At 39.3% G+C, this 71061-nt stretch overlaps 6 protein-coding genes across 8 annotated transcripts; 4 read left to right on the forward strand and 2 right to left on the reverse strand.

The window, feature by feature from the left end:
- The first annotated feature begins 3538 nt into the window (after nucleotides 1-3538).
- Nucleotides 3539-5334, forward strand: LOC103435900 (large ribosomal subunit protein eL32z). Its single transcript, XM_008374329.4, has 4 exons — nucleotides 3539-3684; nucleotides 3821-3915; nucleotides 4708-4889; nucleotides 4985-5334. Exons 2-4 carry the CDS (start codon nucleotides 3826-3828, stop codon nucleotides 5112-5114), a joined length of 402 nt encoding a protein of 133 aa, XP_008372551.1. The 5' UTR covers nucleotides 3539-3684; nucleotides 3821-3825; the 3' UTR covers nucleotides 5115-5334.
- A 5792-nt stretch (nucleotides 5335-11126) lies between these two features.
- LOC103435899 (serine/threonine-protein kinase OXI1) lies at nucleotides 11127-12688 on the reverse strand. Its single transcript, XM_008374328.4, has 2 exons — nucleotides 12243-12688; nucleotides 11127-12149 (listed from the first exon to the last, which is right to left on the reverse strand). Exons 1-2 carry the CDS (start codon nucleotides 12632-12634, stop codon nucleotides 11210-11212), a joined length of 1332 nt encoding a protein of 443 aa, XP_008372550.3. The 5' UTR covers nucleotides 12635-12688; the 3' UTR covers nucleotides 11127-11209.
- Nucleotides 12689-15307: 2619 nt separating this feature from the next.
- On the forward strand, nucleotides 15308-18477 carry LOC103435897 (adenylylsulfatase HINT3). Of its 2 annotated transcripts, none has more exons than XM_008374326.4 (8): nucleotides 15308-15663; nucleotides 15752-15807; nucleotides 16329-16386; nucleotides 16697-16763; nucleotides 16964-17019; nucleotides 17238-17291; nucleotides 17384-17486; nucleotides 18166-18477. In XM_008374326.4, the coding sequence occupies exons 1-8, from the start codon at nucleotides 15460-15462 to the stop codon at nucleotides 18195-18197; spliced, it is 630 nt and encodes a 209-aa protein (XP_008372548.3). In that variant the 5' UTR covers nucleotides 15308-15459; the 3' UTR covers nucleotides 18198-18477. The 2 variants fall into 2 exon arrangements, with proteins under 2 accessions (XP_008372548.3, XP_008372549.3); XM_008374327.4 differs by having other exon boundaries at nucleotides 15375-15663; nucleotides 17384-17515.
- A 796-nt stretch (nucleotides 18478-19273) lies between these two features.
- Nucleotides 19274-24289, forward strand: LOC103435896 (E3 ubiquitin-protein ligase CHIP). The gene is made up of 8 exons (XM_008374325.4): nucleotides 19274-21463; nucleotides 21595-21662; nucleotides 21751-21814; nucleotides 22547-22618; nucleotides 23233-23366; nucleotides 23479-23626; nucleotides 23703-23813; nucleotides 23932-24289. Exons 1-8 carry the CDS (start codon nucleotides 21359-21361, stop codon nucleotides 24052-24054), a joined length of 825 nt encoding a protein of 274 aa, XP_008372547.1. The 5' UTR covers nucleotides 19274-21358; the 3' UTR covers nucleotides 24055-24289.
- Nucleotides 24290-25659: 1370 nt separating this feature from the next.
- On the forward strand, nucleotides 25660-28042 carry LOC103435895 (small ribosomal subunit protein uS2-like). Its single transcript, XM_008374324.4, has 5 exons — nucleotides 25660-25954; nucleotides 26506-26768; nucleotides 26945-27142; nucleotides 27297-27507; nucleotides 27714-28042. Exons 1-5 carry the CDS (start codon nucleotides 25810-25812, stop codon nucleotides 27809-27811), a joined length of 915 nt encoding a protein of 304 aa, XP_008372546.3. The 5' UTR covers nucleotides 25660-25809; the 3' UTR covers nucleotides 27812-28042.
- A 7426-nt stretch (nucleotides 28043-35468) lies between these two features.
- On the reverse strand, nucleotides 35469-38015 carry LOC103409186 (U-box domain-containing protein 9). Of its 2 annotated transcripts, XM_008347995.4 has the most exons (3): nucleotides 37313-37940; nucleotides 37055-37106; nucleotides 35469-36791 (listed from the first exon to the last, which is right to left on the reverse strand). In XM_008347995.4, exon 3 carries the CDS (start codon nucleotides 36675-36677, stop codon nucleotides 35706-35708), a length of 972 nt encoding a protein of 323 aa, XP_008346217.3. In that variant the 5' UTR covers nucleotides 36678-36791; nucleotides 37055-37106; nucleotides 37313-37940; the 3' UTR covers nucleotides 35469-35705. The 2 variants fall into 2 exon arrangements, with proteins under 2 accessions (XP_008346217.3, XP_008346216.3); XM_008347994.4 differs by lacking the exon at nucleotides 37055-37106 and having other exon boundaries at nucleotides 37313-38015.
- Nucleotides 38016-71061: the final 33046 nt, after the last annotated feature.

The raw sequence follows: 71061 nt of genomic DNA on the forward strand, positions 1-71061 counted from the left end.
CTTTTTTTTTTTTTTTTGGCAATGCGATATTCAAAACTGTTCTAATCTATTAGAAGAAGGATTCGAACTCATGTGCATGGAAGATTCAAACTTGGATTGGATAACCTTGTAGGCTTGTATCTTCTCAGTTTTATTTTTTATTTATTTATTTATTTTCATGAACACACAGTTTGATTCTAATTTTAAGTATCATAATACTTATTCAAAGTATTAGACTATTAGTTGCTCGTGGCAGTTTGCCGATTGATCTAACCTACAATATATGCGGATAACCCTGAATCTAATGTAAATGCGCTTTGTTTTGTTTTGTTTTGATCTCTATGTTTAGATTCAGAAGTGTGAAAAATCAATTGTAGGCATTATATGTTGGATATTTTCTTTGGAGTTTCTATTACCACTAAAAAAATTATCATGCACGAAGGAAAACTAGCAGTCTTATCCCTCCATCTCTAGCCACTTTATCTTTAGTTCCATTGATTTCAATTTTTCTTATGTTAGGTGGCTGTTGATCAAGCGAGAAGATGGTTCTTTTTCTTCTTTTCACTATTCATTTATTTCAGGAGAAAATTTGGCATATACTCATTACAATTCATTTGTTTTGAATGCAAGTGACTCTATTTACCACAGTGGTGGAAATGAGTTGAGCCATTGCATGGCGATGTGGGTTCGAATTCCGTCAGTGGTTAATCTAACATCTAATCTAACAAAATAAATTGAATGACCAAAAAAAAAATTATAAATTTTGAATAGATAAACTTATTTTTAAAAAAAATTAGAAACAAGGCAATGGAAAACAAATTTTGAGTTTTAAGGAGTAAAGTGGCGGGTTTTGAATTTCAAGGAGTAAAGTGGGATCAAAACCAAGTTTTAGGAAGTAAAGTGACGACTTTAAATTGTAATGACCCGTCCCTAATTTTACGATTTTATTAATTCTAAAAGAGTGAATTGATGAAAATGCCCATAGGGGTGAGATTGTTGACTTTCGTTGACCGTCAGTTAGTGACGTGTATGAACTATAATTTTATTGTATTCTCGAAATACTCAATGGTACGAACACGTAGGCGTAAGCAGAATCGAAATCGGAATTATGACGAAAATTTTACGAAACTACAAACGTGAAAGGCAATTTGGTAAGTTTACATTGTGTGGGAGATATTTTCTGTTTTTCTTTGTGGCTTTGTTTTGTGAGCCAGTGGGGCCCACACCCCACTCTTTCCCTCTCTCCTGGGTTTCCCTATCCCTCGGAACTCTCTCATTTTGTTATTTCTTTCTTCAACTCTCTCATCTCTCTCACTGCCACCTCACCTCTCTTACTCTCTCAGCCATCACCATAACTCTATTCTTCTCAAACTCTCTCTATCACTCTCATTCTCTGCAAGTGTAAAGTCGCCGAAGTACCATGACACATATCAGCAACACGACAGATCACCACTCATCTGTGAAGCCAGAATTGAGGGAACAGAGCCTCAAGCTCACTCATCCCTCTCTCTCTCTCTCGTCTCTGCACTCTTTGTGAACTGTAATCCTGAACCACCATCATTCGCCGGCTCCGGCGAGCCAAACCATCAAACCACCACCACGCCTTGTTATTCCCCATCTTTGTTAAGCTTAGATTGTGAACATTTAACCCAGACTTGAGACACTACACCTCATTGTAGCACCGCCATTGTTCAAGGGGTTTTCCGACAAGCTTCACCGTTTCTAACAAAGGTAAGCTTCAGGATTCCCTCAAACCTTCATTATAGATTGATCTAGTCCCATTTATGATCTTAAATGTTGTCGTGGTGAAGCTGGGAACGCATGAACATCAAGGAGGAGATTTCTCAGTTTTCTGGGAAGTGAGATCATGGCCACCGAGCCATTTTCAGACAATTTTTCCGGCCTGAACGAACACAACTCGGTCCCATTTTAGTACGGTTTTGTTCTCCATATTCCTAACTTTGATTTGACTCTTGAATAAAATTGGTTGAGATTTAAACTAGAAAATAGCTCTAGAAGTTAGCTCAAAAATCTGGAAATCGCGATGAAGGTGCATGGGCGCACATGGTGGCCGGTGCATGCAGCATGTGGATGCTTATGTAGCCACCTTGTGGCGATGCGTGTGGCTGCGCATGGAGGAACCCGAGGTCCATCCTTAGGTTTCTTGACATGCCGAATTCGAATCAGTCGTCCATTTTTCGAAATTCGACCATTTTAAAATAGATCCTTTATTAGCCATACTTTGTATGAATACACGAATTTACTGTAATACGTTATATATTTACATAAATGGTTATGCATTGCAAAGATCTTCGATGCCCACGAGACGGGTTCAACTTGACGACATGATTTGTGAGTGAGCCTTTGCGTTTAAATATTATATATTTATTTGGTTTCCATTTATATATTTATGAAGAATTTTCTACTTTACGTCTGGATTAGATTACAGTTTATAAGAATTAACGAAATGATGGAATTTACAGAATTATGCGAAATCCTCTGGGATGCATAAATATGCGAATTATTATGGGATTTATTTACAGCCATGACTGATATTTTATTGAATAGTAGTATGTCGACTAGAACTATCGATTTACCATTACATGATCATATTTACGTTATTTGCTCATCGTGTGCTACATTGGTGTTAGAAATCGCCTGGGCCAGGGCCATTCTTCACGTGTATGTTCACATTGCACCGTACGCTCACTTTGGATCCATTTTAGGTGGCAGTCCTGTCCTAGATTTCTATAGGCAATTAGGACTCGTATGTGATGCGCAAAACGCCAATCTTCACGTGATTGTAGTATTAGAGCGTATTTTTACACCCAGTCATGTTCATGTCAGAATACCTCTGCATGAACTCGTATGTCAGCATATGTTGATGAGCCTTCAATATGATATGTTCGTTTATGTGAGATATTATCGAGTATTATATGTTTTATATACGGAAATATTGAGAATGATTGCACTTTGAGATATTACTGTTTACGGTAAGTATTTTCATACTATATGTAGCATATATATTTGGAAACTATACTTTTTTTACGGCGAGAGGTTATACGTTTTTGAAAAGGCTTTTACAAAACTTTATTTTTATGCTCACTCACCCTTGTTTTTCGCCTCTCTAGCTTTCTGGAGCAGAGCTTCTGTGTCGACGAGGATTCTTGACAAATGTTGGTATAGAAGAGTACATTTGATGGCATAATTCTTATCCTACTTTTTCTTTATTGATGTTCTGACATCACGTGTGAATTGGGTTCAATCCTGCTCACATGTGCACTGCATTTAGGCACTTTTAGGTTTAAATTTACTCATATTTCCACATCATTACACTTTATGATTTCATCACCTTCCTAATTTCGGTCATCACAGCTAGATTTGGAATTTAGGTGAATATTCCGAATCAAAGTGTGTCATAATTTTCAAAAAACAAAGTGAAATCGTAATTGAGTTCCAAGAAACGTATAAATTAAGGGCCCTATACTTTTAATTTATGAACGAGGGTAATTGCAGACCAACACCACTAATAAATTGATTGGGCCTAGGCTTCTCTTACAGCCCAAAAACAATAATAACCTTAAGGTGCGGTACCCATGCAGCAGATTACAGCTATTCCGTATATATTCCCTCACTTAAAACCCTAGCTCTCTCTGTGCCTCTCTCTCGACTCCCAAGCACCATACTGTTCCTCTTCTCAATCAGGTTCGAAACCCTAATCTCTGATCCGAAAAATCGAAGCTTTTCTTTCCCTAATATCTGCAACAATGGTTATTTGCGCTTTCCCCCAAATTTAATTTTACTGAACGCGTGATTTTGCTGATGTTATTTTGAGTGACAGGAAAAATGGCAGTCCCTTTGCTGAAGAAGCAAATTGTGAAGAAGCGTAAGACCCACTTCAAGAGGCCCCAGAGTGACAGGAAGCACTGCGTCAAGGTATGAGTGTCTGGGTCATTTCATTTCTCTTCGTTTTTTTTTAAATTAATCGAATCATTGGAGTTTTGATGCTTCTAATGTATTGGAAATTGTTTAGTTTTGGATATGAAATTTTAATTGGGTTATTTGAGTAGGATTATTAAATTCTTAACCAATTAAGTATTGAGCAAAGTGGGCTTAATCGAAACTTGGATTATCTGGTGATATCTGCAAGTTAAGGATGGAAATATTAGTTAGCACACATGTATTTGCTTGTGATGACTTGGGTTCAATAAAGTTGAAAGTTAAACTTAAATCTTAAATGCGAGGTGTCTAAAACTATTTTTACTGTATCGGTGCTATATTGTTTTAGTGATGTTGTGTGTGGTAGTTGTAAAATGTGTTTCTCCCAACCTTCAAGCTTTTTGTTTTCGCTGCACTTACCAGAAGTTGGGTTGATCCATAGCATTGTTTGCAGTTTGGAATTCTTTTATCTAGGTGGCTGAAATTTGAATTAGAATGTGAGAAAGATTGAAAAATGACTTGCCATGAGGTGATGAATCTCATTGTGCATCTTTTGCCTAATTGGTGATGAAATTGTTATTCAACTGTTCTGTGTTTAGGGTAGATAGTATGGCCTGTTAAGCAACCGTGTTGCTGCCTCCATGTGCTTCGATAGTCAGATGCATGTAGGGTGATCAAGTGGTTCGATATCGTTGTTTTAGGAGATGCATACTTCTTTGTGCATGTCTGCTTCCTGGAGCCTTGGTGTTAAGTTGCTCTGTTTTAATGTATGTACTTTACTTATGGCAGGAAAGCTGGAGAAGGCCCAAGGGTATTGATTCACGTGTCAGGCGAAAGTTCAAGGGATGTGCGTTGATGCCCAACATTGGCTATGGGTCAGACAAGAAGACTCGTCACTATCTGCCTAACAAGTTCAAGAAATTTGTTGTGCACAATGTGAAAGAGGTTGAACTTCTAATGATGCACAACAGGTATGAAACCATTCTTTTAAATTTCTAGTCTATTCTCCACTTATCCTGTACGCATTAGAATTTTCTCACCCTCTGTTTCTCTAATGTAACTGCAGGACCTACTGTGCTGAGATAGCACACAACATTTCCACCAGGAAGAGAAAGGAGATCGTCGAGCGTGCAGCCCAGTTGGATGTTGTTGTTACCAACAAACTTGCCAGGTTGCGCAGCCAGGAGGATGAGTAAACCTTGCAGCTGTTATGGTTTATTTTGCTATGTGTGTTTCCTACTGTGCTAGTTTTCAGAATTTTGGGGAAATCTTATTCAGTTTGTTTTCGATTCGGTAGTGTTGAATCTAGACTATTTTACTAATCTAGTCATGTTAGATGACATGAAGTTCTACCAATCTGTTTGATTTTGCCATATTTCTACTAGTTGCTCGAGTATATTCAGTTTTTTGGCTTCACCTTTACTGTCTATCTAGTCTCTCTTCTGAAGAAGCATATTCTGCTAAATGCGAACTTTTTACCCTTTGAAGATGATTTGAATCGAGTCTCTCTTATTTTTATGTTTCATTTTGCGGTCTTTTTAATCTGCTTTTTTCTAAACTTATCTTCAAGCAAAGGGCCGTTGTGTCAAAGCATAGGCATTGTGACTTTCGTGATGTATTTTTGGGTTATTTCCACTTTGTATCTTTTGTATCATGGACCCGAAACCCTCATCACCGGCCCACAAGACCAAAGCAATTCAAATTATTCTCTCTTTATTTCCATGGACAGGTACATCGGAAAATTTCGTGCTTACGTTGCCAAGATTAGTTTGATTAAGAAATCAATGTGTTTGTTGAATTTAATTAATAAATGATAAATCAATGTGTTTGTTTTCAATAAACACAGATCGACGAGTAGGTTGGAATTTTCTTTGCAAAACTTCTTATTTATTGTGTTTAATGCATTTGTAGAAGTTAAACGGACAAAAAGCCAAAAGTATAATCTAACAAATTCTATTGGTTTCCTAATCTAACAAATTTATCGTTTGACAAGAAGAAAAAAAAAAAAGCTTTGGAACTTTTTTATTTTTTATTTTTATTTTTTTTAGAACTTTGAAACTTTGTTATCGTCCAATTTTTAGAGTACAAAAACCAACTAGTCTAAAAATACATGAGAGTATAATTTGTTCTTATACATATTTTATGGGGAATTTCACACGTATTTAAAGCAAAAGTCTACAACAAACGAAAGTACCCATTTTAATTGGAGAAGATGATGTGTGAAATCCTTATATTCGTGTTGAATAAATTTGCTGACCATCTTCAACGATGCTCATAACTCAATTTATCATCCTTGAATGAATTTTAAAATTTCGACGGTGATAAATAGGACGGTACACATTACCACCGCTTGAAAGTAATGAGCAAAAATGTACCCTTAAAATAATGAGCATGTTTAACCAAATTCGGGCTATTACACACACACACACACACACACAAAAGGGTAAGTAAAGATGCCTTTTTTTTCTTCCGAAAAAGAAGAATCAAAAGTTTTTGGAGATATAGTTCATCACAATTCTAAGGGAGTGTCGGGTAGGATTAGAATAAGTTTAGAACTCGGTTTTCTTTAACGTAACAAAAATCAAAATCAAAATATATGAAACCATGGTACTCTGTTGTGTGTATGTTCCTGTGGTGCGTTATGGTTGGTTTAATTACTAGATTGCTCCTGAGATATTAGATTATATGTATAACTTTGAATTTCGTTGTTGTTGTGTATGTGAATGGTAAAGTGTACAGTATATGAAAAGCATAAAATATCTGTCAACCAAAAACACACAGGGAGATGGTTTGTGTTGCAACTTCGTTAATAGGTCACCCTTTTTCCTGCACTTGACGTGCTTTTGACATGAACTTGTGAAGCAAGTCATTGTCCAGAAGTGTGCACGATGTTCCCTTCTTTCTTTTTTCTTAATTAATATATGAATTTAATAAGGATTAACTGGGTCAAACAAGTGCCAAAAAGTCATTATTCTTTAGGTCATTTCACAACAATATTATTTAATCTTGACGTTTTTGTCAACAACAATGGCTAATTGTCGTTGCAGATACTTTAGGTCATTAAGCCACTCTGGTAACCACTCGAGTAATTTTAATAGATGTTTATGTTTCTAGCTTAAATAGTCAATAAACAATATGTAACTTAACAAACTGTAAGACCGATTTCAAATAGTTTATAAACATTTCTTGATGCACATGCAAAAGACTTTTGAAAACTCAACGATTACATTTTTTTTTTGTCAAATTTTAATTGGTTTTGCAAATTTCTATAAATAAAAAAATCATTGAATTTATTTTTGTGTAACTTTCGCCGGACCATAAGGCATAAGGTTCTCAAATTTAATGCAAGAAAATTTGGAGATCTTTATGTCTGACTGAAAAATAAAAATTAAAAACAAAATAATTATCAATGACATAATTTTCATGCTCTTCTTTCTTCCAGGTTCCAGGACAATTCGAGTTTTCCATAATTTTCGAGAGGGTAATCAAGTGGCGGATTCTTTGGCTAATTATGGTGTTGACCATCCGGATACTTTTTGATGGGATTGTTGTCCTCCTTGTGCCGCTGATGCTTATTTCTGCAACGTTTCTCACCTTCTGACTTATCAGTTTTGTTGGTATTGGTTGTCTTTTTCATGTTGTATAAGGTTAAATTTGGGTTTTCATGGTCCATGAATTTTGGGGAGGGGGAAGGGGATGGGGTAGGTTGCATTCCAGGTCTTGGTGACCGGCCCATGGCTTTTTTTTTTGTTTTTTTGTTTTTTTTTTGACAGTAAGAAGGTGGACCGTGGTAATATAGTCAAACCCAATGAAGGTGGTGTTGCACCGGCTAAAGCCGCTGGTGGTGGTGGCAACGGGGGTAATAAGAAGAAAAACAAGGGGAAAAAAGTGAATGGCAATGCTGATGAGGATGAAGGTGAACAATGTGATGATGCTCCTCCACCAAGTAGTGAGTCACCAATTTAGGATAATAAGTTAAGAGAGAGGGGAGTGTGATTAGGCTCACAATGAGCTAACAATAATGTAGTTCAAATTCGTCTTTAACAACAATCGAACTTAAGACCTCTCACTTACAAGTGAAGAAAAATACTACTAGACTGTAGTACTAAGTGGCGACCGGCTCATAGTTTAAAAATAAAGAATGAATACATGACTAAACAAATGGCAATACTGATTCAAAGCTTATAAATATTTCCTTAATAACGTCTTAGTTTTGATGATGCAGATGTAATCGAACCACTTGATTATTGGTGTATTTTTCCTCACGACTCATCTCGTGATTCAAGAGAAAATAATCTGATTCACAATGAACTTCCGAGCCAGGAAGTAAGGGCAGGTTTGGCTAAAGTGAAAGAGATGAAATAATATATGAAATGAAAATATTAGAAAGCGAAAAAACTCAAAACAAAAACTTTGAAAAACAACCTAAAATATCTTATTATTTAAATTGTTATTCTTAGCATAATTTCGTGTACGTTGTACGTAGTTCTTTTACTTGTAGTTTTCACTCTACTGTCATATCTTTCCTTCTCCGCAGCCTTTAATTAGAAAAAACCAAACACAATATGAACAGAAAGTCACCAAACAGCCAGCCCTGAATTGAATTCAAAGACTCTCAAAGCACGTAAATATACTTGTCACCTAGGTAGCTAGCGGTGCGGCTCATTACTACGTACTTTCATTGCATGTTTCTTCTGAAACCAAAGCTGTCAAAATTTCTTACCCTAAAAACCCTAAATTTCCAAATCGAACCTATCTCCGGTCACGATCACAACACAAGGTCCACATTCATGTCTTTCCCTTCCAGTTTGAAGGACATCGTGTGGCCAAGAACATACATACATATGTGAATTTCACCAAATTGAGGGGCCGAAGCCATAAATGTATGATCCTTTTGCTGCTGAAGGATTTCGATATTTAATTTTATCGGTTGGGGATTACTGGTGGAAAATACACGATTTTTGCTAACCATGCATGGTAGATAAGTAGTGCAACCAATAATTATACGTATTTGTAGGTGCGATATTGCAATTAATGGAAAAAAGAGTGGTCCATTACCTAAATATTGGATATGCACATGCACGGCATGCATTATTGCAAGCAAGCCAGCTGCGATCGAAAGTTTGATGATAAAATTGAGTTTTCCTTTTTCGTTACATATTTTTGGATTTGGATTTTATTTGCCAACTCCTAATTGAGTGATGCTTTAGAGTAGATGGACCATCTTAAATTATCATTCAAGAACATGTTTATTTAATAACACGTGCCTCATCGTCTCTGTAATTTCCTGTCTTTGTTTCTGTTGCAATTTCTTCATATCAATACTAAAGTTGCTTTTAAATCTTTAACTTTTTTTAATATTTATATTTCTTTCCTGTTTTTGTTTCTGGTATAGTTTATGGTGCAACTTCTAAATTAGTATTGCCAGTTTCGTGTCTCGATCGAACCCGAAATCAAGGAGCATATTTGACTTGGAATTCTACTGCTTTTTTATTGGACTATTTGTTGTGGTTGTATGTTTACATTAAAGCGTGAGGTATTTAGGTTAACTCACACACAATAAAAATAGAATAACGATAATAATTTAGTATCAAACGTATCGTTTACAAGGAGTTGAACCTAGATAACAGTACTGAGTGACAAATATGCACATTTAATTAGAAAAAAAAAATACAAAAAGAGAGATTTTTGGAAGAAAAAGTGACCCAAAAGAAACATTATGAAGCGAGAGTGAAATTTGTCTTTCAATTTATTCAGTCTTTGAGGTAGAAAGACTGATAAAAAATCAGTCTTGCAAAAGTAAATAACAACACAATACAATGAGCTCAAATTTATTCAGTCTCCCATTAATAATGTGCTCACAACACAATACGAGACTAATTTTGTGATCTAGACTATTTTTTTTATAATCCAAAAGTAAATAACAAATAAACTGCTGAGAATTATCGATTAAAATTATTAGATTTTAAATTTTTTATTGGCATCATGAGTTTGGAAGGGTGTTGAGAAATAGAAAAGAAAATAATTTTAAGATATTTGAACTAGAAATTTGATTTTAATGCTAAATTATTACTTTAAGCTCTAGAAATTTTGACTCAATCAAAAGTGTACCCAACATGTGAAAGCATTTGGCACCACATTATCCAACATGTGAGATTGTTAAATCCTAAGATTATCTTATTGGGACAAAAGTGGATCCTGCTGTATCACGCACGAGTAGTGTTATGAAACTCATAGTAATCTTGTGGTCTAATCGGATAAACGATTCTCGTTGCGATAAGGTAATCGGAAGATAGTTCCGTGGTAATCAAATTATGTACTCAAGCAGATGATGATCTTCTGATTCTCTCAAAACTTTGAACCAAGTTGACAAAGCAACTGTGTGTCTTTGCAGTCTGATCAGGTCTTATATGGTAAAGAAAAGGTAGCAAGATTATAATTTCGTATCTCAGAGTTAAGCGTGTTTATTTTTCGTTTGAACAGTTTACAACCATATGTTGGGCTGCGGTCTTTCAACAACAAGATTATTATAAACAAAAACTGCGGTATCTTTGATTTCGGGGTCATCCAAAGATTCCCTATACCAAAACAATAGTCTCTTCTCATCAAACTTTCATTATTGCAGCAGTTGGTTACTTCAATTCTTTAAAGGTCTGTCAAACGCGGGAAGATTGAAAATGAATCAAACCTCATTAAGCTCAATGTTATCTGAGTGAGATACCTGCTGAGTCAAACCTTATATAAATTACAGACAGAGTGCAAATACGAGGAAGAAGAAGGTGCACGGTAAGTTTTCATCACGAGCACCGTTTATCTGATAAGCCCTAATCTTATGGTTAAATTACTTTTTGTAATACTCTTATGATTACTTTATTTCCGCGAGAGGCCTAATCTTATGGTTAGACTATTTTTTGTAATACTTGGCTATCAATACGAGAACAGTTTATTTGATAAGGCCCTATCTTATGGTTATTATTATTATTGTTTTAAACAAACAATATTATCCACACAAAAGGATGGGGTGACCTAAGCCTAGTAAGAACGTGGTCCAAATTCAGTTTTGGCGAAAATCGAATCTAAGAATTCTCACTCTAATACTATACCATTGTACTAAGTGGTATGTTTAATCTATAGTTTGTAATACTTTTTAGAGTCTTATGATATCCTACCAAAAACCCATTGTACCAAAACAAATATAACTGGGGAAATATCAAATAATTATTCGTTAAATTAAGGTTTAGGTAACTTAATTACAGTATCTAAATACAGAAATAAAGAAATAAAAGAATAGTTAGAAAACCAAAAATGCATCGCCACCTTGGGTGGGATTGTTATTCAATCCTTCCACCCACACCCTTTTATTTACTTTCTCCTCCTCATTCCCTCCCTTCTCATTATTATTATTCCTATTTTTGTTATTCTCCTCGTTATCCTCGCCTTTATCCTCCTCCTCCCCACCACCACCACCACCTTCTCCTCCGAATATTCCCTTCACCACCGTCTCCACATCTATTTTCTTTTCTATTCCCTCCGTACCCTCCGCCGTTGCAATAACGGGGATGTACGGCGGCCTCAACAGTCCCAAAACCGAATCCCACTCCACCGCTTTAAAGAAATCGTGGCCCTTGATTTCGCCCGACCCGATTCTCTGCTTCGGATCCTTCTCAAGCAACTTTTTTATCAGGTCCCTCAACGCCGTCGTTTCGCCCGTCAGTTCTGGAGTTTTTGTCAGTATCCGATAAAACGTCTCCTTTCTGTTGATCCCCTTGAACGGCGTGGTACCGTACAGCATTTCGTAAAGAAGAATCCCGAGGGACCACCAATCGACGCCGAAATCGTGTCCCTGGCCCGATACGATTTCGGGCGCCACGTACTCCTCCGTCCCAACGAACGAGTTGGACTTCTCGGAGTTTTCCAAGTTGACGACGCCAGCTTCAGGCAGCGCCACCGTGTCGTCGGGCGAAATCCCCGAGTTACAGAAGCGGTGGAACGGCGAGCGCCTCTTCTTGTGCACCGGGTTCGATTTCGCTACTGAATTTGATCTGATCGGAGCCGATTGAGGTGATCGAGGAGAAGTCTTTACGGGAGAAAGCTCGGTGGAGAGATCGAAATCCACGAGCATAATGTGACCATTTTCTTGGATCATGATGTTCTCCGGCTTCAAATCTCTGTAAGCAACTCCTAATCCGTGCAAATAATCCAATACCAGAACCAATTCCGCCGCGTAAAATCTGAAAAACCAAAAAGAAAATCAGAATTTAATTTTCTGAGCAGCCAAACAGAATTTAATACCTTAACTTGAGAGATTTTGACATTTAATTTACCTGATGACCTCATCGGAGAACATCCGCTCGGTTTGTCGTTTCCTGAGGCAATTGAGATCGCGCCCGGGGCAGTATTCAATGGCGTAGCCGACGAACTTCTCAGTGTCGAGAACGCCATGCAATTTAGGCAAGAGCGGGTGCTCGAAACGACGTATTACTTGCTGCTCGAAGCTGACTCTGCGGTACTCGCTGCCGTCGCTCTTCGCGTCTTTACTCCTCCGCTCGATTAAGTCCTTGGAAATCACCTTCAAGGCCATTAGCCCCTCCGCCGCCGTCTCTTCTCCCTTCACCAGAAACACCACGCCCTTGGCTCCTCTGCCCAGCGCCGAGATCACACTCAGCCGCCGGAAATCCAAGCTGGGAACCGCGACGCCGTCGTTCTGATCGTCCATGCTTGAAAGCTCTGTTTCCTTTGGCAGCTGTGCAGAGAGCCAGATACCGAAATTTATACAAGTCTTAGTGAGGAAGGGTTCAATTCAAAAGGTGGGGCCCATACATTGCATGCTGTTGTTGGTGGAAGAGGATCCGGTCTGGATCTCTCCCATTAAAGGGGCAAGATCAAGTGATCTAAATCGTTGAATTTTAATTCGACGGTTACAATTATTATAATTTTTATAAAATCAAATATTTTTAACCGTTGAATCAAAATTCAATGATCCGGATCACTTGACTCCAGATCTTTGATGAAAGCGATCCGGACCATATCCTCTTCCATTGTTGGTGTGAGTGGTGCGGCCACGTGGCTGGTGTGTGCTGACGTGGCGTGATCATGCGGTGGTTCGAAGCGCAGGCAATTTTCCTGGTTGTTGCAGAGAACGACGTCATCACTGATTCCATGGTTTGGGAGGTTTTTAATTTTTAATTTGGTTGTTAATTGGGAGAGCAAGAAAATGGGGGAAAGTGAATGTGATTCACGTGCTTACGTGAGATCACTTGATTCTAGAAGGCGTGCGGTGCAGGGAATGTTTTGGTTCAAATCCGGCGGTGAGCGGAAAAATTTATTTATTGCGCTTACTTGACTATTACCATATCTTAAAACGAAAGTTCTCATTAGTTCGTTGGGAGACGTTAGGTCATATAGCATAATTACGCAAAAATTATCGTGTGGTATTGAATTATTTTATAATATGATAGTGGCGATTGACGAGACAAATAGTAAATTTAAAATTCAACAATATTATTCGTAAATAAAAATTTTACAATAATTTGTATCATAAATGTTGTTGATGTTGTGTTTGACCTTTATATCTTGATCATTAGGTCTTTAATCGATGGTTTAATAACCAAAACTTTAGATCTATAAGATATTTCAGAACTAAAACATATTATACCATGACACGTAACAATGTTATGGTGCCATGAAATGGAAGTTTTTGTGTGGGCAATGACCTCAAGGGGGGAATGCAGTTGGAAGTTGATAGTGTGTTGAGCCAAACACACTACATAATAAATAGGTGAAGTGAATTTTGTTTGCTGATGGGGTTTTCTGCTTCGGTCTTAGGTTTGGTTTGAGCTTCAAACTTTGGGATCCATGTCTTATGGGTCTTTTCTGGTTCAAAATATGGACACTCATACCCATCCTCAGTACTAAACCGAACCTAAAGTTTATTTTTATTTGTTTTTTTGGTCTTTCTATTTATCCAAAATTTTAAATACACATGATTTTACATGCTTGATCTGAGTAATATCACATTTTTTTGGTAGTACTCTTCAAAAATATCAGGTTTGATTCACATGAATTACGAGAATCTAGTATATTTGTGTTAAGTTATATATTTTTGTTTTGGAACAACGATGGAATTTTATTCAATTAGGCATATAACCACAAGACAAAGGGATGGGAGTTACAACAGGCGCAACCAAAGCTACCTCCCTACCCCAAAGAATCATCCAACAGACCAATCACTTCTAGTGGTTCCTCAAACCACGACCGAGTATGATTCTTATTAGACCTGGCATTTCAAACCCAACCCGTTAATCCGATCTGACCCTTTAAAATGAGTATTTGGATGAGTGTTTAACGGGTCATTTTGGGTGAACCAGCGAAACTCGTTAACACCTGTTATTGAGGGTTTTTGTGTAATTTCAATAGTCAATAATGAAACCCTCACTCTGTCTCTGAGAAGTTTTTGGTGGGGAAATGAGATGAAATGCAGAATGTGCTCTCTAGGTGTTTGATGAAATGACCTTGTGAAGATGGAAGGTAATGTCGTCGACTTCGATGACAATGTTGCTTTGTAATCCAGTGGTGCAGAATTTGCAAAGACGAGATTTTGAAGCGAGTTTTGGCGAATTGGTGCATTGTTTTCAAATGGGTCTCCGGCAGAAAAATCGAAAAGGTGAGGTTTTTAAATTGAATTTGACCATTGAACTCACCATGCTTGGCCTTTGGAGCTTGATTTCGCAGCTGCCCCCGTCGCTGATGCTGCCATTTTGTTGACCAGGTAATGTCTCTGTGTATTAACAGGTTGGGTTCGGATGACCCTTATGACCCGTTAAATTAACGGGTCGGGTTGAATCCAACCCAAACTCAATAAATCTGATCCGTTTACAGATCTACTTCCCATGGACTGCAACGCTTGTTAAGCGATGACCGACTGTTTAATCGACGACTCCCATGGGCAAAAGAAGCTTAAGTGATCTGTAGCAGTAAGACCTTCACATCCTCCACTTGTGTCCAATTGGAGGCAAGTGGATGTCATGGTCTTATGCAATGAATCACTCTCTAAAATGAGGTTGTGAATCCCCTTTTCTACCGCCAAAGCCACCCCTTCCCTATCCGCTAACTCTTTTAATTTGTGCAGCATAGATGATGTTATCAAATTTTCAACATTGTGTTAAGTTCGATACCTTATTATTTAATGACAGCTCTATTGTATAATATTGCCAAATCTCCTGTAGACTAGAATATTATTGTATAAAAAATCTAGCTAAATTACAATTTCCCAATAGAAAAACAAAAACAAAAATATAATTTCTCATAAAAGAAACTAATTTCAATTTTATTAGCTTGAGTTTGAATATATCACCACTAGTTTCAACCGATTTTAAACAAATGTCAAGGTCGGAAATGTTGACTCTTGGGGATAAGCGACAAACATGACCCCTTCAATTTATTTAAAAAAATATATAATTATTTTGGTTTCTCTGTCTTCCCGGTTTCCGAAACGTTTCGCAAACATGGCGAGCGCAAGCTAGCTCTGCTTCTGCTTGAAAAATGGAGGCCCGAAGGCTCGCCATGATCTGCTCCCATATCCGACCCGGTTTGGTTCCGGCTACGACCCGATTAGCTCCCGTTGCTAGGTCCAATTGCCATTCCTGTTTGAACAGTAAGCAGTGGCCCAGTGGCTCCGACGAGGGGAATAGCCAAAACGGCTGCGTTTTCTGTAAAATTATTCGCGGCGAGTCACCGGCTTTTAAGGTTTCTATTTTTTCTAGTTAAACTGCATTTTATTTAATTATTTATGAGTATTCCATTTAATTATTTGTGAAATTCTGTACTTTTGCAGCTCTACGAAGATGATGTTTGCTTGTGCATATTGGATACGAATCCGCTGAGTCGTGGGTAAGGTATCATTAATCCAATATTTAATTTTTCAATTATTATTTTCTCAATTTCTAGCTTTTCTCTTTTTCTTTGTGCTGTTATGGTAAATTTGAATGAGTTCATTCCATTTGTTTTACAAGACGATATTCTAAATTGCTTTAATTTACGGCGAGTTGGATTCGAACTTGGGTGTACGGTCTCGGAAGCCTCATGTTTTTGGCACAATTTCCGTGTCAATATCACAAAACATTGTGCCAAAAACACAAGGGGCGAAGAGTCCACAGTGAGTCATACTTTAGAGAGTCTCATTAGTGTTTCTCTACCATTTATAGATCAGCAGGGCAATATTAATGGATGCTTTTAATTCTGTACAGTAGAAATGCAAGTGTTTGTGTCAATTTTGCCAATATTTCCTTTGTATTGTAAGTAAACAGTGCATAAAAGTGAGAAAGAATTGCAACTATATCATCTTTATATGAATTTCTTTTAACTATGTTTTCGTTTCCACTTGCTAAAGTTCCGTACTTTTGCTTGCGCAGGCATTCTCTGGTTATCCCCAAATCGCATTTTTCTTCGTTGAAAGCCACACCTCCGGATGTAAGTATGTCTCACTTTCATATGTTATGTACTAGATGAAATGATGGGATGAATTTCTCGATGCGTATATGGCAACTTTGAGTATGTGTAAAAGATAGAAGTGGTAGAAGGGTATTCTCAATCATTAGGATTAATAAGCAACAGGTCGGTGAGCACATTATTGATTGGTTGGACTGTAATTTTCTCTACGTATCTCCGATAAGTTGCTTGCTTATACTGTAGTTTTTTTCTGCAAATAATATGCACGCGCTTCTTTATTTGTTGTGTGACGTTGTAATGTTTCATGAGTCCGAATGAACTTGCTCTGCAGGTGGTAGCTGCAATGTGTTCAAAAGTGCCCTTTATCAGCAGCGCAATCATGAAAGCCACTGGTTCTGGTATGTCTTCAAAGTCATTTTCCGGTGTCACCATATTGCATTTTCATTTTGTTGTTCTCAGGTTAAGTACTCAATTAGTAATTAGGATGTGCTGAAATGGCCCTTATACTTCAATGATATTTTCATTGACATCCTTGTTTTCAATTGCACATATTCGGTCATACCTACCTAAGCTTTGCTATGTTACACACTTAATGCAGATTCGTTCAACTTGTTAGTTAACAACGGCACAGCTGCAGGCCAAGTTATATTTCATGTGAGTCATCGTAATTTCCCTTTTGATTTTCTTTTGGTTAAGCTTATACTTTACAGCAGCAGATACAATTGAAATGATGCATCCTCCATTGAAAATCTGTAAATCGTATTGCGACTGAGCAAGGCGAACTAGATGCATATCTCATCCGATCCACGTTGTTTAACTTGAGGAATGTGATAAGCTTTTGCTAATCTTGCTATGTAACATGGCAATTTCAGACTCATATTCACATAATACCGCGCAAGGCCCTTGATAGCCTCTGGGCTTCTGAGGTATGTACCATTCACATTTTTGCCTCTTTATATGTGAAAATTGTAGAGTCTTGAGGATATAAGCTTGATATATGTATAAATGAACTCCATAGGGTTTGCGGAGGTGGCCCCTGAACGTAGATCGGGAAGCATCTCGACTTGCAGATCTTGTTCGAGAGCAATTGTCATTATCAGAAAACTCCAGAAACAGCAAAGGTGAAGGATCTAGCCTTACCGAAAACTAGGTGCATATTTCATCCGATCACGATGTAATTTTCAGTGTACAATTATGTGCGATATACATACTTTAGTTCTTCTAAACGTTTAGTATGTGGAAGCGTAATCTCAATTAATTAACAACTAGAGTTGCATAACGATACGGCAAACTTAAATCCTTCCTCTTGTGAAACTTGCTTCTACGTCACTCATACAAGTCCCGCACCAAAGGTGATCTTGGTGCTCCAATCAAACTTCAAAAATTCTCCATGGACCTGATTTTCCACCTTCAATCAAATTGCCATAACTTTCTAGGCGAATCAGGGTTCTAGTAGTATGCGAACTTCCTCTGGTGCAAGAAGCTCTGGGATGAACTTTAGATCCCAGAAGAAGTGTGAGAGAGGATGTGATGGTTTCGGCTTACTCCAACCTACAAGCCAATGCATCTTTCCGTATGAAAGAGAGGATGGTGCATCTTTCGGACTTTATTAATTGAATGAAACTTAGTAGTACGTTTTAGTGGAATGTGTCTTTCCAAACATTGAATAGAATGCAATAAATATTAGAGAGACTCATTGAGTGTATGAGTATATGAGAGAGTTTTCAATACAGTTGTAGTTCATTAGAAACTTGTGATTTGGATTGCTATTATTATAAGAATGTGGTCATTGTATTCTAGGAGACGAGCACCGATCAACTATGAGAGCATAAACTTGTGTTAAAGGCAGAATGTCTAACATTTACCTCAACCGCATTTCCAGGTTCTTCTAATCCATTTTCTTGTGCATTAACATTGTGATGTGTCTATTAGTATGCATTAAATTGTGTTTTGATGTGTCTATTAGTATGCATTAAATTGTGTTTTACTTGCATTAATTATTCCTTAATACAAAGATTTGAGATTTTTGTGTACAATCTAGTAAGTAGAGACGTGATATTTTTTTGTTGGTGATATTTTCTTTTATACAAACGATACTCTAGATTGGGCCCATTTTGGAATAGTCATTAACTAAGTATTGAACTCAACACAAATATAATACGCCATTGTCATCTATGTGAGTTCGATATGAGACATCTTATTTACAAATGAAGATAAATACCACTATAGTATAGTACTACTTGTTAGATAAGCGATATTAGGAATACGATTTTTTTTTTAAGAAGATATTAATTTTAACAATGGATAAAAAAGAGTTAAATGATCCTACTCTATATTATTTTAGGGCGTTTCGCCAAATATATCTTCTGCTTTTTTTTTTTTTTTTTTTTTTGTAACAAAAAGTTGGGGGAGGGATCCTTCTTCATTCTAGGATCAGGGCATACCACAGCCTCTTTGATAACTCACAGAGGGCGCCATAGCCCTCTTTTTTAGTTTTTTTACAGACTACCCACTAAGAAGGATTGCCGACAATGAAACAAGAACTTAGGTCTTGATCTAGCAAAGAGAATGATCATTACTAACTCAATCCACCCTTGTTGGCCTTCCAATTAAACCATACATACATGTGTTTCCCTTCCTTTTATTCATTGGAAGTTGAAAGGTAGAACTAAAGGATAATACTTCCCCCTTGGAGGGACGAGCTCATTCTCCCTCCATAACGCATCTTTACCGTAGAATTTTCATTATAAGAACGATGTAATCTCTTAATCTTCATTTGAAGATCATCCACACAAAAAAATCATTTGAATAAGAAATCGTTTAGTTTCCTAAATGTATCAAATAAATTAACGGTGTAAGTACTAAGTAGCATATTTATGATGAACCGTTGATTTATTTGATACATTTAAATGGTTAAAGTGATCTCCAGTTCAAATGAATTTTTTGATCTTCAAATGAAAATTAAGACATCGAACAATTTCGATTATGAAATTTCAATGGTAACGATACGTTATTTGCAAGTGGAAAAAAAATGAGTCCATCCCCAAAAGGGGAATGCAGGCATTATCCAAAATTAAATTGAAGGAAAGTGTAGTGTCAAAACTTTCCAAGTTGGAATTTGGTTCGGGAAAAAGTAGTTTTGTTTTCCACGAAACGATATTTACAAAGATTTGTTCAGAGCATGTAACTTACGTGGTTAAGAGTTTATTTTTGGTATTATTTAACAAAAAAAACAGTATTGACACATTTACATTGCCCCAACAATGACACAATTAAAACCATGACATTCAAAATATAGTTGGGCTTAGTCAAGTTTATTAGAGCAATATTCTCTACAATTGACTCGCATTTGAGATCTCTTTTAATTAAATGTTGTGAATAACGGAATTGGATCCTCTCCTGAGCTCAGGATGAGGATTCTCTTGAGCAGCGCATTTGGGCCGTTGAAATTTGATCCAACGGCTGCAAACAGGTGGTCTTTCTAAAGTTATAATAATTGCAACCGTTGGATCAAGTTTGAACGACCCGGATGTGCTACTCATGAGGATTACCATCTGAGCTTAGGAGAGGATCCAGTTCCATGAATAACCACCAATAAATCAATTTCACATTGACGTCCTATTTTTGGGATCAATCCCATTGACCGACTTTTATAATCCAGAGAGGTGTTGAAAATTTTGGGTAAAAATAAATTATGAAAGAGTAAAGGCATTGGCCATTCACCAACAGGATTCCTTCGGACTCTTTTGGTGAGAATTCTGGAGATTGGTGAATCATGTTTGTTCATCGTATATTATGCGGTCAGTTTTTATCAAGTACTGTTTATGTTTAATTTTAAATAAAAAATTTAAAATGACTTTTGACAGCACGATATAAAATGTACGGACACGATTTACGGATCTCCAGGATCCTCACAAAGAAGATCCGATGAAGATCCAGACTTGGCTATTCACACCAACCCAAATCTTTTTTTTATTCTGGCAATTTTAAAACTATAAGTGAGAGGTCTAGGTTTGACTTTCGTTAAAAACGAAATTAAATCACATTATTGCTAATTCATTATGAGGCTAAGCTCACTTTCTTCTTCTTAGTGTAGATAATATTGTTTAAAAAAAAAAAAAAAGTAAAATTCACCTATGAAAAATAGATTAAATAAATAATCAAAATTAACAAAAAGGGACAACTTCCAATTAAAATTGAACTTATAGGGGAAGTCCCAAATCCAAAAGCAAAATAGATTAAATAAATAAATAATCAAAATTAACAAAAAGAGACAACTTCCAATTAAAATTGAACTTACAGGGGAAGGCCCAAATCCAAAAGCAAATTTTCTAAGGAAATTAATATTGTCAGTCTAAAGTTTTCATTTTTGCATTTTAAATTTTTTATAATATGCTTGTGAGTTGTTTAAAATTATATTATTACAGTGCTAATATAGTTCATTAAATTATTACTTAAATATCAATTAATGAATTTATTTTTTAATAGTGACATATCACAAAATTTACAAATGTAATGTACAAAATCAGTATAACTAGAATTAAAAAAAGTGATGTTAGCAAGACTACATTTGTGGATAAAATTTTGAAAACTAAAAGACATAAAAGTTGGTGATTAGTTTATTATTTAAACGTTGATAAACGTATTCATTTCTATTCATAACATATCATTTAATTTTTAAATTTTATCACCTTAACATTATTATTAAAAAAAGAAAAAGAAAAAATGTCACAAGTCTTTGTCCTCTCAATTCTCAAACCCCGCAATGGGAAACGTCTCTGACTCCCCTTTTGAGGGTTTGCCTTTGCCTCGCTCATCGTCTTGGTCTCCTCCATTTCGCGCTTTCCCTTTTATTTCCCTCACCCTTTCGCTTTCGCCCACCACTTCCTACTCCTCCTATCTCTGCCGCTTAAACGTCTATTTTTGGACGCCCGCATCCGCAGAAAACACCATAGGAAACAATCAATTTGGGTAGAGGAAGCAGAAGACGGATATGGCGCCGAGTCTCGCATCATCGACGGCGGAGAAACTCAAGAAGGACGGCAACACCTACTTCAAGAAAGAGCGATTCGCGGCCGCCATCGATGCGTATACTGAGGTATTGTTGTTTTGTTTCTGCAATTCGTTGCCCTCGTGTACTTTGCCTGTGTGGAAAATTTAAATGGTAAAGGTTTGATCTTTGTGATTGATGATTTTGTGGTGTTGTTTTTTGGCATTTGGGTTTTGAAGGCAATCACTCTGTGCCCTAATGTTCCTGTTTATTTTACGAATCGCGCTCTCTGCCATCTCAAGCGTAAGTATGTATGATCCACCCCTCTCTCTAGTTTCAAATTTCGTTTTCCTTTTTGTTTGTTGGATTTCATTAATGGGTTTTGAGTAATGCAGTGATTGGAAGAAAGTCGAAGAGGATTCTCGGAGAGCTATTCAGCTTGATCATAACTCAGTTAAGGTAAAATTCTTATGTTTTGGTTTTGATTTTGTTCTTTTTTTCTTTCTATAAATGTGTTTCTACGATGTTATCTGTGACATGAAAATAGAGCGGTGAGATGTTTGGAAGAGTGATATTTTGGTATATTGATATATCTTTTTGTGTATCGGCTCGAGATGTTGTCGTGGTGCTGCAGGGGGTTGTATTCATTGTTGAATTGTGATAAATTGAATGTCAGCGTTTTAACGCATGGAGGTCGGGTCAGAAATCGTTGGCCTACATTACACGCACGGGGACTTTGTCCGTTTGTTTCCTTTTCTAACAAGCCATCAGTTTATGAGTTAGATGCTATTTATACAATTTGAGCACATTCAAGTGGCAAAAGACGTTTAATACCAGTTTTGTTGGCACCCAGATGCATAATATGAATTTTCACGTAGATGATAGCTTGAAAGCGGGTTCCTTCTATGTGCTATGTGCTCTTGACTTTTCTATTTGAGATTATGTTCTGACTTCTGAGAACCTGTGCTTTCTTTTCATTTTTCGCCTGCTTGCAAGTGGATATTCTGTACTTTACACTTTTAAACAAGTATTGGATGGGTGGAAGTTTGTATATTAATGTTGCATATCTTGTATGTTTCCCTGTACACTTCTCTGAGTCTTGCACATTAACCCATTGTCATCTGGCCATTTTCCTTTTTTCTAGAATCATCATCTTGCCGCATAGTTCATTGAAAATTTTATGCGTGACAGGGTAACTATATATTGGGGCTTGCTTTACTACAGAAGCAAGAGTATGGCGAGGGAGTTAAGGCACTGGAGAGGGTAAGGAGTGCTTTCTGTCTCTTATCATGAGCGTTGAGAAAACATCTCTTAGTATGCCTCTTTTCAGTTTATGATTATGGTAGAAGAACAAAATGGAGGTCAATCAAACTCACAAAATTTCTGCTAAAAACTAATTATATCTAGTGAAATTATGAAAGTTGTATAAACCATTCAGAAAAAAGAAAGAAAAAGAAAATACAACTGAGGATACTTTAGAAAGATTATGGCTTTTTTGATCTTATTTGAAAGTTGCATAATCTCATAGAACAAAGAGGGTTGTGAGAGGCTGTATTATAGTTGCATCACAATGATGCAATTGATATTCACCACTTGCTTAGAAGGCCTTGCTCGACATGCTTGTATATGATGTATGGAAAATTTGAAAACAGGGGGGAAATCAGGTGTATTACAGAAGCTTAAACAGTCAAATGGTACTAGTATTGTATAATCTCCTGCCTGTTTTTATCATAATACTTTTATTATTTCATAGTCCTTTCATACTATTATTTCATAGTCTTCATACTGCTTTTAAAAACTGTTTGTTGGATATAGTTGCTTACAACGTGGATAAAATATTTGAATTCTACTGAAGTTTGTTTGAACTTCCTGTACAGGCTTTGGATCTTGGGAGGGGTGCCAATCTGAAAGATTATATGGTAGAGGAGATCTGGCAGGAGCTTTCAAAAGCAAAGTACATGGAGTGGGAGGAGACATCGAGCAAACGATCATGGGAATTGCAAAATTTGAAGTATGTCTTCCTTGGGTTCAGGCGTATGATGTCTGAAAATGTTATCAATATTGAATAACTGTTGATGTTCGTTTAAAGGGAGCTGGTTCATAAAACTTGTTTCATGTCTCAGAGAAGCTTGCGAGACTGCTCTCAAAGAGAAACATGACTCTTGTCAAATGGAAGGGTTTTTGGATGAAGCTGCTACCACACATAAGAAACAGTTAGAGGCATTAGGAAGAGTGTTCGAGAAAGCTGCAGAAGCTGACACGCCTAGTGAGGTCAGTACATGGTTTTGGTTTTCTTTGTCTTCCATTCTCAGTTACTTTTGTTGTGACATTGTTAAAAAAACTTCAGGTGCCGGATTACCTATGTTGCAAAATCACTCTTGACATATTTCGTGATCCTGTGATTACTCCAAGTGGGGCTACATATGAGAGATCAGTGATCCTTCACCATCTTGAGAAGGTAGATATTGTTGTCATATTTCATCTACTAATACAAATGCCTTCTCTGCACTGGTGTATATAATCACATTATATACACATTGATCTCTGGCCTGTTTTTTTTTGGCACTATATACCAGGTTGGCAAGTTCGATCCAATCACTCGAGAGCCGCTTGATCAATCAGAGCTAATACCAAACTTTGCCTTAAAAGAAGCAGTTCAAGCATATTTACAAGAGCATGGTTGGGCCTACAGAGCATAGTGAAGGTTGAATTTTATCGGAAACTTATAGAGTCGATAATTGTGTTAAAACATGTACCGAATTACCTGAGGCAGACTGCAGTGACCTCTTGTGTTTTTGATATTTGGTGATGTGCCCTAGAATCATATTGAAGGTCCTATCCTTTCAGAAAATGTATATAGATTACAATGAAAACCAGTTACGCACTCAATGCCGGTGTAGATTCGTGTTACTTAAGATTGTTGTGGTTTACTAATTCGGTCTCTCTTTGGGTCCTCAAAACGAGTTTTTCTGCTTCATATCGATGTATACGTTCAAATGCCGGGCTCGATTTGAATGTTTTAAATCGAACCGTTATATCTGATGGTGTAAAGGATCTCACATCACAATGTATATGCAACCCATTGATGCATTGTAGAATTTTCGCTCCAAAGTTTTCCATCTGTTTTCCCAACTAAACTTTGATCCACCTGTTTTTCATTTAGATCTGTTCATCCTATGATTGTTAGGAGGCAGTGAGCTCAATAGGCAAATCCTCCAAACCACTTAAAAAGAAAAGGGATGAGGATTATCTCCGGATCCTCTTTGTGAAAATTTTAGAGATCAATTCATCTTAGTCGTTCATCGTACATCGTGCAGTCAGTTTTTGTTAAGTATTTGTTTGTGTTCATTTTTAAATAAAAAATTCAAAATAATTTTTAGCCACAAGATGACTGAAGAATGATATGATGCACTGATCCATAGGATCCTTACAAAGAGGATTCAGATAGGATTCTATTACCCACCCTCTAGCAAGCCTTTATTTTATTATTATACATTTTTTTTCAATTAATCTTGTTGATGCACAAAATCGGTGAAGACTTCAGAACAACTTAAAGTGTCAAGTTTGTGACCTTTGCTCGGTTGCTCCGGTCACCTATTGATGATGATGTGTTAAGAGATAGAGATAGGGAAGCAAACACAAGATGTACATGATTCACCCTAAGTTTGGCTACGTCCATGGAGTAGATGAATTCTCATTAATAGTGAAGGGTTTACACAAATATATAAGTTCAAGCATTAGAACTCTCATTTGCAAGTTTCCCTCATCTCTTGGAAGTAAGGGAGTTTGGTCAATTAATTTTAAATCAGTTAATGAATATTTTTACATATATTTGTAATAAGACACGGACATAAAGTAATAAAATTGTATGAATCACAGTAATATTGATTCTCTCTCGATTGTTTGGACTGTAGGTGCGATGATTTACTTTACAGACGAGGTCTCTAGTTCAAGTCCATGATGATCCAGCTGCACCAACGAAAAGAATAGAGGAAGCATTTGACTCCTTCATGCATGCTCCACTTGGCTCGGGGATATAGCTCAGTTGGTAGAGCTCCGCCTTTGCAATTGTGTAGTTACTCTATTGTTTTTTATACAATGCCACTGTTGTTAATTGAAATGATTTTTCGAAGCAAAAACAAGGTTCACATATGTGATTTTGCCTGCGAATTAGGTCAGTTAATCCTATTACTAATTACTGTAAATTAGAGTAAAGTTTTTTTTTATATTTTTTTATTATTTAAAAAAAAATTACATCTTGTTGAAAACATTTTAATTTTCGTAGGGTTTTCGCTTCCACTCTCCCATATATAAAGCGAACAAACTCGCCCCACAGTAATCCCGAAAAAGGACAAAAACTCTTCACATCCTCGTTCGCTCTCTCTCGCTCACAAAACCTCCCGGCGGGACTCTAGGGTTTTCAGAGACCTCATCTCTCTCGGTCGATCGCAACCATGGCGACCACCACCGCCGCGGCTCCGCGTCAGCTCTCTCAGAAGGAGGCTGACATCCAGATGATGTTGGCCGCCGAAGTCCACCTCGGTACCAAAAACTGTGATTTCCAGATGGAAAGATACGTCTTCAAGCGCCGCAATGATGGTACACTCTCATCTCTTTCCATTTTTTTCAGATATAGTTTTGATTTTTGGTTTTTGTTTCTGCTTTTGCAATTGTATCGATGCTGGGAAAATGCATATTTATCAAAATAAATATCAGATTTTTTATTTTGTTTGTATTTCAAATGATGGGCAATTTATATTTGTTTTGCAAGATCTGTTATTTGTATAATTTCGCTCTAGGGTTATTTGTTTTATGAGGTGCATTTTGTTTTTGTAATTTTTCTTTCAAATTAATATGCATTTGTGACTATTTGAACTGATTCATTTGGTTCAATTTACTTGGGTTTAGAAAATTAGATGGTTTTAATATCATTTGATTGTGTCTCGGGACTGTCTGTGCAAGAAGCTCTATAATTTGGCATGTGTGTGATAAAGCGGTTGTGAAGCGCATTAGTATGCGGTTGTGGAGCGCAATATTGTGCTAATCTGTGTTATTGTTCGTCGTATTGTTTCATTAGCTGTTGATTCGTTTCAGGACTAGCTTTCAGTTAACGAATTGGCATTTTAGTGATTAGATTTGGTTGTTCTTAGGGATTTACATTATCAATCTTGGAAAAACTTGGGACAAGCTTCAGATGGCTGCCAGGGTGATTGTTGCGATTGAGAATCCCAAGGATATCATTGTACAATCAGCAAGGCCCTATGGTCAGAGGGCTGTCCTGAAATTCGCTCAGCACACTGGCGCTAATGCTATTGCTGGAAGGCACACGCCAGGTACTTTCACAAATCAGCTCCAGACGTCGTTCAATGAGCCCCGTCTCCTCATTCTGACTGACCCACGAACTGACGCTCAGGTGATGATCATCTTCTATTTCTAGTGGCATTGTATGTTCCTTCTTTGTTGCCATATTTAAGTTGATGATATTATCCAGGGCTTGTGTATGTGTTAATATATAATTCTCTTAGTTATTTCCCAATTTTGATCTGCTTGTTTTCTTAGCGTGTTCTGATAATCGTTATGTGCCTGCAGCCAATTAAGGAGGCTGCTTTGGGAAACATACCAACCATTGCTTTCTGTGATACTGATTCCCCTATGCGTTATGTTGATATTGGCATCCCTGCCAATAACAAGGGTAAGCACAGCATTGGATGTCTTTTCTGGCTCCTAGCAAGGATGGTTTTGCAGATGCGTGGCTCTCTCCGTCCTGGGCATAAGTGGGATGTCATGGTAAGCCAGAACACCACTAGTAAAAAATTATTATGTTTCCTTTGAATTTGAAATTGTATGCCTTGGCTTTTGGGCCTTATTTGTAAGTTACTTGAGGGGTCTGTTAAGATATAGTCCGTAAACTTCTAATCATCGTCCAAATTTCTTTTTGCAGGTTGATCTTTTCTTCTACAGAGACCCCGAGGAGGCCAAGGAAAAGGAAGATGAAGATGTTCCTCAAATCCCAGATTATGGAACTGCAGATTATGTTGCACCTGGTATTGTCGGGGCTGATCAATGGCCTTCCCAAGTTTCTGATGCTCCTTGGCCAGCAGATGCCACTACAACTATCCCGGCTCCCGTTGTTGGCTGGACCGCAGAACCAGGTTTCACTTGTCAACTTTTTAGTGTTGTAAATTTTGTGGTAGAATCATCACATTTTAATTGTAATATCCTTCTTGGAGTCTACAGGCTTTTAGAAACATTTATGCTCAATCACATTATATGTTATCAAGTATGCATCTGTTTTCAATCGGGTACCTATTCTGACACAAATTTGTTTCTTCCCTATCTCGTTTATGTTTGAGTGCAGGCGCAGTAGGGGCAGAGTGGGATTCGATTCCTCCAACACAAATCCCTGCTTCCGCGGTTGAAGGTGTCGTTCCTCCTCCTAGTGGCTGGGAATTATGAAATTTTGAAGGGTGCTTGTCACAATGTCGTTGAATCTGTTGTAGTCGGCCAGATTTTCTTTTCTCTTTTGGGATTTTCCAAAAGGATTATGATACCATTTCGAAAAAATGAATTGTTTTTGAAGCCGTTGAGTTTAGATTTGAGTTACTCTGCGAGGCCTAGACAATGTTATCCTTGAATGATTTCTTTTTATTATTTTATCGTAATTTACCAAAAGAATTACATCTTTAATAGTCATTCAAATTATTATTTTTAATTGAAAAAGATGTGTTATTACGTACATAGAATAGCACAAACTATCTAAACACAAACATGAATATCATGAACTATGACTGCGTCTTTGTAAAACAGACCTACCATGGACTATCAATATTTCTTTACTAAATTCGAAAAATGTCACAAAAAGGATCGACTATCAATATTCCTTGCAAAAATACACAACAATGTCAAGGAGAAATACAATGCAACAGACTAGGTGTGTACATTATCGACGTGATCCTCGGTGCAAAATTTTTAGCAAAAAACTTAAGGTGAGCAAAAAGAGCGTCACACAAGCCTCTAAATCAAGTCAAATCAAATGGCATTTAAGGAAACCTAAACACCTTCATACGATTACACCTAAAACTCTTGTAATATTCTGTGCTGGAGTTCAAAGTTGGAGGGGATTGGCAAATGAGTAGTCGTATAATACAAATGGTATTACTCTAAACAAATTCCGAGTAGCATTTGACACTGGCTTATTTACTGTGATTTGTTTTATGAGAGTTTTAACGAAACACTCCTGGTACTGTTTACTTTTAACGAAAATGACATTTTTACTCTAAAAAGTCACTCATGGTACTATTCACTTACAACACCTTTTTTGTTCTTTTGATTAAAACCTAAAGTTTTCAAGTCATTTTCGTTAGTTTTCCTTTGTTTTATCCAATCAGATATTACCTTTTACTAAAATTGCATCATAATTAATAAACTAGGATAAACATTTAACCTTTGGAATCTCGAGTCTCTACATTTAACCTTTGTGCATTTACCCGTATTTCGCTAAATCTCGACCATCATAATAATCGATCCATGACATGACAAATGGAACAACATCAACTCCTCGCTTTCAGCCCTTGACATCTAACTTGATGATGTTTAATCAACAACTAATTTTTCTTTTCAGCATGTAGTAAGAAAGAGACCAAATCCTAAAATTTCAAAAATTTGTGTGCCTTATATTGTTGTTGCAAGACAATATTGATGACATGAAAAGTTGAATAGGTCTTCCTCATGAGATCTTGTTCAATCAAGTTCTCTTTACAGAACTTGAAAAGTGATCGGATTCGACAAACTTTAGAATTGTATTCACAAATTTAAAGTCTTGAAAGCGTAAATAAAGCCAGTCGTGTTCATGCAATAAGATATCACTTTGATGATCAAAGCGCTCTTCCAAAGCGAGTCATAAAGCTCTTGGATCCTTTTTAGCGAGGTACTCGGTCTGCAGTGCATCATGCATATGCCTTCGTATGAAGATCATAGCGGTTGCTTTGTCAGCTTTGCCAACCAAGTTATCCTTCTCAGCTTCAATGTTGACCCTAAGACTCTTTGCAATGAGGTGGAGCTTCACATCTTAGACCCACTTAAAGTAGTTTTTTCTAGAGACTTCCAAAGCGGTAAAGTTGAGTTTGTTCAAAGTCGACATGTCGCTATAACGAAGAGAATAAGATTGTGGTTAGTGCAATGGACAAAATGGTCCATACACAAGCAGTAGAAAATTCAGGTTCCATTGAACGTGTTTTGGATCAAATTTATCATGTATTTACATAATCATAGAACGTTAAATATTAATTACAACAAAATCAACTAAAATGATGATTTTTTAAATTTCAAATTATTGAAAAGTTCATGTTTTGAATATGTCATTGATATTTATTAATTTAATTTGTTCAACAATTTATATTTGATTTATGATCTTTACAAGTGATACTTACCAGGGAGAATTGAACTTCAGAAGTGACATGTTTGAATCAAGCAATCACCAACTCTTCTGGTGCCTCTTTTTTTTGTGTTTGTAACTTTGTCCCATGCATTGGACAATACATACTTTTTCCACACACGAGTTATTCCTTGATATCCATCCCATGTTTTGTAGGGTTGGCTTGAATAGACCAAACCTCAATTATTCAGGGACATACAAGACACTTTCTTTACGCGTATTTGCTTATAATTTGGTATGAGTATGCAATAACACCTTTTCAAACGTGATCAATCAGATTCATAGTTACCTGTCGAACATGTATTGCAGGTGTTCCAACAGACTGGGTCGGATCGGATTCGATATGAAGGCAGTTTGCTCGTTCTTTTGCTCAAATTCTCCTTCCATAAATTAGAATAATTTAAGATATCGTTAAGATCTTAGTAAGTAATTTGATGCTTGTCTTCTTGATTAATTACAAGTTTAAAGGGACAGATAGACTTCTCATCCTAATAACACTTCTCTTGTCAAAAGATGACCTCGCATTTGCTCAAGATGAACTTTTTATATGTACAATAAGTGGCCACTGGACATAATGGGTCATGGTCTCTTACGTTAGAATTTCTCCCATAAATGACATTTTCAACAAACTTGTGACCTTCACTCATGCATAAGCCATGACTCTTGGGGCCCTACGGAAAATTATTTCCTGATCAATTCCTTTCACCATGTACACATATATAGCTACACAAAGCTAAAGCCTATATAAAAAAGAAAATTAGGGTTTGTACTATTTAAAGGTAAAAACAGCTTTTGTTCTTCATCATTTTGAATCGGACAAAGAATAAGAGTCCCCATGACTTTGACTAGGAAAGAGTAGGTGCAAAGCAATAATCAAAAGCAGAAGAATCTCACAAAAGGTGACAATGAACGATGGAGGGAGGCCAAGAGGAGATATTTATACATTAAAATGTTGTAGCACAAGATGAGGTGTGTACATGCACAATTGTATAAGTTGCCAAAATCAATAGTAAGTTAGTATTTTGACGCAGAACTTTAGAAATAAGCGTTCTTACATTCACGTGATCATAGTTTGTTATGTGTGCATAAAATTTTCTTTGTGTTTTTTTTTCAAGTTATTTGTACATGCTGTGATTTACAAAAACGAAAAATGACTCGTTTCCTAAACGATTTTCCTTTTTCACCATTAGCCCTTGATACTATATAACTGCTGTGCTCTCTCCTCCAATGAATACTTTCACAAAAAGAGGGGCATCTTCAATGGACCACAACCCTAGTTGTAAATTGCCACCGCACCCATTCAATATGGTCACATTCTTCTCGTTTTTGCATTTTCCGTTCTTTTGATCATCAAAACAAGACTGTCTGCAGCCATTCATTCATTATTTGGAACCATTCGTTATTGGTAATTGTTTTCTGCTTTATTTCAAGGTCAAAAGTGAGTAAAGGAGCTCATTGGATTGTAGCTGTTGATTATTGGGTTTGTAATTTTTGTGTAGTTGCAGAAACAAGGGTTCTGTGCAGGGTGGCATTATTACATGTAATCGGGATTATATAACTCACTTATCACGTGATGAGTTTGATAGAGAGATGATGCGAGTCAGATCCAGAGATGGAGATATATATGTGATTACACTCTAGTTTTACTATTGTGCAGGCCACTTCTCTCCTGCATTATTGTGTAATGCAAAATTATCAAGTAGCATTTTTGGAGAACCATCTGCTACAACCATTCAACAAAACAAAACAAAGAATTTTTTTTTTTTTTTTATGTATAAGATATATAAAGCTTGATTTTTGTTTCTTCTTCGTGGCTAGCTCCTGAACTTGAAATCGAAACTTTGTAAGCTAAAACGAGAACATACAAAACGGGGATTGAGAATGAACACATGATGCTTGGAGTTGCTTGAGTTGTACACTATACTAACAAGTAACAACTAGAGCTCTGGAAATAGGTTAAGAATTTACAAATATGGTATTGGATTCACCATCATGCAGTATGTGTGATTTACAGCTCTGTTCACACTTAGCCCTTGAAGTTCCATTCTATGCGAGCTTGGATATCGTTCCATATGTGTTCTCTTCTTCCCTAATTTCCTTCCACTTGGTTCGGTCATTCAAACAGATTGTGTGAAGGACAGCAATGCAATTCTCCTTGTTGCGTGCGCAATTGGTCTGTCTGATAACACGGAGCAAGCAAGAAACACCTCCAAGCCCTCTGATTTCCTCCACAGCTAGCTCCTGAACGAACATAAATGAAATTCTATGGAAGATCTCCCATTGAAGAAAACCGATAGATGCAGATCATGGAATCGTATGATCAAAAGTTCTGTTGTCGTTCACATCCACCTGATCAGACGGCAGCTGCGCAATCCAATTCGACAACCCCAACCATATCGTTCAACTCCTACTAGGTATAGTCCTGCTTCCGAGCTTTTCATGTTGTACTGGGACAACCCTACGTCATCGACATTGAGTGAGTACACCAAACATATGAATCCATTCCCATGTCCCAATACTTGCTTGAAAGACAAACTAGACGTAGGCACGATTACTACGAGGTACGGATGTGATCTGAACTCGTAACGAGATCGTTTGCCTTACTTCCTGTGGCAGTCATTAATAATTCGCAAACTACGATATGCCAAATTCGCATTCGAATGACTATAAAGTTTTGAGAATTGTGACAAGTACGTACTCATCTTACAAAGTATATTGTACAAATCGCAAAATAAATGCATTCTGTCATTTGATATGTTGAAGGAACTATTTGGCGAGGTAACAATACAACACCCCAAGCTCTGCAAGCAAAAAAAAATGCGGCATTAATATTACAAGGTACAACGAGTCTCTTGCTTTTTTGAGCATCGTTATTAATTTTCTCATCTTAATTTGTGGGTGGTGAAAGAGTACAGTATTCCTTGAGTCCACCACATACTTCTCGTTTGGATAAACAGATCCTCTAATTTCTCCCCCACATTTGAGTTATTCCTTGATTTCCATCCCATGTTTTGTAGGGTTGGCTTGAATAGACCAAACCTCAATTATTCAGAGACATACAAGACTCTTTATCCTTATTTGCTTATATTTTGGTATGAGGGTGAAATAACACCTTATCAAACGTGATCAATCAGATTCATAGTTACCTTTTCAACATGCATTGGATTTGGAGGTGTTAGAGTCGGAGTCGATATAAAGGAAGTTTGCTCGTTCTTTTGCACTCCACGCTCGAATTCTCCTCCCACAAATTAGAACAATTTAAGATCTTGGTAAGTAATTTGATGCTTCTCTCCTTGATTAACTACAAGTTTAAAGGGACAAATAGACATCTCATTGTAATAACACTTCTCTTGTCAAAAGACCTGTCATTTGCTCAAGATGAACTTTTTATATGTACAACAAGTGTCCATATATAACAAGGTTTTAAAAGACGCTAGACACTAGTAGGGCGGCGAGCTGGGGCTTAGCGCTTAGGCGGATTTAAGTAAATTTATATATCGTATAAATAAGTCTTTACTTATACATAAAGCATACATAAATTGCAAAATAGAATGACATAGATTATAAAGTATTAGAACATAATGAAAATACAGAGAACAAGCATATAATGTGTATTCAGCAAGTATCCTACAATTTATTAAAAAAAATAAAACGTAAATAAAAGTTATCTATTTTCTGGGTAAGAAAGTCACAAGCTAGGCTGGTTTGGACGGGCTAGGCAGACATCTTGGCGGTCAGGGTGGGTGCCTAAGCAAGTTTTCACACCCTTTCTTAATTTTCAAACAACTATAGATTAATCGGGGCGGTGAACAACCGCCTAGCGCCTAGACGGAGCCTAAGCAAAGCAGGTTTTTAGAACAATGATCCATAAAAAGAGGTTCTTGTGTGCGGCCACAATACATGGTGAGCCGTGATCTAATACGTTAGAATTTCTCCCGTAAATGACATTTTCAACACACATGTGGCCTTCACTGAGTATAAGCCACGACTCTTGGGGCCCCAGGGAAAATTATTTCCTGATCAATTTCTTTTCACTATGTACACATAGCTACACAAAGCTAAAGCCTACATATAAAAAAAGTAGGGTTTGCACTATATAAAGCTAAAAACAGCTTTTGTTCTTCATCATTATAAATCGGACAAAAATTGGAAGCATATATGGATTGAAATATATTTTATGTTGGTTATTCATTATTTTCAAGGCTTTTAATGCGGTCTCTTGATTTCTTATGATGGATTGGAAAAATTGTCTTTGGCAATTTTGTCAAATGCGGTTTATATGTACAAATATTTATCGAGAAGGAAATCAAGTTGTTGATTCTTTAGCTTCATTTGGGGTAGATAGTTACGCTTATCGCTGGTGGTCCTCGGTTCCAAATTTTGTTGCATCTGCCCATACTCGTGACATTTCATTTTGCCCTTATTGTTGGTTTCATTGATCATTTGGCCATTGCAGGTTTTGGCATAGTCCCCCCTCTTGTATTTTTCATTTTTCTTTCCTTCATATTTATTAATAAAATGGTGGAGGAGGGACAGACGGGGGGTTCTCTAGGTGTACTGGTCCTCACCCCTACGGAAGAGGATAGAATAGATGCCTCGCATGCGACTATTGCCCAAGAGCTAATCTCGCCTAATCTTTTTCCACTAAACTTCTAAAAAAACATGGGACAAAGAATAAGAGTCCCCATGACTTTGACTGGGAAAGAGTAAGTGCAAAGGAAGAATCAAAAGCAAAAGAATCTCACGAAAGATGAAAATGAACGATGGAGGGAGGTCAAGAGGAGATATCTAGATATGAAAATGTTGTAGCACAAGATAAGGTGCGTTTATATGCACAATTGTATATGTTTGCCAAAATCAAAAGTTAATTAGTATTTTGAAGCGAAACCTTAAATAAGTGTTCCTACATCCACGCCGAACATAGTTTGTTATGTTTGCATAGTTTTTATTTTTTGTGTTTTTTCAAATTATTTACACATACGTTGAACTGTAATTTGCAAAAACAAAAAATGACGTATTTCTGTAACGAGTTTCCTTTTTGTTTGATACTACAGAACCGCTGTGCATTCTCCTCCAATGAATACTTTCAAAAAAAGAGAGGCATCTTCCATGGACCACAACCCTAGTTGTACAGTTGCCACGGCACCCATTCAATATGGTCACATTCTTCTCGTTTATGCATTTTCAGTTCTTTTGATCATCAAAACAAGACTGTCTGCAGCCATTCATTCGTTATTGGTATTTGTTTTCTGCTTTATTTCAAGGTCAAAAGTGAGTAAAGGAGCTCATTGGTTTTGGTTTGTAGTGAAACAATCCATCGGCAATAGCTGTTGATTATGGACTTGGATTATTGGGTTTGTAAATTGTCAAACGTTCATGGTTTTGGTTTTTGTGTAGTTAAGAAACAAGGGTTCTGTGCAGGTTGGCATTATTACATGTAACCGGGAATATATATATATATATATATATATATATATATATATATATATATATATATCCCTTATCACGTGATGAGTTACATAGAGAGATGATGTGAGTCAGATCAAGAGATGGAGATATATCCGTGATTACACCCTAGTTTTTCTCTTGTGCAGGCCACTTCTCTCCTGCATTGTTGTGCAATGCAAAATTACCAAGTAGCATTTTTTGAGAACCATCTGCTAGAACCATTCAACAAAATAAAACAAAGAATTTTTATGTATAAGATATATAAAGCTTGATTTTTCTTCTTCATGGCTAGCTCTTGAACTTGAAATCGAAACTCTGGAAGATAAAACGAGAACATACAAAACGGTGATTGAGAATGAACACATGATGCTTGGAGTTGCTTGAGTAGTACACCACTAACAAGTAACAACCAGAGCTCTGGAAATGGGTGAAGAATTTACAAATATGGTGGAAAACGAGGATTCACCATCATGCAGTATGTGTGAGATTTACAGCTCTGTTCAGTCTATCAAGAATGCCACTAGCTTTCCTCTTAGCCCTTGAAGTTCCATTATTTGCAAGCTCAGATATCGTTCCATAAGCGTTCTCTTCTTCCCTAATTTCCTTCCACTTGGTTCGGTCATTCAAACAGATTGTGTGAAGGACTGCAATGCAATTCTCCTTGTTGCGTGAGCAATTGGTCTCCCTGATAACACCGAGCAAGCAAGAAACACCTCCAAGCTCTCCCATTTCCTCCACAGCCTTAGGATGGCTTGAGATCATTGCAAGGATGGCCAACAACTCATCAACATGCATACCATTCGCTATCTTTTTCAGAATCGTCCTCACTGCCCCGTCTCTCACAGCTCTTGCCTTGTTCTCATGAGTAATGCATAGATTGAAAATTGCAGAGGCGACATCTTTCATAGCTAATGGATGTCCCTCCTCTAGGAGGGCAATGAGTGGCTTTAGGGCGCCTGATTTTCCAATAAGTGCCTTGTTGGAATCAAGAGCTGACAAAGTGAAAAGAGCTGCAGCTGCATTGCTCCTTGTTTGAATAGTCCCCGATTGCAATGCTTCCATAAGTAAAGGAATTACCATTAAAGTTTCAGCGACAAGCTTCTTGTTGTTGTCGTGGATTGACAAATTCAATAGCGTTGTGATAATATCTTCTTGGAGTTCCGGATCAATACCATCTTCAAACTTGCCTTCAGATAGAGGACTGAGCAATTGAGGAATGGCATGTATAGACTCGCTAAAAAGCGCCCGGAAAGAAGGCATCCTCTTTGTCAACATCCGAAGCTCCTTCGCAGCTTCTTTCTGCTCAGGGAATGTCGAAGACATCTTCCGAAGCAAAGAGAGAAAATGGTCTCGATCAGATTCTGTTATACCATCCTCATTGACATGGAGAACGGGATCCGACAATTCAATCCCTCGATTCTTACACCATTGCGATATCATTTCACGAACCAAGTGATTCGGAGTAAGGACAGTGTGTGTGAGCACTTGTTGCGTTCGAGGGCATATCCTGTTACCCGCTTTCAGTCCTTTTTCGATGAATGCCCTATCATATGTCTGCCAATACAAAGAGTGAAAAATCCGATCTAATTAAGAAGCCATCGAGCAACTTCAATCATGAATTACAAAATAGTGTCCAAATGATATTATAAAAGTTGGCAGAAAATTAGCAGAATATTGTCAACATTTATAACAAATCTCAAAACTCCATCCAATCAAGCAATTACTGCTATAAATTCAAGTTTCTGAATCAGTACAGACACATACAGAAAATTAAAATTACCACAAACAGTAACCTAAGGAAGAAGACAATAAATCACCTTCCTTTTACGTGCCACACAAAATAAATCCTCAGAGCTCCGTGTTTGGTTGCTGAGAAAGTGAAAAGGAAAAACAAAATAAAAAATTCTTTTCTTTTCCTTGCCGACATTTTCTCAGCCCCAAAAGACAGAGGATGAAGCCAAAATTGCAGAAGTTCAAAGCACTGTCAAAAAGCTTCAAAATTGAAATAATAAAAAAAAAAAACAAGAAAAACAGAGCAAACTAAAAAAACCCAATTCTCAAAAATCGAAGCCAACCTCGCCTGTGGAGACAATCACAGGGTCTCTCATCAGCTCTTTCGAAAGAGGGCACCGGAACTCTTCGGGGCAGGAGAGAACATCCTTGAGCTTGAGAGAGAGCGATCTTTTCTTGAGCTTCAATTCTTTCAGAGCAGAGAGTGTGTCTCTGGCCTGATCGATTGTCTGGGTGGTGAAATCCTCGTCGTCGACAATTGCTTTCACCAGCCTCTGCAGCTCCTTCTTCAACTCCGCCGCCTTGGCTACCGCCGTCGGATCAGAGTCGAAAACGCCCGTCTTCGCCATTCGGGTGGATTTTGGTTGGGTTTTTGATTCCGCTGGATTGGAAATGGTCAGATGCAATTTTGGTTACTGGGAATGGTGAAGCAGCAGAGGAGGATTGTGGTGTATGCCATTGTTGTCTATGTTCTTCTGTTTTCTTCTATTCACAGTAAAAAAGCAGGAGAATGAGTATGAAACTGGAAAAAAACTGAAGGAAGCCACAAATAGTCAAATGCCCAAACCAGACACACAACCCACACGCATCCCACTCTCCCTCCCTCTCCCTCCCTCTCTAAAAGTTATGAACTTGAAGTTTTTGTTCCTTCTTATAAATAATCTGATCTCAACTCTTTAATCTAAAGTGAATAAGATGATGTTGCCTTCGTCAAGTTTTAAGTATAAATTTAAATTTAATAGTTTATGTAGCAGTTTGATAATTTTTAAAATTTTGTTATTTATCCGATGTATCAAATTAAAATATTACTCTATTATATTAAATTATTATAATAAACATTTTTATAAAAACAATAATAAATAAGCAAAATGTCTTTAATCTCTACTAATTAATAAAACACTCATTGTCAACCAAAATCTTATGAAATTACCAATTTAACATTCTAATTAAAACATAACATGAATAAGAAATATGGGGCAGAAATGTAATTTCACACAACCAAATTTTGTTGTTTCTTTTCAAAGCCTCACCTACATGTAATCCTAACATATCTTTAATTAGAAAAAAAAAAAAAAACTTCCCACTCCATTCTCTATCACTCTCTTCCTCTCTCATTCTATTTCAAAAACAAAAATAAAAATCTTTCTCACACATTTTGTGTGTGCCCATATGCTAGTAATTAATTAAAAAGATTGAAGCTGCTGTGAATTTTGGGCTAACAATCTATGTTATACCACATCTGTGACAACCTGTCCCAAATTTTATTATTTTATAAATTTTAAAATGTGAAATTACGAATATGCCCTAAAGGCGAAGGTTTTGACTTTCATTGACCAACGTGTTGTGAGACGTATTAGATATTCTTTTAGCGTATTCTTGAAGTGCTCGACGATACAAACGAGTATGCGCAAGCATAAGTGAATTTGGAGTGACGAATCAAAAGTATTTTGAAGAAATAACTATTCTAATTATATTATATTATTGTTGTATATTAATTAAAAGGACGTGTGTATGTGGAGGGGGGGTGTGTGGGTGACGGAAAGGAAGAAAAAGAAAGAAAAACAAAAGGGCATTGGCTGCCCAATCTGTGAAGGAGATGAGGAACGAACCAAGAGAAGAGGGAGGAGAGTCTAGCCAATCACGGGGAAGAACAAGGAGAGAAAGAAGAGGGGTGAGGAGCACCCAAATCGGACCTGTGCACCACACACCTGACCCCGTTTTGAACCGATGAAATTCCGACCAAATTCCCACCATTTTTCTGACGAAACATAACCATTTATCATTTGCAACCTCTTCCATAACCTCTCCTCTACTCTCTTTACCCAAAATTAGGAAAAGTTTAGTTGAAATTTGGTGGAAAACCACCATGGGTGCTGCGGGTATCCTTAGCCGAAATCCATCAATTGTGAAATGTTTTTCTCCAATTACCACCACTAGAACACTCCCCTAAAACCCAGGAATAAAGCCCAGGCAGTGATGGAGGCGTTGGAACAAGTTTGGAGGTTGAATCGAATACACTCAAAATATAGGGTTCCAGCAGATTTGAGCAAAATTGGAGCTTTTGGCGGCTGGTGCGGCGACACTTGGCTAGAGGGCTGTCGATGTTATTCTTAGGCTAATTAGATGCCTTGACTTCAGTTTTGAGAATTGAATGACGTAGATTGATCATTAGAACCAAAAAAATTCTCTAAGATACGTTAATAGGCCATTATATGAATCGACGATTCGACTGTTAGATCGTCATCAAACTTTAATAGGTTATTATTCATAATATTTGAGGAATATAGGAACTTACGGATTGGAAATCCACGTATGGATCTTCTCGAATTGAATTTGTAAGTTCATAAAATAAAATGTTAACCACCACTTGGTTTTGGCAATTGGTGGAGATTCGACCGTTGGATCGTTCCGAAACTTTAGTATGTTATTCTAGAAGCATAATGTGTATCCTTGGAAGTTATGGATTAGAGATATGATTTGTAGATCTTCTGGACCGAATTACGTAGACTTATGTGCGATGTAAGTTATGTATTGTATCGACGAGAATTCTGAGATATGGTTTGATAATTGGTCAAAGGCGCCGATCGTTCGTGACGCCTCGATGTTTGTACTAGGAAGTTGTAGCGCGGACTCCAGGTGAGTGGATCTTTCCTTGCTTGTCATATTTTTTCGTGATTGATAATTCTATAAATGCTTTTAAATAAAACTGAGAAATTTATGCCATGATATATATATATATATATATATTTATATGTTATAAAATACTATGAGATGGTTGAGTTTAGATTTTATCATGATATATCCATATGCGTATTACCATAAATAATTATTGTGAACTACGAATGGCTTGATCCCTGCTTAGGGTACGTAGGCAGTCTAACGAGACGTTAGATGCAGCCATATAATAAATGAGAACGAATAATCGAGACAATAGTCTAGTTTGGGAAATTCAGTAGTTTGAGGGACATTGGTGGAAAGATTATAAGATTTGACCCTATGTTTTAGTGGTTAAACGTTGATCATAAATCATTGCGTGAATAATCAAGAAATTGAAGTAAGGAAAGGGAATTAATTGATAGTTAATTTAACTAGTGTTTAATTAGGCTTATCATTGATGATTACTCTCAAAAGTAAATAGTTTGGGAATGGGGCATTACAGTTTATGTATTCTAGACCATTTGTTTATATATTTATATATCTGGAAATATTATGATATGGTTAAAGTTTAGACTTACATCCTGGTATACCCATATGTATATTCCTTGCACATAATGATTGTAAATGCTCTAAAGTGCAAAGGTGAACGCAGGACACACATGTAAGTTTAGGTAAGTATACGGTATTAGTTGAATTGATGGGGTTATGGTATGACTACATTTATGTTTTAAGCAACTCCGACACTGTCATACAAGTTGCAATAGTAGGCAACTCCGGCATTGTCGTACAGGTTGCTTATGAGTTGTACATGTCGTATTAAATGCATTTAAAGCTCATAAACATGCACCCCGGTTTTAGTTCTTTTGCCCGTGGCCAGGGCACAATCCTTCACGTAATGTTCACCTCCCGCACCATACGCTCACCTTGAATCCAAGGTAGGTGTATAGGCTTGTCGTACAAACCACTATAGGTGGTTCCGACTTGTAGGTGACTATTCACGTGATCGTAGCACTTGAGTGTATTCATTTACATCTAGTATTATCGTACAGACCATTACTGTGGTTCCGACTCGTGTGCAGGCGTAGTGCCGTATAGGTCACTAAAGGTGATTCCGGCTTATGTGCTAGCAATGATTAATAAGATATGAGTACAGTCGTATAAGTCACTAGAGGTGACTTCGGCTTATATGCTAGCAATGATTAATGAGATATGAGTACAGTCGTATAGGTCACTAGACGTGACTCCGGCTTATGTGCTAAGAATGATTAATGAGATATGAGTACAGTCGTATAGGTCACTAGAGGTGACTTCAACTTATGTGCTAGCAATGATTAATGAGATATGAGTGCAGTCGTACAGGTCACTATGAGTGACTCCGACTTATATACTAGCCATGATTGATGAGATATGTGATGAGATATGGATAAGTCGTACAAGTCACTATAGGTGACTTCGACTTACGAGTTAGTATATGTAATGAATATGTGACGAGTTAGCATATGTGATGAATATGTTATGAGCTAGCATATATGATGAATATGTTATGAGCTAGCATATATGATGAATATGTGATGAGCTAGCTTATGTGAAGAAATATGTGATGAACTAGTATATGTGATGAGATATGGGTAAGTCGTACAAGTCACCCTAGGTGACTCCGACTTGCGTACTAGCATGAGTTATTAATCGCATGATTATTTAATATTATTGATGAGATGCTGTGTCGTGGTATATTATGATTTTTCTGGAAATTATACAGGTGTTGTAGAGAGGGATTATAATGTTTTATATGGCTTATATTAAAATATTACTTATTGGGCCACTCACCCTTGTCTTGTCTTCACCCTCCAGGTCTTATTAGTTGAGATTTCTTATCGTTGATGATTTGTGGCGATTCTTAGTACTGAAGATCATTTCGAGGGTATGATTCCCAATTCACCCTTCTGTACTTACTTATGCTCTAACATCACGTGTAGTGGGTTTATTCTCGCTCACCAGTACACTCTGGTGTTTAGGCACTCTTAGGTTTAAATTTATTCACAATTTTTCCACATCATCACACTTTATGGCTTCGTCACCTTCCAGGTGTCGGCCAGCACAACTCGATTTGGAGTCCTAGTGGACATTCCGGGTCGGGATGTGTCAACATCAAATTTAATTTTTTGATTAAAAAAATATTGTTACTGCTTTTTATGACTATTAGTGCTGATTTGGACATTTTTTTTCGAGATGCTTTAACATTAGAAAATTAAACTTGAGCACCTTTGAAAAACGTAAATTCCAAAAATCATTTTCTTAAAATTTATAAGATTTGTCACTTGATATTACAATATAGTTAAATTTATCTTCACTTGTGATTGGTAAGCCTTATGTTCCCTTTAATACTAAAATATAATGATATTTATCTTCACTTGTGACTAATAAGTCTTAGGTTTAAAACTCACAAATAATAATGAGTTCATTTTAGAAGACTTTTTGTGGTTTTGTTGGGTTTTTGGTGGTAGATTTTGGAAGACTTGTAAATAAATAAATGGTATTTATTCTTCCACAGTTTTCTCACTGACCAAGCAATAAATATAAGGCATCTGAATTTTAATTTGGGTCCAATGCTTCTTTTGTTTTTTTGTTTTTTGGAGTAATGGGTCCAATGCTATTTGCCAATAAGCTTAGTTGGCAATATGCTTAGTTGGAGGAAGCGATTAGGTTCGATTTATAAATATTTATGGTGAATTTGATTTGATTTCCTCAACCAACCATGCAACAAGCCAGAATATGTATGCACCTACAAAAATATTCAAAGAAATGAATGCAGTGTTTCATCATCCCGTGTATCACTAAATAAATAAAATATACACAATACTTTATTAAGCATGATTTCATCAAATCAAATTTCATCACATTTTTTGTATTATAATGAAATTAATCCACTGTATAACACAATGTTGGTAGTCTCTTAACAGCAACCAATGTCCAACTTTGGTTGAAGACTTTTGAACAGACACGCTAAGATTGAAGACTAGTCTCATACCACGCTATAATTTACATAATTACAAAAGGAAACATCTTTATTTTTTTTAAATCCATATTACAATGATATAAGCTACACTAATTAAAACAAGAAGACGAAGAAAGTTTGAATCCGAGAATCGATTGTTAAATCTCTTAATATTTAGATTCACGAAATTTTTTCTCTTTAATGTATTTTGCCTATTTAAAAGCATTTTACTATTTGTAAGCAATATTAATATTTATAATTTTTTTTACTATTTTATCACTTTAAGTTTGGTAAACCATTTTACTATTTATAATACTTCTTCTCTGCATTAGCCATTCCTTTTTGGATTCTCCATTGCCCCATTCTTTTAGTTCTACTTTCAATTGGTTATTATTATATACTCTATCTTTCAATACCACAACCACATTTTGTGCACATGATACGTTTGAAAATACTTCCTTCAAACTTAGTGTCGATCACTTTCAAATATTCAAGTAAAACATAAGGGGATGCAAAATGTTGAGTTGAGCGCAATCAAAGATTTGGAAAGTTGTAGGTAGAAGTTAGGGAATTGAAACTGGTACTTTATTAAATTGTATCTATGTAGAAGTGATTTTTAATGATATGCAAATTGATCAGTTCGGGGGATATCAGATATTCGAATGTATTTATAGGGTAGTGCTAATCACACATCTCTTTTTACTTCCGACACTCTATTCTTAAATTGTGTCTATTGATTTTCTTCAATTGATTCTGTTCGACTACCAAAAATTAAGAAAAAATGTGAGAAATAAAAATGAGTATGTTGATAATACCGCTCTATTAATATTGCAGTTGTATCTAGTTTTAATCGCATGCTTCATGTCCTAACACAGTTTTTTCTAAGTTTTATTTTTTTGCTATTCCATTGTTTAATTAGTCGGGGGCAAGGAGGGGGCCAAGGCTGCTAAGTGAATTTGCATCATTGCATGTGGGAGGGAGTAAGGACGACATGTGTGATGTGATGAGGGTGTTCAACACGTGTTATTCCATTTCCTTACCCTACACACACATCATGATTCATAACGCAGAATAGAAATGAAATGGACCAACATCGATTACTTTGTTTATGGAGGATAAACGCAAAGCCAAAAACACAAACTAAGCAATCATGCCAATCCCTAATTCCCGCCGTTCACTCGTGTAAAATTTATGTATCAAACGTGTTGGATGGTCTTAATTGTTCTATAAAATATTATTGAATATAATGATGCCATTTGGTTAACATGTGATGTGATATGAGATGGTGGAACACATATTGAATGAGATGATGTGATTTGGTAATTAAACGTGTGTTATATTGTTTGTAAAAGCTATCAAATAAAAATACGAGGGTGAAGGAACGAGTCCATATGATTTTTGACATTCAGGCATTTGATAACGGATTTTAACAAGAACTAACACTTTTATGATATTATGTGTTAGTAAATACATGAATAAAGTTAAGTAAATGATTCTCATACTCATTTTTTTTAGCAAAAGCTCCATAACAAAATGATTCAAATTTCTATATATTTCTTCTTAATAAACATGCCCGCCATGTTCTCAATTAGTATTTTTATTGTAGCAATGGACAATATCGACTACATATTCTACTTTATATGTTGTAACTATATGAGACTAGCTAATTGCTATGGATAATGAGATAATATATCAACAACACATTGTGATTATCGATATAATGAAACCATTTGCTACACTAATGATGTTATTTAGAGTATTTCCTTATATTAGTATATTACCAAACAAAATATTATACTCATGAGTCATGAATCCATCAAAATCGCCAATCAAATATTATATTCACGAATCCATCCAATTTGCTTGCCACTAATTAAGTAAGTTAAAAACTATTGTTCACCTAACATATAATCTAGTCAATTTTTGGACGTAGACACGTGTCTAAGTATATATGATTTTGATTTTCAATTTAAAACACACGTTACTGCATTAGCATACTTGGTCCCAACGAATCGTATTATAAATCATGTACATATGTCATGAAGTTGAAGGAGAAAGTAGGTCATTATCATGTATACAAACCTAGTTAAGAAACAAACTCAAAAGCTAATTGTACTCCGATCCGAAAAAACTTGTAACGCATGAAAACTAGAAAATGATATTGCTTTTATATACTTATGCACAAATGAACTCCGCCTATGTCTTACATGGCCGGTCCCAAGCCCGGATAAAGGAGGAGGGGGAGGGCGTCAGGTAGTCGACAGCCGGCACTCCATGATCACGTCGAATCCTTATGAAAATGAATCCAGAACAAAATCGCGCTAAAGCTAGGGCGTCACCCGTAAGTGGCGCGCTGTGTGGCCTGAGCACAGTGATAAGTGAGCAAGGGTCGCTGTATCTCCATCGGCACCCGGATGCAGTGTTAAATGAGCAAGGGGGCCATAGAAACTTCTTTTCGAACGACTCCACTCAAAGTTGTTTGGGAGCATATGCTCCTATCAACTTTACCCGGGACACACAAAAGAAATACTTTGATCCTATTAGACGGGGGAGGGTGAAGAAGCTAGGACAGAAGGGTAGAGTTCAAGAGAGCAAAATGCGTTTAGGAACGTGGAATATAGGAACCTTAACGGGAAAATCTATGGAAGTAGTGGAAGTTATGGTGAGGAGAAGGATAAATATTATGTGCCTACAAGAAACTAAATGGGTTGGTAGTAAGGCAAAGGATCTAGAAAACTCAGGGTTTAAACTTTGGTATTCGGGCACAAATAGAACGAGAAACGGTGTTGGCATCATCGTGGACAAGACCTTGGTACAAGATGTTGTAGATGTCAAGAGGGTAGGAGATAGAATCATGGCAATCAAGATTGTAATAGGACAAGAACTTATCAATGTGATTAGTGCGTACGCACCTCAAGTAGGGTTGGATACGAGTTCGAAGGAGAAATTTTGGGAAGATCTTGGAGACTTGGTGCAAGGAATTGCTCAGACGGAGAAGTTATTTATAGGAGGAGATTTAAATGGACATGTGGGCAGGGAGACAGGCAACTATGGAGGTTTTCATGGTGGCCATGGTTTTGGGGAGAGAAACGAGGATGGGGAAGCTATCTTGGATTTTGCAATGGCATATGATCTCTTCTTAGCCAACACCTTCTTTAAGAAGAGAGAAGAACATGTGATCACCTACAAGAGTGGGTCGTCAAAAACACAAATAGATTTTCTTCTAATGAGGAAAGGGGATCGTATAACTTGTAAGGATTGCAAAGTTATACCAGGAGAGAGCGTGGCTAATCAACATCGCTTGTTGGTGATGGATGTACATATCAAAAGAGTAAGACAAAAGAACAAGACTTGGAAGTGCCCAAGGACTAGATGGTGGAATCTAAAAGAAGAAAAACAAGCCATTTTCAAAGAGAAGGTAATCACCCAATGTGTGTGGGATAGAGAGGGGGAAGCTAGCCAAATGTGGGATTCCATGGCTAGTTGTATCCGAAAAGTAGCAAAAGAGGTATTAGGAGAGTCCAAGGGCTTTGCCCCACACCAAAAGGAATCTTGGTGGTGGAATGAGGAGGTACAAACAAAGGTGAAGGCTAAGAAGGAATGTTGTAAAGCCTTATACAAGGAGAGGACTGATGAAAATGGTGAAAGGTATAGAAAAGCGAAGCAAGAGGCGAAGAAAGCTGTCAGAGAAGCTAAGTTAGCGGCTTACGACGATATGTATAAACGACTAGATACCAAAGAAGGAGAGTTGGATATCTATAAACTATCTAGAGCAAGGGAAAAGAAGACAAGGGACCTAAACTAAGTGAGGTGCATCAAGGATGAGGATGGAAAGGTTCTTGCTACAGAGAACGCGGTTAAAGACAGATGGAGAGGTTATTTTCATAATCTTTTCAATGAAGGACATGAAATGAGTGCTTCTTTAGGGGAGTTGAGTAACTCAGAAGAGTGTAGAAACTACTCTTTTTATCGTCGAATCCGGAAGGAAGAAGTGGTTGTAGCTTTGAAGAAGATGAAGCATAAAAAAGCAATAGGCCCAGACGATATACCAATCGAAGTGTGGAAACTTTTGGGAGAGACAGGTATAACATGGCTCACTGACCTTTTCAATAGGATTTTGAAAACGAAGAAGATGCCAAATGAGTGGCGAATGAGCACTTTGGTGCCTATCTACAAGAATAAGGGCGACGTACAAAATTGCATGAACTATAGGGGTATTAAGCTAATGAGTCATACAATGAAGCTCTGGGAGAGAGTCATTGAGCATAGATTGAGGCAAGAGACACGGGTTTCGGACAACCAATTCGGGTTCATGCCAGGGCGCTCAACCATGGAGGCAATCTATCTCTTACGAAGATTGATGGAAAGATATAGAGATGGGAAAAAGGATTTACACATGGTCTTTATAGATTTGGAAAAAGCGTATGATAGGGTCCCAAGAGACATTCTTTGGAGGATTTTAGAGAAGAAAGGAGTACGAGTAGCATATATCCAAGCTATAAAGGATATGTATGAAGGAGCAAAGACTGCCGTAAGAACTCATGAAGGACAAACCGAAAGCTTTCCCATAACTGTAGGATTACATCAAGGCTCATCCTTAAGTCCTTACCTTTTTGCGTTGGTAATGGATGAGTTAACACGACATATTCAAGATGATATTCCTTGGTGTTGTAGACATTGAAATTTCGTTGAAATAAATGTTAGCCATCGCATTAAAATTACATTTGTAAACATTGAAATTTTAGTGAATTAAATGTTGACCATTGCATTAAAACTACAACCTTCACCCAAATTCACCTACAACATACACCCAAATTCACCTACAACAATCCATCCAAATTCACCTACAACCTCCACCCAAATTCACCTACTCAAATTCACCTACAACCTCCACCCAAATTCACCTACCCAAATTCACCTACAACATACACCCAAATTCACCTACAACAATCCATCCAAATTCACCTACAACCTCCACCCAAATTCACCTACAACAATCCACCAATTCACCTACAACATCCACCAAAACAAATGGATGGTGGTGGTTCATTCCCAAAGCCTATAAATAGGCTCCTCCATCAAAGAATCAAGGGAGGATTTTAGATACACTTTCTCTACTCCCAAATTGGAAGAGAAATCACACCACACCAAAGCCTTGAAGCCTCGAAACTCTGAAGCTCTCAAGCAAATCCCGAAGGATCAAGAAAGCCCTATATGTTCTTCGTGAAATCCTCCTTCAAGATCAAGCTCCAACGCCCCTTGAAGAACTTCCACCCATTCAAGATCAAGCCCCGACGGCCCTTGAAGAAGGTGTTCATCATTCATCAACTGTTCGTCCAAGATCAAGCCTCGACGGCCCTTGGATCAACAACACTACATCTACACGTTTCAAAGATAGAATCAGAGGATAAATTTGTAGAAGAGATTGTAACCCCTAAATCATTAATACAAATATTATTTTGGACACGTGTTCTTGTCTCTTTCGTTTCAGGAATTTCCGTGTTTACAAATTTGGCACGCCCAGTGGGACAGTCTCTACCTCTCATCTCTATCTTTGAATCCGCAACAAGCACAAATGGCGTCAAGGAAGGCCCAAGTTGTTCTCGCTGCCAATGCAAGAAACAAGAGCGTCATCACGACAGGGGGCATCACTTCAGGCATCATAACTCGAAGTAAGGCAAAAGCTCTTTCCGCCGCCTCTTCCGCCCCTTCATCAACTCCGCCGAAGGCACAAGAGCACCCGAGGTTCGAACCGGTGATCACCCTGGCCTCGCTCAGGGCGCCAAGAGAGGAAAGCCAGAGGAAGTACTCTGAATCCTTACTTTCCGATGCCGACTCGAGCAGCGGCATAGCTATGCAAGTCATGGTTACCGGAACAACTTCAATTGAGGAGCAGCTGGCTCAGATGAACGAAGCAATCGCAAAGCTCACAAGGACTGTGGAGGAAAAAGACCTGCAAATCGCAGCACTTGTTAACCAACTAGATGCAAAGCCCGATGAGAAAGCCAGGCAAGGGGATAATCCGGTAAAGAAGGAAAACGACGAGGATGAGGAACCTCCAGTGGAGAACGTCGAAGAGACGCTGAAGCTAGACCAAGCGGCGACACTCATGGGGTCTCTCTCTATCCAGCAGCTGCAGGAGATGATCGCCAACACCATCAAGGCGCAGTATGAAGGAAGCTCACATGATTCCGTACTATACTCAAAGCCCTACTCCAAGAAGATTGACGCTTTGAAGATGCCAAAGGGCTATCAACCACCAAAGTTTATGCAGTTCGATGGAAAGGGGAACCCGAAGCAACATATCGCCCACTTCATTGAAACCTGCAGCAATGCTGGAACAGAGGGAGACTACCTCGTCAAGCAGTTCGTGCGCTCGCTGAAAAGCAACGCCTTTGACTGGTACACCGACCTCGAGCCCGAGTCTATCAGCAGTTGGGATCAGCTAGAAAAGGAATTCCTCAACCGTTTCTACAGCACGCGCCGCACCGTAAGCATGCTGGAGCTGACCAGTACGAAACAGTGGAAGGAGGAACCCGTCGTCGACTACATCAATAGATGGCGTTCATTAAGTCTGGATTGCAAAGATCGGCTCTCTGAAACCTCTGCCATTGAGATGTGTGTTCAAGGCATGCACTGGGGGTTACATTACATTCTCCAAGGCATAAAACCAAGAACGTTTGAGGAGCTGGCAACGCGCTCCCACGACATGGAGCTGAGTATCGCCAATCACGGAAAGAATGAGCCGATCACCCACTTCAAGAAGGATAAGGTGTTCGCCCCGAGTGTGGACAAGACCGGAAAAAAGCCTGCAAAGGAAACTTTTACTGTCAACACTACCCCCATCAAAACCCCATCCGCGCCTATCAAGACCACCTATGCACCTATCAAGATTTCCTCCAAGACCAAGGCAAAGGAGACAAAAAGAAGTGAGCCTCCTCGCACCCAAGACAAGTATAAAAACACCTTGAGAGAGTTGGAGCAAAAGACGTACCCTTTTCCTGACTCAGACGTGGATGCAATGTTAGATGACTTGCTGGAAAAGAAGGTAATTGAGTTACCAGAGTGCAAGCGCCCTGAAGAAATGAATCGAACGAACGATCCTAGGTACTGCAAGTACCATCGTATCGTAAGCCATCATGTGGGCAAATGCTTCGTCCTCAAAGAACTCATTATGAAGCTAGCGCAACAAGGGAGAATCGAGCTAGACCTTGAGGACACAGCCGCAACACATACTACTACAGTGGCGTTCGGATCCTTCGATCCCGTGCCTCTCCAAACGACACCCAACCATTCCTATCAATGTGCAAGCTACACGGCGCCTTCTACACAACCATCGCCGGGGGCAAACGAACAAGATGCGTATACCGATGATGATGAAGGATGGACATTGGTGACCTACAAAAAAACAAAGAAACCAAAACCACAAGCCACAAGACCAAAGGTGGAACAAGTGAGAAAACACCGTCGCCGCAACAGTAGGAAGCCTAAAAGAAACGTAAAAGTCGATAAGCCAACGTATGCTGGGGAACCCGTGGAGCAAGAGCCACGCATTCCTGTCTCCTTGCGCGAGTACTTCCCGAATGACTTCTTCCAACAGTGCACCATCGCTGCATGCCATATGGTCGAAGTAGAAACGGAAGAACCTTCAAAAAGCAAAGATACCACCACTGAGGGAGAAAAAACTCTCACGCTCGAAGAAGGTCTGCCAACACACTTTAGCATTGAGGAAGCGCTACGATTACCAAAGAAGATGCGAATAGCATTAGCAGCGGCCTTGGAAAGTCCCAATGAACATGAAGTGCAAGAAAGCAAGAACGAAGACTTGAAGCTTCGGCCACATGAATGTGCCACATGTTGTGCCATAGAGGACGCAATCCATTTCACCGACGAAGACTTGCTGCTAGGATCCAAGCCTCACAACCGTCCTCTCTTCGTCTCTGGGTATGTAAAGGAGCACAAAGTCAACCGCATGCTTGTGGATGGTGGATCAGCCATAAACATCATGCCAAAGTCGACAATGATTACAATCGGCATCAAGGCGGATGAACTGTCCCTAAGTCGTCTACTAATCCAAGGTTTTAATCAAGGAGGACAAAGAGCGATGGGCATGATCCGAGTGGAGATGACTATTGGCGAACTCAAGTCGAGCACGATATTCCACGTGATTGATGCAAGAACTTCCTACGGCTTACTCTTAGGAAGGCCTTGGATCCATGCGAATGGAGTAGTACCGTCCACCCTTCACCAATGCTTAAAATTCTACCGAGAAGGAGTGAAGGTGATCTATGGCGACACCAAACCATTCACTGAAGCCGAATCACATTTCGCAGACGCCAAGTTCTACATGGATGAAGACATGGTGCCCGAAGCTCTTCCAAAAGAGATCAAATCCACGGGCAAAGCAACACCTAAAAAGCAGGAACGACAAGCCATGCCCAAGAAGCAAGAAGAAGAAGTTACGCCGTCTTCAAGCAAGAACGATAATGAGCCGGCTAAACGTGCAACAACAAAGGAGAGTAAGACGCCCTCAAATGGACCAAACACACCCGTCTTCCGATACATCCCGATGTCGAGAAGAAAGAATGGTCAATCCCCGTTCGAAACTGGAGCAAACAAAGCCGATGCACAGAGGTATATGGATAATGTAAAGTTGCTCAAGACGAATGCAGTTTTACCTCTGACACAGCTAGGCGGCACTAAGGTCGCAAGACTACCACAAGGCTTCATAAAAGCTCTACCAAAGGGGGTGGAACCAAGCTTTCTCCCAACCCAGAGGACCGAAGAAGGTTTTGATCCAAACGCCTATAAACTCATGTCGAAAGCTGGCTACGACTTTGCTTCTTCTTCGAATCATGGAAAGAAGGTTTCAAACACCGTTAACAATAAAGAACGTGACCTCACCGAGACTCAAAGGAAGTTGAAGAAGCACGGTTACGGAGTTGATAACAACAAAGCTGGACTAGGCTTCACACCAAACGCACCCGTGAAGATTTCAAGCAAAGCGAAAAATGCTAGCACTCAACACATCAGCGTGAGTATTGAACAAGATCATGATGAGCCTAAATCCACCCCTTGGACGTCAGTCTTCGATAGGATGAATCGTTCAAAACCCAGAATGTCAGCATTTAACCGCATTGGTGGTCAAAACCGAACCTCCGTCTTCAAGAGACTTAACATGCTAGCATCCCAAAGCTCTGTTTTTGAAAGGTTGTCAAAACCTAAGAAGCAAAGCAACACGACTAGCTCTCTTCCTCGTCAGTCAGCTTTGGAAAGACTTGAAGACAACAAGAAGTTTTCTAGAAATAGGAAGACCACGTCAAAGGAAGAAAAGCTCGTCATGATAGCAGAAAAATGTGATATTCGAAGCTCAATTCCTTCAAGGATGAAGCGCCAAGCAATCTTGGAGGTGGACACAAATGGACCACTAAAAGTAAGAAGGCGCACCATCATCCACACTGGACAATCTTCATGCCGACCAGCCCAAGAGGACGACACCGAAGAGGAATTCCAAGATGTCTTCCACATCACGATCCAAGAAAGCGAAGAAGATGAGATCCCCGAAGAAGGTGTCACTGCTGCGCCACCACAACTGGAGGATGGGGGGCAATCCACAGTCGATGATCTCAAGGAACTCAACTTAGGCACAAAAGAGGAGCAGAGACCTATCTTCGTGAGTGCGTTGCTAAGTGCGGACGAGGTAGACGAGTATTACCAACTGTTATCAGAGTACAAAGACGTCTTTGCTTGGACTTACAAGGAAATGCCCGGCCTTGACCCTGTCATCGCTGTACATCATCTTGCAGTTAAGCCCGGAACGAGACCAATAAAGCAAACTCAAAGGCGCTATCGATCCGAGCTCATTCCACAAATTGAGGTAGAGATTGACAAGCTAATCGAAGCAGGCTTCATTCGAGAGGTGCAATACCCTAAGTGGATCTCCAACATCGTCATCGTCCTTAAGAAATCTGGACAAATACGTGTTTGTGTAGACTTTCGGGACCTCAATGACGCTTGCCCGAAAGATGACTTTCCCTTGCCGATCATCGAAATCATGGTGGACGCGACCACTGGCCATGAGGCACTGTCATTTATGGACGGCTCTTCTGGATACAATCAAATTCGTATGGCTCTCGAAGATGAGGAACTAACAGCATTCCGCACTCCAAAAGGTATCTACTGCTACAAGGTGATGCCCTTTGGTCTAAAGAACGCTGGAGCCACATATCAGCGAGCAATGCAGAAAATCTTCAATGACATGCTACACAAAAACGTAGAATGTTATGTAGACGATGTGGTGGTCAAAACAAAGAAAAGATCAGATCACTTGAAGGATTTGCGAGTAGTGTTCGAAAGGCTGCGAAAATACAACCTCAAGATGAACCCGTTAAAATGTGCATTTGGCGTCACCTCAGGAAAGTTTCTCGGCTTCGTTGTCAAGCACCGTGGCATTGAAGTGGACCAATCAAAGATCAAGGCCATTCGAAACATGCCCGAGCCAAGAAACCTGCACGAGCTGAAAAGTCTACAAGGACGACTAGCCTTCATCAGACGCTTCATCTCCAACCTTGCAGGGCGTTGTCAACCGTTTAGTCGACTCATGAAAAAGGATGTCCCGTTCGTATGGGACGAAGGGTGCCACAACGCTTTTGAAAGCATAAAAAAATATTTATCAAGTCCACCTGTCCTGGGGGCGCCTGTGCCCGGGAAACCACTCATATTGTACATCGCCGCTCAGGAAAGTTCAGTGGGAGCACTCTTGGCACAGGAAAATGAATTCCAGAAAGAAGGAGCGCTTTACTACTTGAGTCGAACACTCACCGGCGCTGAGTTGAACTACTCCCCAATAGAAAAAATGTGCCTTGCCTTGGTGTTTGCCATCTAGAAGCTTAGACATTACATGCATGCTTACACCATCCACTTGGTTGCTAAAGCTGACCCGGTTAAATACGTCATGTCCAAGCCAGTTTTGACAGGGCGACTAGCTAAATGGGCGTTGATTCTCAATCAATACGAGATCATTTACGTCCCAGCTAAAGCCGTCAAGGGACAAGCATTAGCAGACTTCCTTGCCGATCATCCAATCCCAGCCGATTGGAAAATCTCAGACGACTTGCCTGACGAGGAGGTATTCTACATTGACATATTCCCGAGATGGACGATGTTCTTCGACGGATCTGCACGAGCAGACGGAGCGGGGGCAGGAGTAGTATTCATGTCGCCACAAAGGCAAATACTACCTTATTCATTCCAACTAAGCGAATTGTGCTCCAACAACGTCGCTGAGTACCAAGCACTAATCATCGGGCTCCAAATGGCGATCAACATGGAAATCACAACCCTCGAGGTATATGGCGACTCCAAGCTCATAATTAGTCAACTCTTGACTGAATATGAGGTGAGAAAAGACGATCTCGTCCCGTACTTCCGACTGGCAACTCAGCTGCTACAAAAGTTCGAGGCCGTAACACTAGAACATGTGCCGAGAAAAGAAAATCAAATGGCAGACGCTCTCGCTAACCTAGCCTCGAGTATGACACTAGGAGAAGACGAAGCGGCAGACGTGCCAGTTTGCCAAAGATGGGTCATCCCCCTCGCCACCGAAATGCTACTAGATGATACAAATGTCATCTCGGTACTTCCAGTCGATGTTGAAGAATGGAGACAACCATTGATTGACTACTTAGAGTATGGAAAACTTCCAAATGATCCTAGACACCGCTCTGAAATACGTCGACGAGCACCTCGCTTCCTCTACTACAAAGAAACACTCTACCGGCGCTCTTTCGAAGGAGTACTTCTGAGATGCCTAGGTGAGGAAGAAGCCAATCAAGCCATGGAAGAAGCGCACTCAGGCGTGTGCGGGGCGCATCAATCTGGACCAAAGCTACATTTCCAGCTCAAAAGAATGGGTTACTACTGGCCAAGTATGGTGAAGGATTGCCTGGAACATGCCAAAAGGTGCCAAGCTTGCCAATTCCACGCCAACTTCATACATCAACCACCTGAACCATTACACCCTACAACTGCTTCGTGGCCATTCGATGCATGGGGACTGGACGTCGTGGGACCAATTACTCCAAAGTCATCTGCAGGAGAAGCCTACATCCTAGCTGCAACAGATTACTTTTCCAAGTGGGCTGAAGCCATACCCCTAAGGGAAGTAAAAAAGGAAACTGTTGTCCGTTTCATCAAAGAACATATCATCCACAGATATGGTGTGCCTCGTTACATTATCATGGACAATGGAAAACAGTTCTCCAACCGACTTGTAGACGAGCTCTGTGAGAAATACAAGTTCAAGCAGCATAAGTCTTCCATGTATCATGCTCCGGCCAACGGTCTAGCGGAAGCATTCAACAAAACATTGTGCAACCTCTTAAAGAAGGTGATCGGCCGAACAAAGAGGGACTGGCATGAAAGAATAAGCGAAGCACTTTGGGCATATAGGACGACGCATAGGACTCCTACCCAAGCTACCCCTTATTCTCTCGTATATGGCGTGGAAGCTGTTTTACCGCTAGAAAGTCAAATCCCCTCACTTAGGATGGCTATACAAGAAGGTTTGACTGATGAAGAGAATGCAAAGTTGCGCCTTCAAGAGTTGGAATCACTTGACGAAAGAAGGCTCGAAGCTCAACAACACCTGGAATGCTACCAAGCACGGCTATCCAAGGCATTCAACAAGAAGGTCCGCCCAAGGTCTTTCCAAACTGGAGATCTCGTCCTTGCATTACGAAGGCCTATCATCACAACTCACAAGACAAAAAGCAAGTTCACATCAAAGTGGGATGGACCGTACGTAATACAAGAGGTCTACACGAACGGCGCCTACTTAATCATGGCAGAAGACGGCTTGAAGATCGGTCCCATCAATGGTAGATTCTTGAAGCGTTACTACCCCTAAAAAGGCGACGACCAGACTCCTTGCCTGTATGAGCCTAAACTACACACGGCACAAAGCTCCTGGCCCGCAAGAGCATAAACTGTGTACGGCAAAATCATCATCAAAATCACTATAAAAAAAAAAAAAAAAAAAAAATCATCGTTCATTTGAACTACGTTATGACTTGATCCCTCATCAACCGGGGGTACGTAGGCAACTTGAAACTTCAAAACTTCAAGTACAGTCACATCACCAACAAAAACACAAACACTTTGAAGAATAAATAGCAAGTCAAGATATGAATATTTTATTTCTTTAAAGAAATGATTTGGTTACAAAGCCATATTACAAAGGTGAGCACTACGCCAACGTCACCACCAAGGGAAAACTGTGACCAAAAGGCATTACGCAGCAAAACCCCACCTGCAACACATGGTGCGCACACCCGAAGCAAGTGGACCTCCAAGTCAGCCACGCGACCTCGTCTGCAAACACCTTCTTTTCCGCTGACTCTTCTCCTTCCTCTTCTCCATTGGTGGAAACATTTGCAGCGCCATCGAAGACGATAAACGGAAGCCCAAGCGGTTGTAGCAACCATGTTGCAGTCCTTCATCCTTCCGTCCTCATACTCTCCTGCAACTCTCCCTGAAGCTTGCAGGATAATGAAGTTTGTTGTTGCTGCCCTAATTTTGATGATGGTGAGCTTTTCCTCTGCCGCAGTGAAGACTTCGGATGAACACGATGAACATAGACGTAACCGACTGCAGGGCGATGGGGTTGAAGAAGCTGCACCACCTTTTTTGTCCAACACCAAGCTCACCACACGGCAGACGAGAAGAGCACGTCACAGCAAAGAAACACGACAGTGCAGTTAAGATTCAGGGCAGTAAGCTGGTGCAGTGTCTATGTAAAGACTACGCAATGCCCTATGTATGTATGCATGTGTGTATGAATGCGTGTGTATATATATATTGGTCTCAACAGGCTGCAAATAAAACCGGTTTGCATGTAGTGCAGTGACTGTGCAAACAGTGATCCGCATGCGATGCAGTGACTGTGTAAAAAGCAATCCGCATCCAATGAAGATTGTGATAAGGTGATTGTGCAAGTGAAAAGATGGTCCGCATGCGAGAAGAACGCAATGTAGTGAGGAAGGCCACGAAAAAAACCAACTGTGCTATCGTCAAGCCACTCACGAGTGTGTATTACTATTCGCAAAGTCAATAATGGAAAAGGAAATGGGTGGTGATGACAAAATGATGCTTCCAGTCACCATCTAAAAAGAAATGGGTGCACTAGTCACCATCTAAAAGGAAGTGGGTGCATAGGGAAGTAATGCATCTTAGTCAGATATGCGTTTTATTTGCGTTTCAACACAACATACTGAATAAAATAAGGCATGTCCATTAATATCTCCGAGAAATTACACAAAAAAAAAAAAAAAAGAGCCTTCACGAATGTCACTTGTGTGAAGCCTCAGTACTTGGAGCCTTGGTACTCGGTGGAACCCTAAAGGAGGGAGGCACTGAAGATAGCTTATTCGGAGCCTCAATACTTGGTCGAATTCCAGATGACGAAGGCAAAAAGTGCCTCTGGAATACATCCACAAACTTCCGATGGTCACTTTGAATTCGACCTTCGGAGTCCATCAGCTGATCAAGCTTCCTCTTCATGCTCGTCGAATAACTATTTGCAAGCACATGCAACTCTCTATTCTCACGCTTGAGCTGCCTAATCTCTTGACTAAGAGCCGTCACCTCGGCTGTCAATGATTCAACCTGGCGAGTTCGAGCAAGTAAGCGTTGGCCCATGTTGGAAACAGAGTTCGCACACTGGACACTGAGAGCCTGGGACTCTTGAACAGCTAACTCATCGGACCGTCGTGAAAGTATCCTATTATCTTTAGGAGTGATGAGGTTTCTAGCTACAACCGTAGCCGTGGTTGCATCCCTCATCACAGAGTCCTCAACTGTAAGAGGGCCATTAGAAGAAAAAAAAGACGGGCGCCATACATTACCCTGACGCGGTGCACCTGTGTCACTGCTAAGACTCAAATCTAAGCAAATGTTAAAAGGGGAAGCCATTTTCAAAAAAATACTAAAAGAAAAAGGTTGGATGAAGCAAAGAGTAGCAGAGATAATTTTTCACGGGCAGGCAACCTTCAAATTGTGCGTGTTGAATACAATTGACACCTCTTTAAAATGAGAGGCAGCACAACCATTCGTTCATAAATCGAAGAGACACCACTCTCCGAATTTCAAAACCCGGATTTTCCTGCGTAAAGTCCGTCGACACTTGTCAGACACAATCTCAGCTTTCGGCTATCACGTGTAACTTTGTCAGATATCACTGACAAAGTTGAAAACGCGTGAGGTCCATTATGCCAACTACCGCACTTCTGACGACAAGCGTGGTTGACAAGGCCACGCTCACCCTGCCACTTGATGTTGAGAGCTCACCATATAATTCGACCTCCATCCTATAGTAAGACACACATCCAGCCTGACCCCTCTCCCTTGCCTAAGGCATCTGCAACCAAAACTCAGTTTTCTTCCTCCCTGAAAACACATCCAGCCTGACCTTTCTTCCTTGCCGAAGACATCTGCAACCAAAACTCAGTTTTCTTCCTCCCTGAAAACACATCCAACCTGACCTTTCTTCCTCGCCGAGGGCATCTGCAACCAAAACTCAGTTTTCTTCCTCCCTGGAAACGCCTCTTCAACCAAGCCATGCCAGAGTAAAGGTATCTCATATCATTGAGGTTGAGAGCAAGAGTATCTCATAGCATGCTTTCTCCCTATCATTTTCTTTGTCCTCCCTCTTCACTGCGAAGACAAGGATAAAGAAAGCAATATGTCGGAACCTCCACTCAAGCTCCTGGTAAGGAACCGACTGCTTGGAACCTTGCCTGATTGCTCACCTAGCCGTGCTCTCGGATACTCATCCTCAACATCTTTTGCTTCCTATTCGTCTACCACGTCTGCCTGGAAAACAGATGATGCAGGTGAAGATGATGCAGATGAAGATGATGCATCGAAGCATATGGAGACAAGCACGACGAATGCATGTGCTGATCGTCCGCTACTTCTTCAAAAGCAAAAGTATCTCATATCACTGGGGTCGAAAGCAAAGGTATCTCATATCATGCTCTTCCCCCATCTTTTCCTTTGCCCTTGCTCTTGCCTGCTGAACAAGGAGAAAGGATGCAATCAGTCGGAACCTGAAATTAAATGTCCGACCAGGAACTGATTGCCCGGAACCTTTGCCTGGTTACTTACCTAGCGTTGCTCTCGAGTGCTCATCTTCAACTGCTGATATGTCTCGAATTCCCTCAGCAAATGCTTCAGGAGTGTGGATCTGTTAACATCGGCGCTTTGCACTGAAGCTGCCAAGCATGGGTGAGTCGCTGAGAGATGGTGCTCCGAAGAACCATTTAAAGGCAAAAGGTTGCACACCGCTTTAGCTATGCAAAAGAAACAAGCAGAGAAGAATGCAATACAATGAGCTGGAACAAATCATGAAACATGAAGCCCTTCCCTGCATAACCACACAATCCAGACGGAGGAGTTCAAGTAAAGATCCAAGCTGGACAGCGTTGCTCTAACCAAAAGGCTCGATAAGCTTTAACAACCCTTCGCTGGCACCGTCACCGAAGAGCAAAGCCTCGATAATCCTTAAAGATCAAGTCACCAACTGGAAGAAGAACCCATCAATCTTGAAGATCATACTGTTGACCAAACTGCTCAGGGTTCATATGAAAATGCTGCGAACTTCCTTGATCTTTCAAAGCATGCATGTCCTGAAACCGCTCGTGGTCATGTTTAAATTCGAAATCAAGCCTCAACGACCCTGACTCAAGATCAAGTGTCCACCACCCTTGAGTCAAATCCAGTTCAAGATTAAGTCTGTGGAAAGTCCTTTGGAGGAAACCAGAAAACTCCTCCAGCCTAGTTCAAGATCAAAGCTGTGGAAAGTCAACAAGCACAACAAAATACGTGCCGATTCATCCATTATCAAAGCCAAGGATCGTCTACTACGTGAAGCTCTTTGTGGTCCAATTTCATCCAAGATCAAGCCTCAACGGCCCTTGAAGAAATTTCAAACAAAATTCAAGAACAAGCCTTAACGGCACTTGAAGAAACTCCCAGACCAGTTCAAGATCAAGCCTCAACGGCCCTTGGATCGACATCTACATTAAGGGACTTCAAAACGCATCTTCTACACGTGACAAGCACATGTATACTACGCGCCTTGAAGTGGGGGCATTTGTAGACATTGAAATTTCGTTGAAATAAATGTTAGCCATCGCATTAAAATTACATTTGTAAACATTGAAATTTTAGTGAATTAAATGTTGACCATTGCATTAAAACTACAACCTTCACCCAAATTCACCTACAACATACACCCAAATTCACCTACAACAATCCATCCAAATTCACCTACAACCTCCACCCAAATTCACCTACTCAAATTCACCTACAACCTCCACCCAAATTCACCTACCCAAATTCACCTACAACATACACCCAAATTCACCTACAACAATCCATCCAAATTCACCTACAACCTCCACCCAAATTCACCTACAACAATCCACCAATTCACCTACAACATCCACCAAAACAAATGGATGGTGGTGGTTCATTCCCAAAGCCTATAAATAGGCTCCTCCATCAAAGAATCAAGGGAGGATTTTAGATACACTTTCTCTACTCCCAAATTGGAAGAGAAATCACACCACACCAAAGCCTTGAAGCCTCGAAACTCTGAAGCTCTCAAGCAAATCCCGAAGGATCAAGAAAGCCCTATCTGTTCTTCGTGAAATCCTCCTTCAAGATCAAGCTCCAACGCCCCTTGAAGAACTTCCACCCATTCAAGATCAAGCCCCGACGGCCCTTGAAGAAGGTGTTCATCATTCATCAACTGTTCGTCCAAGATCAAGCCTCGACGGCCCTTGGATCAACAACACTACATCTACACGTTTCAAAGATAGAATCAGAGGATAAATTTGTAGAAGAGATTGTAACCCCTAAATCATTAATACAAATATTATTTTGGACACGTGTTCTTGTCTCTTTCGTTTCAGGAATTTCCGTGTTTACAGGTGTATGCTTTTCGCAGACGATATAGTGTTGATAGATGAAACTCAGGAAGGGGTAAATGCAAAGCTTAACCTTTGGAGAGAAGTGTTGGAATATAAAGGTCTTCGCCTAAGCCGATCAAAGACAGAATATATGGAGTGCAAGTTCAGTGCAAATGGAGGCCAAAACGAGTTAGGGGTGAGGATCGGAGATCAAGAAATACCAAAGAGCGACCGTTTTCGTTACCTAGGATCTATCTTGCAAAAGAACGGAGAATTAGATGGAGATCTCAACCATAGAATACAAGCTGGATGGATGAAGTGGAAGAGTGCATCCGGCGTGTTGTGTGACCGCCGTATGCCACTGAAGCTCAAGGGAAAATTTTATAGGACGGCAATAAGGCCGGCGATGCTGTATGGCACAGAATGTTGGGCGGTGAAACATCAACACGTACACAAAATGGGTGTAGCGGAGATGAGGATGCTTCGTTGGATGTGTGGGCACACGAGAAAGGATAAGATTAGGAATGAGGATATCCGGGGTAAAGTAGGAGTAGCCGAAATTGAAGGAAAGATGAGAGAAAATCGGTTACGGTGGTTTGGACATGTGCAAAGAAGGCCTACTGACGTTCCGATTAGAAGATGCGACTATGGGACAGAGGTTCAGGGCCGAAGGGGTAGAGGAAGACCTAGGAAAACTTTGGAAGAGACTCTAAGAAAAGACCTAGAGTACTTAGATCTAACGAAGGACATGACACAGGATCGAGCACAATGGCGTTCTAAGATTCATATAGCCGATCCCACTCAGTGACTTGGATTTTCCAAGTCTCCAACTGAGAAGTTTTCCTCACTCGGGAAATTAAGGGAACACTACCCCAACCTACATGCTCCACTCAGAAAGCTTCAACATACAAGCTTTAACAAAAGAAAATTCAAAGAACTTAGCGAAGAAGGCTTTGGTGTATTTAACACAATACGTTGAAATGAAGGAAAGCTTATTTATTGATATCCCCGATAAGCTACAAATATGTACATATACATGAGTCAAAATAAGCACACAAGAGGGAGCCTTCACAAAGGTTGCTTTGGAGAAGTCTCAGCAGTCGGTAGAGCCCCAGAAAGAGAAGGCACCGGAGGGGGATCATTTGGAGCCTCAGTACTGGACAGAACCCTAGAAGGAGGAGGCATCAGAGGTTGATCATTTGGAGCTTCATTACGCGGTACAGCCCCAGAAGACGAAGGCAATAAATGCCTTTGGAACAAACCCACAAATCTCTGATGATCAAGTAAAACCTGACCATCAGTTTCCTTCATCTGGTCAAGCTTCCTCTTCATGTTTGTAGCATAGTCATGTGCGAGCCGGTGCAACTGTTTATTCTCATGCTTGAGCCCTCTAATCTCCTGTTTGAGACTCATCACTTCAGCCGTCAATGATTCAACTTGGCGGGTTCGAGCAAATAGGCGTTGGGCCATATTAGACACAGAACCTGCACACTGAACACTGAGAGCCAGCGAATCCTTAACAGTTAACTCATCAGACCGTTTGGAAAGTAGTCTGTTATCTTTGGGAGTGAGAAGGTTCCTGGCCACCACCGCAGCGGTCATATCATTCTTCATCACGGAATCCCCAACGGTAAGAGGACCAGTAGGGGAGACGAAGGATGGGCGCCATATGTTGTCTGGAGAAGGCGGGGCTGCCTCTTCAACAAGGTTCAAGTCAAAACGACGGTCGGAGGGGCCAGACATTTTCAAAGGTGTTGAAGAGAGAAGAGGTCGGACAAATCAAGATCTTAGAAGTGCAAGAATGAAGCTTCTACTGGTGGAGATTCAAGTGTGCTTTGGAACTTAATGCCAGCCCCTATAAAAATCTGCACTCGACGAAGCTTCAGAAATCGAAGAGGCGCCTGCTCAGAAATCGAAGAGGCGTTTGCTTTCTCAAAAGCTGGGCTGCTTAGAGATCACGAGGGTTGATCTCAGAAATCGAAGAGGCGTTTGCTTTCTCAAAAGTTGGGCTGCTCAAAGACCACGAAGGCCGATCTCAAAAATCGAAGAGGCGCTCGCTTTCTCAAAAGCTGGGCTCCCCAGAGACCACGAGGGCCGATCTCAGAAATCGAAGAGGCATCTACTTTTCAAGCCTTTTCCAGCCTTGTCAGCACCTGTCACACGCACACTCAGTTTTGCGGAAATTATGGGCATTCTGTTAAAGACTTCTGGGGAAGTAGAAAACACATGAATCTTACTGTTCAATCACCCACTTCCCACACGCAACAATAGCTCATGGGTACCACAGATAACTTTGCCAAAGTTCTCTGCCAAAGTTGAGCACGTGAAGCTTGCAGCTCCCACTACATCGCTCTGACCAAGAAGGGTAAAAGAATAGCAAAGAAACAGCACTAACAAAGTTTAGACCCATAAATTTTGAAGGTCTAGCTACCATATTATTACCCACAAGGGTAAAGGAACAGTACCACTGCTGGATAATTGGAAAGTCCCTGTGTGTCAACCTCTGTGCTTCGTGGCAAGGTAGACTAGCAAACATGCCCAACCTTTACTCACATTCGAGAAAACACTCCCAATAAGATTGCTTGCTCCAAAATCGAAGAGGCACCGTCCTCCGAATCTCGAGAGCCAGACTCCCAACATGACTACTTTCTTAAAAATCGAAGAGAGGGTAAAGGAACAGTACCATTGCTGGATAATTGGAAAGTCCCTGTGTGTCAACCTCTGTGCTTCGTGGCAAGGTAGACTAGCAAACATGCCCAACCTTTACTCACATTCGAGAAAACACTCCCAACAAGATTGCTTACTCCAAAATCGAAGAGGCACCGCCCTCCGAATCTCGAGAGCCAGACTCCCAACATGATTACTTTCTCAAAAATCGAAGAGACACTGCTCCCCGAATCTCGAGAGCCAGACCCCCAGCATGATTGCTTTCTCAAAAATCGATGAGGCATCGTTCTCCGAATCAATCGAAGAGGCGCTCGCTTTCTCAAAAGCTGGGCTGCTCAGAGACCACGAGGGCCGATCTCAGAAATCGAAGAGGCACCTACTTTTCTAGCCTTGTCAGCACCTGTCACACGCACACTCAGCTTTGCAGAAATTATGGGCATTCTGTCGAAGACTTCTGGTGAAGTAGAAAGCACATGAATCTTACTGTTCAATCACCCACTTCCCACACGCAACAATAACTCATGGGTACCACAAATAACTTTGCCAAAGTTCTCTGCCAAAGTTGAGCACGTGAAGCTTGCAGCTCCCACTACATCGCTCTGACCAAGAAAGGTAAAAGAATAGCAAAGAAACAGCACTAACAAAAGTTTAGACACATAAATTTTGAAGGTCTAGCTACCATATTATTACCCACAACTGTAAAGGAACAGTACCACTGCTGGATAATTGGAAAGTCCCTGTGTGTCAACCTCTGTGCTTCGTGGCAAGGTAGACTAGCAAACATGCCCAACCTTTACTCACATTCGAGAAAACACTCCCAATAAGATTGCTTGCTCCAAAATCGAAGAGGCACCGTCCTCCGAATCTCGAGAGCCAGACTCCCAACATGACTACTTTCTCAAAATCGAAGAGAGGGTAAAAGAACAGTACCATTGCTGGATAATTGGAAAGTCCCTGTGTGTCAACCTTTGTGCTTCGTGGCAAGGTAGACTAGCAAACATGCCCAACCTTTACTCACATTCGAGACAACACTCCCAACAAGATTGCTTGCTCCAAAATCGAAGAGGCACCGCCCTCCGAATCTCGAGAGCCAGACTCCCAACATGATTACTTCCTCAAAAATCGAAGAGACACTGCTCTCCGAATCTCGAGAGTCATACCCCCAGCATGATTGCTTTCTCAAAAATCGAAGAGGCATCGTTCTCCGAATCTCGAGAACCAGATACCACAGACCACTTTTTCAAAGTGCTCTGACAGAGTTAAAACATGTGAAACTGGCAGCTCCCACTACTGTGTTATGACCAAGCAGGGTAAATGAATAGCATTACTACTTGTTGTTAGGGAGACTCCTATATATGTCGACCTCCATCCCCAACGGACAGGCAGACCTGCAAAAATGCTCAACCCTTCATCATATCTGAGAGGGCACTCCCAACGAAGCCTTTCGAAATATTCAGCTTTCTTTCCCCCCGATAATACCTCTGCAAACAAGCTATACTAGAGCAAGAATATCTCATATCATCAGGGTTAAAAGCAAGAGTATCCCATATCATGCTTTTTCCCTGTCTTTTCTTTTGGCCTTGTTTTTACCTGCAAGACAAGGAGAAAGAGAGCAATCAGTCAGCACTTGGAATCAAGCTTCCAGCCAGGAACTGACTGCCTGGAACCCCTTACCTGATTACTTACCTGGCATTGCTCTCGAGTACTCATCTTCAACATCTTATGTTTCCAGGGAAGATTCCGCATCTGCTTGAGGAACAGATAGGGCAAGTGCGAAGGATACAAGGAAGCATGTGGAGACAAGCGTAACAGCACACGTGCCGATACATTCATTACTCTGTCAAAAGCAAAAGTATCCCATATCAGCAGGGTGGAACGTACTCTAGATTTGATGGACTTGTTTTGACCCTCAAATTCTTCAGTCGGCCTTATACTCTGGAGGAAACCAGAAAACCCTCCAGCTCAGTTCAAGAATAAGCCTGTGGAAAGTTACTTCTTCAAAAGCAAAAGTATCTCATATCATCTCTTCTCATTTTTCTTCTCTTTATCCTTCATGCTGCTGCAAGATGGGGAGAATGTGAACAATCAGTCGGAGCTCTGATTGCTTACCTTGTCTGTCACCTCTTTCAGCAGACCCCCTAGCTCGGCGACTTGGGGGACTCCTACTACATGGTTTGTATCGCGCTTGACCAAGCCTGAAACTACAAGTAAGCTTCAAGTGAAATTGATACATTACCTTGTGCATCTCCACCAGTTAAAGATACCACCCCTGGATGGAGGAAGAGTACTTCCAGAGAAGATGCCACATCTACCTATGAGACAGATAAGGCAAGTCAAGACGACACCACACTCCGATACTTAGAAGTTTCGTGACTACGAGATCATTCTCCCACAATATTTCCTAATGTCATTTGTACTAAATCATTCACTTGTACTCACTAAATGAGAGCTTGAACCTATGTACTTGTGTAAACCCTTCACAATTAATGAGAACTCTTCTATTCCGTGGACGTAGCCAATCTGGGTGAACCACGTACATCTTGTGTTTGCTTTCCTATCTCTATCCATTTATATACTTATCCACACTAATGACCGGAGCAATCTAGCGAAGATCACAAAAAGCAATCGTTTTCGCTACCTAGGATCTATCTTGCAAGAGAACGGAGAATTAGATGGAGATCTCAACCATAGAATACGAGCTGGATGGAAAGAGTGCATCCGGCGTGTTGTGTGACCGTCGTAGGCCACCGAAGCTCAAGGGAAAATTTTATAGGACGGCAATAAGGCTAGCGATGTTGTATGGCACAGAATGTTGGGTGGTGAAGCATCAACACGTACACAAAATGGGTGTAGCGGAGATGAGGATGCTTCGTGGGATGTGTGGGCACACGAGAAAGGATAAGATTGGGAATGAGGATATCCGAGGTAAAGTAGGAGTAGCCGAAATTGTAGGAAATATGAGAGAAAATCGGCTCCGGTGATTTTGAACATGTGCAAAGAAGGCCGACTGACGCTCCGGTTCGAAGATGTGACTACGGGACAGAGGTTCAGGGCCGAAGGGGTAGAGGAAGACCTAGGACAACTTTGGAAGAGACTCTAAGAAAAGACTTAGAGTACTTGGATCTAACGGAGGACATGACACAAAACCGAGCGCAATGGCGTTCTAGGATTCATATAGCCGACCCCACTTAGTGGGAAAAGGCTTTGTTGTTGTTGTTGTTGTTGTATACTTATGCACAAATGAGGTATGAAGTAAATGTGAACTGCTGATAATTTCGAATATTTGCACACAGTAAAGTTGCTGTAAGCTACAGCATTAGTGCATGTTTACGAAACTTTGTGTGATGGACCCCTTGATTTTATGCAAACCATTAGAAAAGGTGAACAGTAAGCGAAACGAGTTTGGTGGGTCTTTGTCAAAATTAGGCAGAGAGAGGAGAGGCCTTATTCACCTTCCTAGCTACAAGGTTTTTCAAGGTCGAGGAGCACCCGATTCATGACTTACAACTCATGGCTCTGCCATCTGGTGCAGGAAACTAGGGGAGGGACCAAATAAACCAGAGAAAATACACCTAGGTTTAGCTTCATTGCTGACTAACAATATATTGAAAATTTTGTTACGTTTCAATTACGAACGGAGAGAAACTTATTTCGAAAGGATGTTACTGTGACGGTATTTTCAAACTAATCATGTAGTATTATATGTTTTGACGTTCTTATGTAATGTACATAACAATACACAATACGACACTACAACAAGCATAACTGTTTCCTAGCAGTCCTTCTCCATCAATTGATAATTTGATATCACATCATCTGGATGACAGTCTCTTATTTTCTTAATAATTAGCGAATAAAATGAGATTAAACATAAACTAACAAAGAACTACTCAAGTAACAAGTATTTTATTTACACAGAAAGAACAAGTATTTCATACATTCATTAAAAGAGTCTAGAGGAACTGATGAAGGCTCCACATCCACATCAAAGTCAAGTCCACCATTTATGATGAGCAATCACAGTTCTATACCTATTTAAATCACTCTTCTATTTTGTGTAGGGTTCCATTCCTTTATTTGTTATTTTTCCATTTGCTTGATTTGTGTCTTCTTGTACTTTATCCAGCAGTTTAGTTTGGGGTCAGGCTTTGTCCTATCATTTTTTGCCAGCCTAAACAGTGTCGACAACCCTTCACTCAAGTCAATTGAGGACCTACACCAATAATGTTTGTATGGTGAAATATATAGTATTACACATTTACGCTATCACAATCTCCTCTTAATGCACATGCATAAAACATATTATCATTTTTGTCCCTCCAAGTTCTTCAACTTAACCTATTTTAATTTTTAATCCATTTCAACAAGTACATAACTCGTTTTTAAACTATGATCTAGAACAATTGGATCAGTTGGGACCAATGGCAAGAGTTAGGCCAATATGCCAAAAGCAGTAAAAGTTACGATGATGCCGATTTGTGTTGGGGGCATCAACTTAAGAATATAGATTTCAATAACTCTACATTCAACCTTCCAAAGCTTATGAACGATGAACTCCCCATCTAGAGAATAGACTTGAGGGTTCTTGTACAATACGAATTTATACTTCATGCAAACGCGATTGTTACTCTTAGAATGACGAGTTTGTCGTTCTGTACATAGGGTATAGATTGGTCGTAGTTTGTTATTATCTCGATGTTGTAGTTGACATAAGGTTTGAAAACGCCAAGAGAAAGAGAATTGTAGCATAATTGGTATGGGAACAGAAACGAGAGTTTGGTACCACCATTATCATCTCACATCAATCACTCTCAATGCCTCAAAGGTATGAAGCACATATGGGGTCCTCTAGTCCTCTTCTCCTCACAGCGATTTGCCAAACAAAAGGCTCGACGTCCCTACTTGGTTTCAGCCGAGCCCCTTCCCTCTTTACATGTGTCTTTGTTTTGTAATGCCACCATATCCCCAAGAGTCCAACACCACCTTTGTCATTTTTCAATCACACACGAAACGCACAACAGTGACAAATGGGAAGCTTGACGTCAATCATTTCCTCCACCGAAAACAGGGAAATGAGGCTCCAACCAATTGTCCATTAGCATTGCTATTATGCTTGTTATGGATTGCCGACATGTGTGTGAGAGCGGCGAGATTGACTCTATCGCTGCTCGAATATAAATGTTTTTAAAAGAAATGTGAAACAATCAACAAAGGAGTTTATTGTCTTTAACATTACGATATAATGGTATTTTTGGGATGATAATTGTTATTAGCACTTTAAAAATCTTATTTGGTATTTTAAATTTTCTATAATTAGAAACAAAAATACACTAGTGAGGAGTGTATAATAAAATTGTTGAAGTGCTAATAACAGTTCCTTCTTGAATTTGTAAGTGGAAAGTTTTACATTTAATTTACATGACGAGTTTGATACTTAATTAATTATTATGACTATCTTATTGTGTTGTTTAATTTAAACACGCACATAGAATTTTAGAATACAATATTGATATAACAAAAAACAAAAAATCTATATTTTACACCTCAAGTCTAATTTGGGGGTGGTTTTCAAATCAACATACATTGTGGGCGTATCATATAACAGAGTGTCAATTTTATATTTTTGAATAACATTGTCTTACAACCATTATCATAATATGATGCATTTCTCCTCACTACTTGTATGGGAGTGATTTTAGATTTGACTCATGTGAGTGACGAATTTGATGCCAAATTATTCTGACAAACTCATTATAAGACTTATTTTAAATCTTTTCACCTATTACGTAAAAATATCATTTTATATCAAAAAATAGCACTATTAAAAAAATATATATATCAACTTTTGACAAAAAATTATATATCACTTACCGTGAGCCCGTGTAGTTCAAAGAGAAGACATACGATATGGGCTAAGAACATAATGGATCATTTTCACCACAGAATCAAAGACCATCCCAAACTTCTAAAAGCACCCAAACTTCACACAACCACCGGAGACAAACAAGTAACGGTGGAAGATGTGAAATCCTGTTCCTGGATTTCACTATTATAATCTACGTATTCGTATTATTGAGATTTTATATTATTTCTCGAGAATTTGTTTGAATTTGTTTGAATTTAGATTTTAATTAAACTACTTATGAAGTTTGAAGATTGGAAATCAATTATTTGAAATCCGTAAACCTTTGGAGGTCACAATTTATATTTTTGAATAGATCTTGAAACCACAAACGTATAGGCAAAAGTCGTTTGCGAGTCTAGATTATAACGATATAGTTACGGACATTTGAAGTTGTTTTACTAACTATAGATTTTAAATCATTTAAACTTCCACCAGGAAGAAGCCTAATTAGATTTAAGCAAAAATAAGAGGACCAATCAGTTAGAAGGAGAAGGACGAATCAAATTAAAAAGGGGAGGGCTTCAAAAAAAAAAAAAAAAAAAAAGGAAAGAAAAAGAAAAAGAAAAAGAAAAGGCAGAGGGGTCTGATTCTGACCCGTTTTAGGGTGAATTAGACCCTTTAACCCGCAAACTTGATCTGCTCATATCTCATTCATCTGATCTCCGTTTTAGGTGATCTTGGTGTCCATGGAAAGCTCTTGACGAGCCCTACATATCTGCAGTATTAGATTTCCCATTTTCTTATCCATTTTCCAGTTTGAGGCAGAAAAGTTCTGTGAGTTTTCGACGATTTTGTCATTTTTTCGGTGATTTTGGCAACCATTTCTTTCGAGTGAGGTATTAAACTTCATCTACTCTTCATAATCTTCAAATTGGTATGCTTGGCTTGTGCTTTCGTATTCGTTTTAGAGTTGGGTGTTTAGAACCCTAGAAACCTGGTTTTCCCTGATGAATTTGGATGGTTTCTGGTTAGAATTTATCGTTGGCCTAGTTGTAAAGAATGTTTCCCTTGTTGAGCTCTAGTTACCACGTAAATTTGAGTCTTTTTGGTTAAGGTTGAAAATTTGGTTTTTCAAACCTTCACCATGGCTACCCTCGCGTGTGGCGGTGCGTGGGACCGTCCACGAGTGTTGTCTAAGTACCAAATATCTTCTAGTGACCCTATGAACCTATTTCTAGCTCGGTTTCCCGAAATTCAATTGTTTGGTCTGGTGATCAAATTGGACCACCATTTGTTTGTGTGATTGATGACAATCCGATCATTGGATCATCGTACAATTTTGTGAGCACCATAGTTATCAGTTGTTGGACATTTGAGAACTTACGGATCGGAAATCCGATGTGCGGGTCTTCCGGATTGAATAACGTTAGATTGTTGACCTTAATGGACCTACCTTATTGACGATTGACGTTCTAGTCAACGTGCTCTACTCTAGAGTGTTGTTTATCTCTAGTTTGTTGTTGAGGCTTGATGGAGCTTAGTTGGCTCATCACGATGACGTGTCGTTCCCAGTTGACGTGTGTCTCAATATATGTATTAGTGGCACCATATCGAGTTATACTTGTTTATTAAATGTGCTTTCTATTGAATTGTTATTTTTATTTTTAGCATTGATCT

This window comes from Malus domestica, chromosome 05 (genome assembly GCF_042453785.1).
Source record: "Malus domestica chromosome 05, GDT2T_hap1".
In the NCBI taxonomy this organism is placed as follows: domain Eukaryota; kingdom Viridiplantae; phylum Streptophyta; class Magnoliopsida; order Rosales; family Rosaceae; genus Malus; species Malus domestica.

Excerpts from the sequence above, each read along its gene's own strand:
- LOC103435896 (XM_008374325.4), top strand. The coding sequence starts at position 21,359 with ATGGCGCCGAGTCTCGCATCATCGACGGCGGAGAAACTCAAGAAGGAC. Across the intron at positions 21,464-21,594 it reads CCATCGATGCGTATACTGAG|GCAATCACTCTGTGCCCTAA; the intron begins GTATTGTTGTTT and ends TGGGTTTTGAAG. Across the intron at positions 21,815-22,546 it reads TTGATCATAACTCAGTTAAG|GGTAACTATATATTGGGGCT; the intron begins GTAAAATTCTTA and ends TATGCGTGACAG.
- LOC103409186 (XM_008347994.4), bottom strand. The coding sequence starts at position 37,597 with ATGGCGAAGACGGGCGTTTTCGACTCTGATCCGACGGCGGTAGCCAAG. Across the intron at positions 36,792-37,312 it reads TGATTGTCTCCACAGGCGAG|ACATATGATAGGGCATTCAT; the intron begins GTTGGCTTCGAT and ends TTGTATTGGCAG.
- LOC103435895 (XM_008374324.4), top strand. The coding sequence starts at position 25,810 with ATGGCGACCACCACCGCCGCGGCTCCGCGTCAGCTCTCTCAGAAGGAG. Across the intron at positions 26,769-26,944 it reads ACCCACGAACTGACGCTCAG|CCAATTAAGGAGGCTGCTTT; the intron begins GTGATGATCATC and ends ATGTGCCTGCAG. Across the intron at positions 27,508-27,713 it reads TGGCTGGACCGCAGAACCAG|GCGCAGTAGGGGCAGAGTGG; the intron begins GTTTCACTTGTC and ends GTTTGAGTGCAG.
- LOC103435900 (XM_008374329.4), top strand. The coding sequence starts at position 3,826 with ATGGCAGTCCCTTTGCTGAAGAAGCAAATTGTGAAGAAGCGTAAGACC. Across the intron at positions 3,916-4,707 it reads ACAGGAAGCACTGCGTCAAG|GAAAGCTGGAGAAGGCCCAA; the intron begins GTATGAGTGTCT and ends TACTTATGGCAG. Across the intron at positions 4,890-4,984 it reads CTTCTAATGATGCACAACAG|GACCTACTGTGCTGAGATAG; the intron begins GTATGAAACCAT and ends ATGTAACTGCAG.
- LOC103435897 (XM_008374326.4), top strand. The coding sequence starts at position 15,460 with ATGGAGGCCCGAAGGCTCGCCATGATCTGCTCCCATATCCGACCCGGT. Across the intron at positions 15,664-15,751 it reads GCGAGTCACCGGCTTTTAAG|CTCTACGAAGATGATGTTTG; the intron begins GTTTCTATTTTT and ends GTACTTTTGCAG. Across the intron at positions 17,487-18,165 it reads AAACTCCAGAAACAGCAAAG|GAGACGAGCACCGATCAACT; the intron begins GTGAAGGATCTA and ends ATTGTATTCTAG.
- LOC103435899 (XM_008374328.4), bottom strand. The coding sequence starts at position 12,634 with ATGGACGATCAGAACGACGGCGTCGCGGTTCCCAGCTTGGATTTCCGG. Across the intron at positions 12,150-12,242 it reads TTCTCCGATGAGGTCATCAG|ATTTTACGCGGCGGAATTGG; the intron begins GTAAATTAAATG and ends TTGGTTTTTCAG.